At 48.7% G+C, this 70,195-nt stretch overlaps 4 pseudogenes and 9 gene segments (V, D, J or C); all 13 read left to right on the top strand.

Moving 5' to 3' along the window:
- The first annotated feature begins 1,749 nt into the window (after positions 1-1,749).
- Positions 1,750-2,301, top strand: LOC133075171 (immunoglobulin lambda variable 2-18-like). The segment is given in 2 exon segments: positions 1,750-1,795; positions 1,904-2,301. Coding segments are annotated over 2 exon segments (444 nt in total).
- A 4,735-nt stretch (positions 2,302-7,036) lies between these two features.
- On the top strand, positions 7,037-7,783 carry LOC133075170 (immunoglobulin lambda variable 2-8-like). The segment is given in 3 exon segments: positions 7,037-7,082; positions 7,200-7,501; positions 7,730-7,783. Coding segments are annotated over 3 exon segments (402 nt in total).
- A 5,439-nt stretch (positions 7,784-13,222) lies between these two features.
- Positions 13,223-13,763, top strand: LOC133075169 (immunoglobulin lambda variable 2-18-like; annotated as a pseudogene).
- A 7,594-nt stretch (positions 13,764-21,357) lies between these two features.
- On the top strand, positions 21,358-21,876 carry LOC133075167 (immunoglobulin lambda variable 2-18-like). The segment is given in 2 exon segments: positions 21,358-21,403; positions 21,521-21,876. Coding segments are annotated over 2 exon segments (402 nt in total).
- A 4,903-nt stretch (positions 21,877-26,779) lies between these two features.
- Positions 26,780-27,297, top strand: LOC133075166 (immunoglobulin lambda variable 2-14-like). The segment is given in 2 exon segments: positions 26,780-26,825; positions 26,942-27,297. Coding segments are annotated over 2 exon segments (402 nt in total).
- A 4,923-nt stretch (positions 27,298-32,220) lies between these two features.
- LOC133075165 (immunoglobulin lambda variable 2-18-like) lies at positions 32,221-33,147 on the top strand. The segment is given in 3 exon segments: positions 32,221-32,266; positions 32,383-32,670; positions 33,101-33,147. Coding segments are annotated over 3 exon segments (381 nt in total).
- Positions 33,148-34,226: 1,079 nt separating this feature from the next.
- Positions 34,227-36,521, top strand: LOC133075164 (immunoglobulin lambda variable 2-8-like; annotated as a pseudogene).
- Positions 36,522-40,429: 3,908 nt separating this feature from the next.
- LOC133075498 (immunoglobulin lambda variable 2-8-like) lies at positions 40,430-40,845 on the top strand. The segment is given in 2 exon segments: positions 40,430-40,475; positions 40,592-40,845. Coding segments are annotated over 2 exon segments (300 nt in total).
- A 5,371-nt stretch (positions 40,846-46,216) lies between these two features.
- Positions 46,217-47,144, top strand: LOC133075163 (immunoglobulin lambda variable 2-18-like). The segment is given in 3 exon segments: positions 46,217-46,265; positions 46,381-46,668; positions 47,098-47,144. Coding segments are annotated over 3 exon segments (381 nt in total).
- Positions 47,145-48,224: 1,080 nt separating this feature from the next.
- LOC133075162 (immunoglobulin lambda variable 2-18-like) lies at positions 48,225-48,723 on the top strand (annotated as a pseudogene).
- Positions 48,724-60,211: 11,488 nt separating this feature from the next.
- On the top strand, positions 60,212-61,140 carry LOC133075161 (immunoglobulin lambda variable 2-8-like). The segment is given in 3 exon segments: positions 60,212-60,257; positions 60,373-60,658; positions 61,092-61,140. Coding segments are annotated over 3 exon segments (381 nt in total).
- Positions 61,141-62,219: 1,079 nt separating this feature from the next.
- Positions 62,220-64,512, top strand: LOC133075159 (immunoglobulin lambda variable 2-8-like; annotated as a pseudogene).
- A 3,908-nt stretch (positions 64,513-68,420) lies between these two features.
- Positions 68,421-68,835, top strand: LOC133075367 (immunoglobulin lambda variable 2-8-like). The segment is given in 2 exon segments: positions 68,421-68,466; positions 68,582-68,835. Coding segments are annotated over 2 exon segments (300 nt in total).
- The last annotated feature ends 1,360 nt before the right edge of the window (positions 68,836-70,195 follow it).

Genomic DNA, 70,195 nt, shown 5'->3' with positions numbered 1-70,195 from the left:
CATCTCATCTCATTTTCCTCTGTCGTCAGCAACTTCGGTATCAGGTCTTAGGACTTGGTCTGAATCACACCGACAGCTTTCCTGGGTCTGCAACTTGCAGACTGTGGGACTTAGTCTTATCTTTAATAACAGACATTATTATTTTAACCAGTGTGTAAAATAAAAAAGCACAAACATGTTCAAATCACACTTAAGCAATAGTCATGAATCAAAAATGATTGCTTCCCCCAAACATCTTTCTCCTTCTCCTTCAATTCCCAAGGCCAGCCTTTAGCTTTTCCCACCATTGGCCATAGAGTCACCTCTCTTGGGCTCCTGAAATGTCTGTCACTTGGTATGAAGAGCTGCCTCACAGGCATAACCTGGTACCAAGGCTGTGGTGGGGTGGGCTGAATAGTCCTGGGGTGAGGGTCCAGGCCACCTGGTGTGGCAGGTGACACATCCCATCGTGGAGGGAGTTAATGGACAAAGGGAAATGAGGTTAGAGGGGATGGAAGGGATCGGGGGTCTGGTGCTGAGCTTGATGGGGAAGGAGGGAGGAGGGGAGGGCAACGCAAGAGGGATTTCCAGCCCCCACTCAGCTGCCTCCCAGGGGCTTGGTTGGCACCGTCTGCAGCCACCAGGGGGCAGCAAGGGCCAGGATTTGGGGAAGGTACTTGAGGCTTATACTGTCCTGTATGAAGTTTCAAGAGGGGCTCCCCATGGAACACTTCTTACGTCCCAAAGCATTTGTACCCCAACAAATCATCTTCAAAAGTGCTAATAAATGGCCCAGGGCTCAGGCTCGGGCCTCAGACTCAGAGCACTGCAGAGACAGAGGCTGGAAGGGAACGTGAGGACCCTCCAAACTGAGGGGGAAAAGAAGGAGTTGGGGGGTGTGGGAGGGATGGATTGGGAGCTTGGGACTAGCAGATGCAAACTGTTATACATAAGATGGATAAACATCAAGGACCTATGGTATAGCACAGGGAACTGTATTCACTATCCTCTGATAAACCATAATGGAAAAGAATATGAAAAAATGTATATAGAGTATAACTGAATCACTTTATTGAACAGCAGAAATTCACACAGCATTGTAAATCAAGCACACGTCAATAAAAATTTCAGTTTGTTTGTTCTTTTTCTTTCTTTTTTTTCTTTTTTTCTTTTTTCACAGCGCTATGCGGCATGCAGGATTGTAGTACCCCGACCAGGGATCCAACCTGCACCCCCTGTAGTGGAGGCGCAGAGTGTTAACCACTGGACTGCCATGGAAGTCCCTTCAATAAAATGTTTTTAAAAAAGAGGGAGTTGAGGGGATACTGGTCCCCAGCTCTGCTTCTGACTCCCGGAAAGCGGGGCAGTTGGATCTTTCAGCCACCTGGGCTCAGGGCCTCTCCATTGTCCCAAGAGCACAGAGGGGACCTTCTGGGATTCCTCCCCCAGGAACCATGATGACTCTCACACCAGGAGAGACAGGAAATCCCATGCTGGATTCCTTTCCCACATCCTGTCATGGACTCTGTCTGTCCTCACACACCATGTGAAGGAGTTAATTCTCCAGTAATCTCTGCTGTCCAGGGATGCAGAAGAATCTAGAACAAACCATATCAGAGGGGGTGAGCAGAGGGGGGGAGGAGGGGCAGGTGCAGGAAGCAGATTTGCATGGAGGCCCCTCCCTCCTCTTAGGGGGGAGAGGATAAGAGAGGTCTGGGGGAGCAGGCCCAGGGCTGGGGCTCAGAAGGCAGCGTCTGGGACGTCTCCACCATGGCCTGGGCTCTGCTCCTTGTCACCCTCCTCACTCAGGGCACAGGTGAGGCCTCCAGAGAAGGGACCCCACGGACATCTGGCTGATCCTTTGTCCTCAGTGTGACCTGGGCCCCACACGGAACTGACCAGAGTGTGTTTCTCCTCTTTCCAGGGTCCTGGGCCCAGTCTGCCCTGACTCAGCCTCCCTCAGTGTCTGGGAATCTGGGACAGACGGTCACCATCTCCTGTGCTGGAACCAGCAGTGACATAGGGAAATATAGCGCTGTCGGCTGGCACCAACAACGCCCGGGCATGGCCCCCAAAACGCTGATTTATAATGTCAATAAACGGCCCTCAGGGATCCCTGACCGCTTCTCTGGGTCCAAGTCTGGGAACACGGCCTCCCTGACCATCTCTGGGCTCCAGGCTGAGGACGAGGCTGATTATTACTGTAGCTCAGGTACAAGTAGTAGCACTGTGCAAGGTGGTCCAAGTTCATGGGGAAGTGAGACCAAAACGTCCCTGAGCTCACAGGCTCCCTATTGCTCTGAAGATGCTTCTCCTCCCTGAGCTGCCAGCTCCATGCAGCTCGGCCATGAGAGGTCAGTGGTCTCTGAGCTCCTCCCTCTGCCTACAGTGAAGGTGGTGGGAAATATGCTCTTGAGGTTATTGTCTTGGGATGGTAAATACTTCCTCATCCTGTGTGATGTGCCCCTCTTTCCAGCTCTTCCACAGCAGTGTGATGGTTAATTTTATGTGTCTATTTGCCTGAGATAAGAGATGCCCATACTGCGGTTAAAACATTATTTCTTGGTGTCTGTGAGGCTGTCTCAGGAGGAGGATATTGGCATTTGAGTCCACAGACTGAGTAGAGAAGATCACTGGTGTGGTGCAGTGGGCACTGTCCTTGAGTTGAGGGCCTGAATAGAACAAAAAGGGAGAGGAAGGGGACGTTTGCTCTCTCCTCGTCATCAGAGGCATCACCTTCTCCTGACCCTGGACATTGGCACTGCTGCTTCTTCAGCTTTCAATCTCGGACCAGGACTTAACATCCTCGGCCCCGATTCACAGGCCTCTGGACTCAGACTGAATTATATCACTGGCTTTCCTGGTTCCTCAGCTTGCTGATAGATTGTGAGACACCTTCAACTTCCATAATGGTGTGAATCAATTCCTATAATAAATTATATATATTTTTTCCTGTTTCTCTGGAGCCATGTGACTAATCCCGATTTTGGTACCCAGAGTGCTTCAAGAAAAATAGAATTTTAAGGATGATTTTTCTCAATTGATTCTGAGGTTTCTGGAATTGGCTGTCTAATCTGGTTCTACTGAATGGTGCTAATGGCTATTTCCATTAGTACAGAGGGCACAGCTAGTGTATGTCATGAACTGTTCATTGAAATGAGAAAAATCCCTGCCTTGGATTCTTCTAAGCAACCACTTGTAAGAATCGAGGAGGTAAGTGACCCTGTATATGATATTTTGGAACGTTTTGGGAACCCTACAGAATATCATGACATTGGTATCTGCTCGGAATGTTGCTGGACAGAGTAGGGAGAGAAAAAGATGAGCTTAGCGATTCAAGATCCCATCGCAAGGGCCGCACAAGTGACCTGCGAGCTTTCTGGAGTGCCCTGGAGGAGAGCCTCATCTCGTGCAGCACTTGGAGTGAAATAGCTGAAAACCAACCCAGACCCTCCTCCTTCAATTGGCTAAATTCCAGCAAAGTTGAGTCCCAGCCTTGTAGTGAAGAAGGTGGTTGGGAAAGAACCGGATCCTACAGGTTGGGTGGGGATGTGTGGGAGGACCTGAGGGACCTGGGGACACTGAGTCCCTCAATTCTCATGTGTCTTCTTTGCCTGTGGAAGACGCCTCCCCACCCCCAGCGGTACAGGGCTTTCCACCTCTGTTTGGGGCGATTGACCCTGCATTGCCCAAGGAAAAGGTCACAGCCGCCCTGAGGAAGCTGCCACGTGAGGCTGTGCTGATTCTCCTCAGGACCCCCCGCCCCCATTACCCCTCTTTGCTTCTGGACCAACAATTAGACTCGGGTCCCAGCAGTTTCCTAGGAAGAGAATAGAGTGTGAGCCACGAGAGGGGCACTGCACTCCAAGAACTGCTTGGTTCTCCTAATTCACACAGACAGAAATCCCCAGAACACGTTGGGAAGGGATTCGAGGGTGGGGGGCAGTGGCGGGAGGAACATCAAGCTGGATCAGCTGGATCTGTGATCTGGGCTCACTCCACAGAGACTGCGTTTCATGTTCCCTGCAGCTCGGGGAGGTAGACAGAGCCTCAGCAGTTTGGGGGTTGGTTGGCGGAAGCAAAATCCAAGATGGTCCCTAGTGAGTGAACTAGAGAAGCCAGACCTGCCTGGAGACAAAGGGATTCAAAATGTAATGAGATTGGAGCATCCTTGAATGGCTCTGTGCTCACTCTTCTCCAAGCCAGAACTTACAGTGGGAACTGCAGCCCCTCAGCTGCAAATCCTAAACGCAATGGGAGGAGCTGGATCCTGGGTGGCCGGGGCCAAGGGGTGGCCTTCACCTACCAAGGGCAAGGCTACCGTCATGGCCAGTGGAGTCAAAGCAGCAGTGAGAAGAGTCTGACGTGTGCAGATCTCTGTCATTGGCTTGTTAATCATGGTATTTCTGGAACTGAAAAAGGTAGAAGCCTGCTAAATTCCTACTTGGTCAAAAAAAATTCTAGGTCAAGTGAAAAAATTATAAAAATTTTTTCAAATTATAAAAATTCCCCCAAAACGCCCATTTTGGGCCCACTGAGAAGACTCTTGGGACTCAGTAGGGAGTCATCCTCATGGCTGTGATTTCCTTCAGTGAGAGGAGACAAAGGAAAATCAGCAAAGGGCAAAGGTGGATGAGGTCAAGTCCATGGAAACCAGGAGAATCTTCCTGGAAGCCTTTCCGAGGGCCGGGCTTCATCCCCAGCGTCAAATGCTGACAATGTGTGTGAAGAATTGTATCACAGGGAGACTCATCAGACCAACAAGGCTCTTACCAGAGGCTGGTTTCCTAGGCATCTCCGGTCTGGCATCTGCCGACATTCCAGACTCCTGAGGGTTTTAGCAAAGCATTTTTAAAGGCCAGGAGAGAGGTGGTCGAAGGGTACATGATCAGCTTGTGCACAGTTCTCTGATTGGCTGATGGTAAGGCAGCAGGGTGGAGTCACAGGGCTTAACATTATCAGTCCTTAGGCTCCTGGGGGCCTGGGGCTATGTGCTCATGGTCACCAAGTAGTTCTTCCACCTGGTGTGGGGGTGGGGGGTGGATTTCACATCTGCAAAACAACTCAGGAAATTTGCATCAAATACTATTATCCAGGTACTTCAGAGAAGAGCTAAAGCAGAGGATATTGGGGATGGCCTGTCCCTGGAAGGCTCCATAGGGGTCTTGTTCGGTTACACACACACACACACACACACACACACACACACAGCACCATCACTCCTGGGTCCCCCCGCCCCATTGTACCCGGGAAGGATGCGGGGGTTCTGCTCTGTGGGGACCGGATACTCCATCTGCATCACCCCCGGGGCCCTGTACCCAGAGGCAGGAGCATAAACCCTGGGATGCAAAGGACAATTACACCAATTGTCAGCTTTCCTCATAATCAGGAACTAGACATTTCAGATACTGAGACAGTGATAATCTTGGGAAAGACCAGTCCGCCCTGATTCTCCGTCTAGAAAACACACAAAACACACTGGGTCCAGCGTCTCTGTGGACAGAGGAGCCTGACCTCAGGGAGGCACCAGCTCTGGGGTGAGGACCTCCCGCTGAGGACAGAGGAGAATCCTCACTTGCACCATGTGGCAGATAGACCTGCCTGAGGAGAGGTCCCTGTGGCTGGGCCCTGAGGTGAACTCTGACCCAGCCCCTCCTCCCAGCCCTGCACACCCTGGCATCTTCCCTCATTTCCTTTAGGGCTCCCCCCATCCTGACGGGCTCTAACTCCTTCTTACGTTATTCATTTTTTTGAACACTTTTGAGAATTCAGCTTCATCTCATGGGCCCATATTTCTCATCCGTGTACCTATGGGGGTGGGTTCATTTATCGTGTAGGTTCCTCTGCCCTGAAATGAGATCTCCTCAAGATCACTCACCCTGAGACAAGGTCGTCCTGAGACAAGATTAGAGACCCTTCAGGGGCCCTTCTGAGTCACCTGGGGAGGCAGGTGACAATTCCATCCTGATGAGGCTGCAGGACAAAGGACAGGGGCATGGAGGGGATGAGGAGGGACAGGGTGGCTGGTGCTGAGCTGGGAGGAGGAGGAGGAGGAAGAAGTGGGGGGTCCCAGGGTTCATCCTCAGAGCCCTGCAGAGGCAGGGGAGAGGGATGCAGTGGGCCCGTCCTGCTGAGGGGACAGGTTGGGGAGGGGGATGGACACCCCCAGCTCCCCTGTGGTGTCGGGAGGAGACGGGATGGAATCTCTAAGTCACCCCAGCCCCTCGCAGCCCAGCCCTCACCTTCCACCCACAAAACCCAAAGAGTGGTTAACGGGATTATTAGCCAACGACATCTTGACTCAAATAGTGGACGACAGGGACATCCCAGGATAGCCCCATTTCCTGGCCCCTATAATGGTCAGTGTCCTGACTAAGGACAACGTGTCACAGAGTTTTCATCCTCTCAGATGAGCCCTGATGTCCAGGGATGCAGAGACTCTAGGGTCCAGAGCTGGGCAGGGGCCTGGGGTGGGGGGCTGGGGGTCAAGGACCTGCTCGTGGATTCGATGTGCAGATGCTTCAGAACAAAGAGGTGGGGGCGGGGATGGGACAAGGCTGCAGCTCGGGCTCCCACCAGCCACCCAGCAAACAGCAGGTGTTTCCCCTGGTGGGACTGTCCCTTTCCCAAGCATAGAGACCTTGGAGATAGTCATCCAGCAGAGGGCGCTGCGGAATGTCCCCTGCACTGAGGTTCCCAGAGACACAGTCCTGTCCCAGTAGAGACCCTGAAGATCCAGGAGCTCATTACCTGAGGGACTTCAGCTGGTATTTCTCTCCCTGCAAACCAGGTACAAACAATTCATGCTCCTGTATATACATGTCATCCTTGTGTCAAAAGATTTTAATCCCTGAGCTATATTCTCCCCTCAGGGTGCAGAAAATCCAGTGACCAGGGCCAGGTCAGAGGGGTGAGGAGAGAATGAGGAGGGGCAGGTGCAGGAAGCTGATTTGCATGGAGGCCCCTCCCTCCTCTGAGCGGGGAGGGGATAAGAAAGGTCTGGGGGACCAGGCCCAGGGCTGGGGGCTCAGAAGGCAGCGACTGGCGTGTATCCACCATGGCCTGGGCTCTGCTTCTTGTCACCCTTCTCACTCAGGGCACAGGTGAGGCCTCCAGGGAAGGGACCCCGGCAACACCTGGCTGATCCTTTGTGTCTTTGTCCTCAGGGTGACCTGGGCCCCAGCACTGAACTGACCAGAGTGTGTTTCTCCTCTTTCCAGGGTCCTGGGCCCAGTCTGGCCTGACTCAGCCTCCCTCAGTGTCCGGGAATCCGGGACAGACAGTCACCATCTCCTGTGCTGGAACCAGCAGTGACATCAGGGGTTATAACTATGTCGGCTGGTACCAACAGCGCCCAGGCACGGCCCCCAAAACCTTGATTTATGGTGTCAATAAACGACCCTCAGGGATCCCTGATCGCTCCTCTGGCTCCAAGTCTGGGAACACGGCCTCCCTGACCATCTCTGGGCTCCAGGCTGAGGACGAGGCTGATTATTACTGTAGCTCCGGTAGTAGTAGCACTGTGCACAGTGGTCCAAGTTCATGGAGAAGTGAAACCAAAACCTGCCCTGAGCTCACAGGTTTCCCGTTGCTGTGACTCTGCTGGTTGCTCATCTGCATCTGTGGTAGAAGCATCGGCAGCTGAGAGGAGATCTGAGGACCCTGCAGAGGGATGAGGACAAAGGACAATGTGTGGTTTTCATGTTTGTTGTCCCTCCTCTTTGACCTGCATCTGAGTGGGCTGAGCCAGGGATCGTTCGGGACAGACTCTGTTCTCAGGCCTGTCTCTCTCCTGGCATCATGAACCCTGTCCAGGGATAGCCCTGCAGGAGGACGGTCTCCCCAATACGACGGGCTATTTGCAAAGTGGCTCCAGAATGGAGGGTGGGCTGGAGGGCGTGTCCCCCATTCCTCAGGGACGTCAAGGTCACATGTTTCCATGAGGAGCCAGTGCAGTTTCCAGGTGGAATCCCAGCACATCTAACACCTGTGAGAATTCATTGAAAAAACAGGCTCGTGTGTCCACGGTTCAATATTACTTTCTTTTGAAACTGACAGATATCAAATGCAATTATTTTAAATTTTAAATTATGTGAAGTCAGAAGTTTTTGTTTCTTATTTTTCTGTTCTTTTCTTTTTTTCTTTTTTTTTTCTTTTTGTCCATGCCATGTGGCATGTGAGATATTAGTTCCCCGACCAGGGATCACACCCACGTCTCCTGCAATGAAAGCGCTAAGTCTTAACCACTGGAGCACCAGGAATCTCCCAAATTCAATATTTTAGATGAAAAACAAAGTGCATGGGTTAGATTGCTCAGGACACCTCATCGCCCCAGTAAGAAGAAGAGGAACATTTGATAACTGTGCATTCAGCCGTCCAGGACTGGAGAGCAGCTCTTCTTCTGTGGTCCTGGCTCCTGGCTCTCATGAAGTTGGAATCACGTGTCAGTGGGCTGTTTTCATTAAGGTCCTCTGACTTTGGAAGACGCCTCGTATATGGCTCACTGCATGCTACCCCTGTGCCCTCTTTTCTTGTCCAAATCATCTTTCTGCTAAATCTGAATTTTAAAAAAAATTTTTAAAGATTTTAAAAATGTGGACCATCTTTAATGTCTTTATTGAATATGTTACAATATTGCTTTTGTTTTATGTTTTGGTTTTTTGGCCATAAGGCAAGTAGGATCTTAGCTCCCTGACCAGGGATCAAACCCGCAACCCCTGCATTGGAAGTCTTAACCACCGGATCGACAGGGAAGTCCCTAAATCTGATTTTTTTTTTTAACCCAGCGAATTATGCCCCCTATTTTCAAGTCTATGCTAGTCTCCATCTGAATAATCATTTGTCTTTGTCACAGCATTTTACAAGTGACCAGAATCTTTGGTCTTTCTATCTATATGGTCAAAGCTGAAGTAAAGTGTAAAAAATATTTACCAACATCATTTCTAAGTTCTACTTTCATTGGGATTATAGCTGCTTCTAAGTGTGCAGTGCAGGAATCAGAGTGGTTTTGCTCTCCTGAAATAGCCTCTTTTATAATTTCTACCCTCTCTCACTATTATGGAAACAGCCGTTCTTCCTTTCCATCTGTCCTGTTGTCCTGTTTTCTCTCTCTCTTTTTTTTTTCTATTGAATATATAGCTGCATTTGTAATCAGTCTTACTTTTTTCTAAGAAAGGCTTTTTTAGTTTTAATGACAATGACCTGAATGAGGCTCTTCACATGTTCTCCTTCTCAAAGCCTCCTAAGGATCCAGGTTGGGGGCATCTCCCCTCTACTCTATATGTTGTTTGCAAGTGTCCTGGACAAGCTGGTTGGGCAGGGTCTCAGCTGCATCAAACAGCCTGAGATGGTCTTTGTTCTGATATTGGCTCTGTCTTTTTCTTCCCAGTTTCTTTGTTCAGAGATTCCAGGTGAGTGTTTCTACCACATCCAAGGCTTCAAGAGTAGGTTTTCACCTTATACTTGCAGTTTCTCATGAAAATTTCCCCCATGTATGAATCCTGGTCTATGTAGCTAAGGAGAGGAAAAGTAGTCACGTCTATTTCAGTGTATTTTGCGCAATTCCTTTTATTATGAAATGCAGCATTCCTGAAGAAGAATGTGTGGAAATGCACACTCACAATTTAAGGAGGAATAATAAACAGAAGCCACATAACGCAAGGTGAAATCTACCCCCCAAAGCACATCTGTCTACCCCGCTCCCCGATTAGCTGGTTTGCTGACTTCGGGGTTAATCATTCCATGGCCTTTCTGTGCATTCCTGCCCCAGCCTTCCTAGGTATGTGTCTCCCAAACAATATGGTTTGAATCAGTGGAAAGAAGCATCCAACCAGCTGAGTGAGGAAAAGATAGTGTGTCTACAGGTGAAGCCCCAAGAGACATGGACCCTAACAGAGGCTCAGCTTGGTCCTGGGCGGGGCTTCCCTGGATTTCCTGGAGCCCGTCCTGAAGATGGCAGACAGGGTCCCAGAGGAAAGACAAGGAACCCTAGAGTCAGGCATCTGGCCTTGTGGGATGTGGGCGGGTCCTGCATCTCTAAGGGGAATATTGTCAGGGGATCAGCTACCCCACATATCCTGCTACTCAGCGGGACGTGGACTCCAGGAGCTGTCTGAGATCACTTCACCGGGAAGAAGCGAGAGAGATTGTTCCTGGCTGATCAGGACGCTAGAAAATGGCTCATGTCAAGATAATCCTAGCCCAGACATAAAGTACAAATCAGAATCCGGGCCACACGCATCCAACCTTACGTATGGGATGGAGTGAGGTATGGCAGCACCTGGATAATGTCAGCTTCCTCGTAGGTGAATATTTTGGCCTGTTGACAATTGGAGAAAGGCCTCCATGGGAGATGGCCATTCCAGAGAGGTGGGCAGAGGCTACAAAACTCTGGAGGCACGCAGCTTCTCCTCCTGATCCCCACAGAGTCAGCTCTGCCATGCCCCCTTATTCAGGACATGTGGTTTACTCTCTCCCTAGAACAAATCTGTGCACAGGGGTTAGTGGGCAGTGGTCTACCGCGACTAAAAGGAGAGAGAATCTGGAGATCTACCTGCATCTGTAAGGACTCACACTCATTATAATTGTTAAGTTATCTCAGCTTATCACGACAATACTCACCACTGATCACGACCTAAGGAATGACAGGTCTACTTACCACCACTGCAGACCTGGGACGGGCCTTTCTCAGGAAAGAGTCAGTAAACACTTGTCGACATGCATCTTGGCTTCCATATTTGTGCTTTTCTGTACTCCTATGTTCTTTGGACTCTTCCTGAACTCTGATATATGCCTCTGACTATCAGTATTGTTTGACTTGGGTTTAAAAGAAACAATCATAGTTGTGCGTTTGCTCCATGCACCCACAATAGCCAGAGTGAAGAACTCTGGGACAGGCGTTTGTGTTGTGAGGTTGGGGAGAGGGAGAGAGAGGGAGAAACATTGTGGTAGAATCCGCAGGGAACTGGTTTTTTGGTTTTTTTTTTTTGACCGCACCGCGCGGCATGTGGGCGCTTAGATCTCCAACCAGAGATGGAAACCTGTGCCCCCTGCACTGGAAGCACGACGTCTGAACCACTGGCCCACCTGGCAAGTCCCAGAACTATTTCTTTAGCTGACATTTTCCTAACATATCAATAGTCAATCCACCTGAAGAGGGGTCTCAAAAACTCTCCACACATCAAGATTTCATTACAATGAAACTAGATGCGATTGCCTTCACATTTCAGGACACTGGGGTTTGTTGAGTTTCTGGATATGAGGGTTTCTCTGTGTCTCTCTGTCTCCTCTCCTTTGGGAACTCCAATTATTTGTGTATTAGGTCAATTGAAGTCCCACAATTTGTGGATACTACTTCATTCTTTTAAATTCTTTTTCCCCCTCTGTGTTGGACGTGGAACTGTTTCCGTTGCAATGACTTTGAGTCAGAAATCTTTCATTATCCAATGCTCTGTCTGTCATTAATACCGTCTGCTGTTGTGTTCCCTGTAGTAGATTCACTGTCTGTTTTGTTCCACCTTCTGTTGCTTGGTTGAGACTTTCTTTCTTTTCTTTTTAATTTTTATTGGAATATAGTAGATTTACACTGTTGTGTTATTTTCTGCTGTACAGCAAAGTGAATCAGCTATACGTATACATATATCCACTCTCTTTCGATTTTTCTCCCAAATATTGGCTGAGACTTTCTATCTCTCTATTGACTTCAGGTGGGTCTGTCCTTATTTCTTGCATCATTTTAAACAAACTGGTTGAACATCTTTGTGACATAATTCCAGCAGATCTGTGAGACACGCTCTGTTAACTTTCCCTTCCATACAGTTGAGATGTTCTGGTTTTCCATATGCCCAGTGATTTCAGTCTATCCTGGTGTGACCAATATTATGTGGTGAAATTACAGGTTGTGTCTAAATCCTATGTTGGCATTTTGGTTTAATCAGACTCTCTGCCTGGTTGAGTACAGGTGGTTAATTCCATCCAGCTTTTTGTGAACTGTGCTTTCCATGTCAGTTCATTTACACAAACTTGGACCTGCTCTTCGGACACATCCTGCAATGAGCTGCACAGCGGCCAGACTGGGAACTGGGTTGTTTTCTGTCCCTCAGGTTCCAGGGCCTTGGTTGGCACCATCTGCAGCCACCAGGGGGCAGCAAGGGCCAGGATTTGGGGAAGGTACCTGTGGCTTATACTGTCCTGAAGTTCCAAGAGCTGCTTCCTGTGGAACCCCTTTTATGTCCCATAGCATTGTGCCCCAACAGTCATCTCAAAAGTGCAATAAATGGCCCAGGGCTCAGGCTCGGGCCTCAGACTCAGAGCACTGCAGAGACAGAGGCTGGAGGAGAACGTGAGGAGCCTCCCAACTGAGGAGGATGAGAGGCAGTGGGGGTGGGGGAGGGATGGGTTGGGAGTTTGGGACCAGCAGATACAAACTACTATACGTAGGATGGATAGACAACAAGGTCCCACGGTATAGCACAGGGAACTGTATTCAATATCCTGTGATAAACCATAAAGGAAAAGAATATGAAAAAAGAATGTATATATAACTGAGTCACTTTGCTGTACAGAAATTCACACAACATTGTAATTCAACTATACTTCATAAAGTTTTTTTGTTTCTTTTTTCTTTTTTTTTTTAATTTTTAAAAATTCTTTGGTTGCGCCATGTGGCATACAGCACCTTAGCCCCCCGACCATTGATCGAACCCGAGTCCCTGCAGTGGAAGTGTGGAGCCTTAACCACTGGACCACCAGGGAAGTCCCTTCAATAAATATTTTTAAAACAGAAGGAGTTGAGGGGTTACCGGTACCCAGCTCTGGCTTTAACTCCCAGAAAGTGGGGCAATTGGATCTTTTAGCCTCCTGGGCTCAGGGCCTCTCCTTTGTCCCAAGAGCACAGAGGGGACCTTCTGGGATTCCTCCCCCAGGAACCATGATGACTCTCACACCAGGAGAGACAGGAAATCCCGGGCTGGATTCCTTTCCCACACCGTGTCATGGACTCGGCCTGTACTCACACACCATGTGAAGTTGTTAATTCCCCAGTAATCTCTGCTGTCCAGGGATGCAGAAGAATCTGGAACAAACCGTGTCAGAGGGGGTGAGCAGGGCGGGGAGGAGGGACAGGTGCAGGTGGCAGATTTGCATGGAGGCCCCTCCCTCCTCTGTGGGGGAGGGGATAAGAGAGGTCTGTGGGCCCAGGCCCAGGGCTGGGGGCTCAGAAGGCAGCATCTGGGGAGTCTCCACCATGACCTGGGCTCTGCTCCTTGTCACCCTCCTCACTCAGGGCACAGGTGAGGCCTCCAGAGAAGGGACCCTAGGGACATCTGGCTGATCCTTTGTGTCTTTGTCCTCAGGGTGACCTGGGCCCCACATGGAATTGACCAGAGTGTGTTTCTTCTCTTTCCAGGGTCCTGGGCGCAGTCTGCCCTGACTCAACCTCCCTCAGTGTCTGGGAATCCGGGACAGACGGTCACCATCTCCTGTGCTGGAACCAGCAGTGACGTCGGGGGTTATAATGAAGTTGGCTGGTACCAACAGCGCCCAGGCACAGCCCCCAAAACCCTGATTTATTATGTCAGCAGTCGGCCCTCAGGGATCCCTGATTGCTTTTCTGGACCCAAGTCTGGCAGCACGGCCTCCCTGACCATCTCTGGGCTCCTGGCTAGGACGAGGCTGATTATTTCTGTAGCTCAGGTACAAGTAGTAGCACTGTGCACAGTGGCCCACGTTCATGGAGAAGGGAGGTGAAAGCCTGTCCCGAACTCACAGGCTTCCCGTTGCGGTGACTCTGCTTGTTTCTCATCTGCATCTGTAGTTGAAGCATCAGCAGCTGAGAGACCTGAGGACAATGCAGAGGGATGAGGACAAAGGACAATGTGTGGTTTTCATATTTGTTGTCCTTCCTCTTTGACCTGCATCTGAGTGGGCTACACCAGGGATGGTTGGGGACAGACTCTGAGTCTCAGAATTGTCCCTTTCCTGGCATCGGTGAACCCTGTCCGGGGACAGCCCTGCAGGAAGACAGTCTCCAAATACGATGGGATCTTTGCAAAGTGGCTCCAGAATGGAAGGTGGGCTGGAGGGTGTGTCCCACATTTCTCAGTGGCGTCAAGGTCACATGTTTCCATGAGGAGCCAGTGCATTGTCCCGGTGGAATCCCAGCAGATCTAACACCTGTGAGAATTAATTGAAAAACAGGCACGAGTGTAGTAGGTTCAATATTAAAATTTACTTGTAACTGAAAGACAGTTTTCCATTGCAAACATTACTAAAATTTAAATTATGTGAATTCAATAGTTTAGATGAAAAACAAAGTGCATTTGTTATATTGCTCAGGACGTTGCATCCCCATAGTAACAATTGAAGAGGAACATTTGATAGCTGTGTCTTCAGGCATCCAGGACTGGAGAGCAGCTCTTTTTTGTGGTCCTGGCTCCTGGGTCTCATGAATTTGGAGTCACGTGTCAGTCGGGTATTTTCACTAAGGTCCTCTAGCTTTGGAAGATCACTCGTATATGGCTTACTCCATGCCAGCCATGTGCACACTTTTCTTGTCCAAATCATCTTCCTGATAAATCTGATCTTTTTTAACCAAGTCATTTAGTCCGCATGCTTTCCAAGTCTATGCTAGTCTCAATATGAATAATCATTTGTCCTTATCACAGCATTTTATAAATGACCAGAATCATTGGTCTTTCTATCTATATTGTCAAAGCTCTGGGAGAGTGTAGAAAATATTGACCAACTTCATTTCTAAGTTCTAATTTCATTGGGATTATAGCTGCTAATAAGTGTGCAGTGCAGGATTCAGAGTGTTTTTACTCTCCTGAAATAGCCTCTGTTATAATTTCTACTCTCCCCCATTATTATGGAAACAGCCGTTCTTCCTTTCCATCCGTACTTTTATCCTCTTATCGTATTATCTCTCACTTTTCTTTTATTGAACATATCTACAATCAGTCTTACATTCTTCTAAGAAAGACTTTTTTCTTCCTAATGAGAATGACCTGAATATCGCTCTCCACGTGTTCAGAAGTCACATCCTACAAATTAGACTGAGCTCGGATATCAAATATTCCCCTGAATATAGGAACCCTGAGCTTGCAGTTTAAACAATCCAGTCTGCGTATTTGTATGCAGACGTGTGTGTTTGTGCCTCAGAATCTGAGCAAAGGTCACCTTGTGTCCACACACGGACCCCTCCCCCCTCCCATCCTCACTCCAGGTCCCAAATGATCAGTCCTGGAGCAGGACATGGATGAGTTATCAAGAGCAAGATGGTGATACTGAATCAAGAGGATCTTTGCTTCCCTTCTGCTTGATGTGAAAAATTCTGGACACGATTTGACCCAATATTTGAGGAGTATTTGGAAATATAGGTTTGAACATTTAAAAAGCTGTTTTCTACGCTACATGATATTTTGATTCTCTGAATCTCAATGAAACAGAAACAAATCTCAGAACTCAAAAGAAACAGATTCAAGTCAAAAGCATCTCCTTTTGTCTCTCATCCAATGTGATGCCCAAACACTATTCCTGACAACATGCGGGGACCCAGCTCTGGACTGAGGCGGATCTTGGGTTGTCTCCATATCCCGGAAGTGGGGACAAGATCCCTCGATAGGTGGGGGTGGGGGGGCTGGACAGAGAGGAATTTCCCTCAGAGTCCATAGTGAACGAGGGGTCTGCACCACGGAGGTCAATGATTCGTGGTGGGTTACCATTTCTGGAGTACAGATGAAGAATTTCTGAAAATTCCATTACAATTAAAAAATCTCCATACTCTTTGCTGTTGTAATATGTGCAATGCAGAATATTTCTCATGGGTAATCCAATAAGGAATCACAGTCAAAAGTGAAAGTCAGAGAACTTTCCTGCAGGTGGTTTGCTTTGGTTATTTCCCCACTGCAAACATACGGAATATTTAAAGGATAAACCAAGGAGGAAGCAGTGTTATGGAGAAAGAAGGGCTGAACTATTTGTGCATTTTCTCCTTAACGAGGACAAAGCACGTGCTGACTGGCAGAGGATTCCCTCCTGCTGTGTGGGATCCCCCCCTCATAGAGCCCGGGTGGTGGCCTGAGGTCTTGTGGGAGCTCTGGCAGCCTTTGAGATCAATGAGGCAGAAGCTCCAGACCAGCTTCTGTGGTGGGGAGCAAATACGGCTGCATGTGGGGTCCCTGCCTACTGATCAATGTGCCATGGAAAGAAAACCAAGAGTGCTGTAGACAGGAGCCCACACTGAAAGTCAGGAGAGCAGGAATTCCGAGTGTGCACCTGATTTTTCTCTCACTGGAAATAGTTCCGGGAATGGTGGAGCCATGGGGAGTTTCCACTGCTCATGACTTAGTGATTCCCTGAGTGGTCCTGGGGTGTCCAGGGATGAGGTGGCGTTTTCCCCCCATTTTCCCCCAGTTTTATTGAAATATAATTGACATATAACGGATTAGTTTTAGGTGTACAATGTAAATTTAGTTAACATCTATCACCTCACATAATTACAAATTGTTTTCTTTTGATGAGAACTTTTTAAAAAATTGGAATATAATTGCTTTACAATGTTGTGTTAGTTTCTCCTCTACAAGAAAGTGAATCAGCTAAATGTGTACATATATCCCCTCCCTCTTGAGCCTCCCTCCACCCGTCCCACCCCACCCCTCTAGGTCATCTCAGAGCACTGAGCTGAGCTCCCTGTGCTATACAGCAGGTACACTAGCTATCTATTTTACACATGGTAGTGTATATATGTCAATCCTAACCTCCCAATTCATCCCACCCTCCCCTTCCCCCACTGTGTCCACATGTCCATTCTCTACGTCTGCACCTCTTTTCCTGCCCTGCAAATAGATTCATCAGTACCATTTTTCTAGATTCCATATATAGAACCTAATTTTCTCTTTCTGACTTACTTCACTCCTTATGACAGACTCTAGGTTCATCCACATCACTACAAATGACCCAATTTTGTTCCTTTTTATGGCTGGGTAATATTCCATTGTATATACGTACCACATCTTCTTTATCCATTCATCTGTCCATGGACATTTAAGTTGCTTCCATGTCCTGGCTATTGTAAATAGTGCTTCAGTGAACACTGGGGTACATGTATCTTTTCGAATTATGGTTTTCTCAGGGTATATGCCCAGTAGTGGGATTGCTGGGTCATTTGGTAGTTCTATTTTTAGTTTTTTAAGGAACCTCCATACTGTTCTCCATAGTGGTTGTATCAATTTACATTCCTACCAACAGTGCAAGAGGGTTGTCTTTTCTCCACACCCTCTCCAGCATTTATTGTTTGTAGATTTTTAAATGGTGGCCATTCTGACCGGTGTGAGGTGATACCTCATTGTGGTTTTGATTTGCATTTCTCTAATAATTAGTGATGTTGAGCATCTTTTCATGTGTTTGTTGGCCATCTGTATGTCTTCTTTGGAGAAATGTCTATTTAGATCTTCTACCCATTTTTTGATTGTGTTGTTTGGGGGTTTTTTTGTTGTTATTGAGCTGCATGAGCTGCTTGTATATTTTGGAGATTAATCCTTTGTCAGTTGCTTCATTTGCAAATATTTTCTCCCATTCTGAGTGTTATCATTTTGTCTTATTTATGGTTTCCTTTGCAGTGCAGAAGATTTTAAGTTTAATTAGGTCCCATTTATTTATTTTTGTTTTTATTCTCATTACTCTAGGAGGTGGGTCGAAAAGGATCTTGCTACGATTTATGTCAAAGCGTGTTCTGCCTATGTTTTCTTCTAAGAGTTTTATAGTGTCTGGCCTTACATTTCGGTCTTTAATCCATTTTGAGTTTATTTTTGTGTACGGTGTTAGGAAGTGTTCTAATTTCATTCTTTTACATGTAGCTCTCCAGTTTTCCCAGCACCATGTATTGCAGAGACTGTCTTTTCTCCATTGTATATTCTTGCTTCCTTTGTCATAGATTAGGTGACCATAGGCGTGTGGGTTTATCTCTGGGCTTTCTATCCTGTGCCATTGATCTACATTTTTGTTTTTGTGCCAGTACCATACTCCAGAAAGTGGGCATAGAGGGAACCTACCTCAGCATAATAAAGGCCATATATGACAAACCCACAGCAAACATGCTCAATGGTGAAAAACTGAAAGCATTTCCTCTAAGATCAGGAACAAGACAAGGGTGCCCACTCTCGCCGCTATTATTCAACATAGTTTTGGAAGTCCTAGCCACGGAAATCAGAGAAGAAAAAGAAATAAAAGGATTCCAAATTGGAAAAGAAGAAGTAAAACCGTTACTGTTTGCAGAAAACACGCTACTATACATAGAAAATCCTGAAGATGCCACCAGAAAACTACTAGAGTTAATCAATGAGTTTAGTCAAGTCGCAGGATTCCAAATTAATGCACAGAAATCTCTTGCATTCCTATACACTAACAACAAAACATCAGAAAGAGAAATTAAGGAAACAATCCCATTTACCACTGCAACAAAGCGCATAAAATACCTAGGAATCAACCTACCTAAGGAGGCAAAAGACCTGTATGCAGAAAACTATAAGACACTGAGAAAGAAATCAAAGATGACACAAACAGATGGAGAGATAGACCACGTTCTTGGATTGGAAGAATCAGCATTGTGAAAATGACTATACTACCCAAAGCGATCTACAGATTCAATGCAACCCCTATCAAATCACCAATGGCATTTTTCACAGAACTAGAACAAAAAATTTTACAATTTGTATGGAAACACAAAAGACCCCGAATAGCCAAAGCATTCTTGAGGAAGAAAAGCAGAGCTGGAGGAATCAGGCTCCCTGACTTCAGACTATATTACAAAGCTACAGTAGTCAAGACATTATGGTACTGGCACAAAAACAGAAATATACATCAAAGGAACAGGATAGAAAGCCCAGAGATAAACCCATGCACCTATGGTCACCATGTCTTTGACAAAGGAGGCAATAATATACAGTGGGGTGGCTTTTAGTGCAAACCCTGATTCCCATGATGACCTTTAACCCCTGGGTGCAGAGGGCAGGAGATGGTAGGAAACCCTAGACCCTGGCTTTGCTGCTTGTTTTCTCAGATCATCCTGTGTCGAGTGTCCCCAAGACCACAGGCAACTACTTTTGTCACTACAAGACCTCAAAACTAGGTAGAGAGTCGTCCTCATGGCTGTAATTTCCTTCAATGAAAGGAGACAAAGCAAAATCAGCAAAGGGCAAAGGTGGATGAGGTGAAGTGTGAGGAAAACAGGAGACGCTTCCAGGAGGCCATTCCCAAGGGACGGGCTTCATCACCAGAATCAAATGGTGACAACGTGTGTGAATTGTGCCCCAGGGAGCCTCATCAGACCCCCAAGACTCTTACTGGAGGCTGGTCTCCTAGGCATCCTGTGCCTGGCATCTACCGAAATTCCAGGTTGTCAGTGGGAAGGAGGTTAGGGGTTCAGCATAAACCATAAGGTTGCAGAAAAGTGGAGACTCAGGGGGTCATTCTTCTTGGAGAATAGCTGAAACCTTCCTGAAATCTAATCACAGGACACAAAGTAAGGGCGAGTCTTGCAGGCAGGTCTTTCTAAAGACGTTAGTCTCAGGCTGCGGTGTAACTGTTCTCTGCACAAATCCTATTTGTATTCCTGTGCTGGAGCTCAGGCCCTGGATCCAAGGGAAACCCAACATCTCACCATCAGGTCCAGTTACGCTCTATCATAGGATGTGCTCTGTCTCTGTGAATAAACACACATACAGACCCACACAAATGCAGACACACACACACACACACACACACACACACCCAGCACCATCACTCCTGGGTCACCTCCACAGTACCCAGGAAGGAAGCAGGGATCTGTTCTGTGGGGACCGGGAGCTCCTTCTGCATCACCCCCGGGGTCCTGTGCACAGAGGCAGGAGCATAAACCCTGGGATGCAAAGGACAATTAAGCCAATGTCAGCATTCCTTGTAATCAGGAACTAGACATTTCAGATACTGAGAAAGTGACAAATTTGGGAAAGACCCATCAGCCCTGATTCTCTGTCTAGAAAACACACTGGGTCCAGCGTCTCTGTGGACACAGGAGTCTGACCTCAGGGAGGCACCAGCTCTGGGGTGAGGACCTCCTGCTGAGCACAGGGGACAGAGGAGAATACTCACTTGCATCACGTGGCAGACAGAACTGCCTGAGAAGAGGGCCCTGCAACTGGGCCCTGAGGCCGACTTTGACCCAGCCCCTCCTCCCAGCCCCTCACACCCTGGCATCTTCCTTCATTTTCCATTAGGTCTCCCTCCATCCTGATGGAACGAAAATCCTTCTTACATTATTCTTTTTCAAAGCTTTCTGAGAATTAAGCTTCGTCTCATGGGCCCATATTTCTTATCCTTGTACCTATGCGGGAGGAGTCATTTATCCTGTCAGGTTCCCCTGCCCTGAGCTGAGATCCCCTCAAGGTCATTGTCCCTGAGACAAGGTTGTCCTGAGACAAGATTAGAGACCCTGCTGGGGTGTGTCTGAGTCACCTGGGGAGGGAGGTGACAATTCCCTCCCGATGAGGCTGCAGGACAAAGGACAGGGGCATGGAGGAGACGAGGAGGGACAGGGTGGCTGGTGCTGAGCTGGGAGGAGGAGGAAGTGGGGGGGTCAGAGCTGGGGGGTCAAACCTACTCAGCTGCCTCCCTGGGGTTCTGTCGTCACCATCTGAGGCCACCAGGGGGCAGCGAGGGCCTGGGTTTGGGGAGGTTCTGCTGTGGTTTCCTGACCTGTATGAAGCTGCGGCCTCCTTAACCCCCTAAGGGAGAGTGTGGGGTGCAGTGTCCCCAATCTGTTCTGCTTCATAAAACCTTTACTAGGAAGGCCAATAAAGGTCCCAGGGTTCATCCTCAGAGCCCTGCAGAGGCAGGGGACAGGGGGCAGGGGGCCCGTCCTGCTGAGGGAACAGGTTGGGGAGGGGGATGCACACCCCCAGCTCCCCTGTGGTGTCGGGAGGAGATGGGATGGAATCTCTAAGTCACCCCAGCCCCTCGGGCCCCTGTCCTCACCTTCCACCCGCAAACCCAAAGAGTGGTTATTGGGATTATGAGCCAAGGACATCTTGACTCCCATAGTGGATGAGAGGGACATCTCAGGATGGTCCCACTTCCTGGGCCCTGTAATGGTCAGTGTCCTGACTAAGGACAACGTGTCACAGAGTTTTCATCCTCTCAGATAAGCCCTGCTGTCCAGAGATGCAGAGACTCTAGGGTCCAGAGCCAGGTCAGAGGGGTGAGGAGATAATGAGGAGGGGCAGGTGCAGGAAGCTGATTTGCATGGAGGCCCCTCCCTCCTCTGAGCGGGGAGGGGATAAGAGAGGTCTGGGGGCCCAGGCCTAGGGCTGGGGCTCAGAAGGCAGCGTCTGGGGTGTCTTCACCATGGCCTGGGCTCTGCTCCTTGTCACCCTCCTCACTCAGGGCACAGGTGAGGCCGCCAGGGAAGGGACCCCGGGGACATCTGGCTGATCCTTTGTGTCGTTGTCCTCAGGGTGACTTGAGCCCCAGCACGGAACTGACCAGAGTGTGTTTCTCCTCTTTGCAGGGTCCTGGGCCCAGTCTGCCCTGACTCAGCCTCCCTCAGTGTCCGGGAATCCAGGACAGACGATCACCATCTCCTGTGCTGGAACCAGTAGTGACATCGGGAGGTATAACGATGTAGGCTGGTACCAACAGCGCCCAGGCACGGCCCCCAAAACCTTGATTTATGAGGTCAATAAACGACCCTCAGGGATCCCTGATCGCTTCTCTGGCTCCAAGTCTGGCAACACGGGCTCCCTGACCATCTCTGGGCTCCAGGCTGAGGACGAGGCTGATTATTACTGTAGCTCCAGTACCAGTAGTTGCACTGTGCACAGTGGTCCAAGTTCATGGAGAAGTGAAACCAAAACCTCCCTTTAGCTCCCTCCAGCCCCTTCACTCTTAAATACAGGCTTTCACTTGTTGCTTGTTTGTTATTATTTTATTTGCCAATAATTACAAACTTAAATGAATTTGAAGATTTCATAAAGAACTGCTTCATACCTTTTTCCCAGATCCATCATTTTGAACTATTGCCATCTTCGCTTTTCATTATGTCAGCTTATCTCTCATTTTCTCTCTCTGCCTATATATATATGTGTGTGTGTGTGTGTGTGTGTGTGTGTGTATATGTATGTACTTGGATGTGTATACATATATAAACATCCATAAATATACATACTCAACACACCCACACACGTAAACAAAACATTCATTTTCTGAACCACTGGGAATAGGTTTCATCCATCAGCATCTAAGGCTTAATACATTTCTTTTAGACAGAGTTCACATGAAATCACAGTCATCATTTAAGGTGTAGAATCAGGGTTTTTAATGTATTGACAAGTTAGTCCATCCATGATCACTCCAGAGTCCAGATGCTTCCTGCCCCTCAAGACACACCTCATCCACCTGCAGTCACTCCCTGTCTCCCTCGGACCTTTGTGCCAGGATCCCCCCACATATCCTAATGTTTCAAGGCTCATTCCTGTGGAAGCATATTCACTACTTCCCCCTTCTTACAGCCGAATAATACTGCATTATAAGGATGTACTTCATCTGATGGATCAAGTAATCAGTTCGCAGATCCACATTCATTTTTTCTCTCTCCTGTCACAACCCACTACAGAGTGATCCTTTCGGGGTCTAGGGAATGAAAATTCTAGGTTCACCTCACTTCACGAGATGAAATAAAAACACGACATTCCCCTCAGGGACGTCTTCAGGAGGCAGTCAAGGCTTCATCTTCTCTCCTTCTCAGAGCCTCCTAAGTATCCCTGGTGGGGGCATCTCCCCTTCACTCTATGTGTTGTTTGCATGTGTCCTGGATGAGCTGGATGGGCAGGGAGGGGGCCGGGTCTCAGCTGCATCAAACAGCCTGAGAGGGTCTTTGTTCCAATATTGGCTCTGTCTTTTTCTTCCCACTTTCTTTGTTCAAAGATTCCAGGTGAGTGTTTCTACCACATCCAAGGCTTCAAGAGTAGGTTTTCACCTCATACTTGCAGTTTCTCATGAAAATTTCCTCCATGTCTGAGTCCTGGTCTATGTAGCTAAGGAGAGGAAAAGTAGTCATGTCTCTTTCAGTGTATTTTGCACAATTCCTTTTATTATGAAATGCAGCATTCCTGAAGAAGAATGTGTGGAAATGCACACTCACAATTTAAGGAGGAATAATAAACAGAAACCACATAACCCCAGACGAAATCTACCCCCCCCCAAACACATCTGTCTACCCCACTCCCCGATTAGCTGGTTTGCTGACTTCAGGGTTAATCATTCCATGGCCTTTCTTTACATTCCTGCCCCAGCCTTCCTAGGTATGCATCCCCCAAACAACATAGTTTGAAACAGTGGGTACAAGCATCCAACCCGCTGAGTGAGGAAAGGGTAGTGTGTCTACAGGTGAGGCCCCAAGAGACATGGACCCTGACAGAGGCTCAGCTTGGTCCTGGGCGGAGCTTCCCTGGATTTCCTGGAGCCCGTCCTGAAGATGGCAGACAGGGTCCCAGAGGAAAGACAAGGAACCCTAGAGTCAGGCATCTGGCCTTGTGGGATGTGGGCGGGTCCTGCATCTCTAAGGGGAATATTGTCAGGGGATCAGCTGTCCCACATTTCCTGCTATTCAGCGGGACGTGGACTCCAGGAGTTGTCTGAGATCACTTCACTGGGAGGAAACGAGAGAGATCGTTCCTGGCTGATCAAGACCCTAGAAAATTGCTCATGTCAAGACAAGCCTAGTCCAGACATAAAGTACAAATCAGAATCTGGGCGACACGCATCCAACCTTACAGGATGCTGTCAGGTATGTCAGCACCTGGATGATGTCAGCTTCCTTGTAGGTGAATATTTCTGCCAGTTGCCCATTAGAGAAAGGCCTCCATGGGAGATGGCCATTCCAGAGAGGTGGGCAGAGGCTACAAAACTCTGGAGGCACACAGGCTTCTCCTCCTGATCCCCACAGAGTCAGCTCTGCCGTGCCCCCTTATTCAGGACATGTGGTTTACCCTTTCCCTAGAACAAATCTGTGCACAGGGGTTAGTGGGCAGTGGTCTACCAGCTTCATGACTAAGAGGAGAGAGAATCTGGGGATCTACCTGCATCTGTAAGGACTCACACTCATTACAATTGTTAAGTTATCTCAGCTCATCATAGCCATACTCACCACTGATCACGACCTAAGGAATGACAGGTCTACTTAGCACCACTGCAGACCTGGGACTGGCCTTTCTCAGGAAAAAGTCAGTAAACACTTGTCGACATGCATCTTGGCTTCCATATTTGTGTTTCTCTGTACTCCTATGTTCTTTGGTCTCTTCCTGAACTCTGATATATGCCTCTGACTATCAGTATTGTTTGACTTGGGTTTAAAAGAAACAATCATAGTTGTGCCACGCACCCACGATAGCCAGAGTGAAGAACTCTGGGACAGGCGTTTGTGTTGTGAGGTTGGGGAGAGGGAGAGAGAGGGAGAAACATTGTGGTAGAATCCGCAGGGAACTGGTTTTTTTTTTTTTGACCGCACTGCGCGGCATGTGGGTGCTTAGTTTCCCGACCAGGGATTGAACAAACCCGTGCCCCCTGCATTGGAAGCACGACGTCTGAACCACTGGCCCACCTGGCAAGTCCCAGAACTATTTCTTTCGCTGACATTTTCCTAACGTATCAATAGTCAATCCACCTGAAGAGGGGTCTCAAAAACTATCCACACATGAAAATTTCGTTACAATGAAACTAGATGTGATTGCCTTCACATTTCAGGACGCTGGGGTTTGTTGAGTTTCCGGATATGAGGGTTTCTCTGTGCCTCTCTGTCTCCTCTCCTTTGGGAACTCCAATTATTTGTGTATTAGGTCAATTGAAGTCCCACAATTTGTGGATACTTTTTCATTCTTTTAAATTCATTTTCCCCCTCTGTGTTGGATGTGGAACTGTTTCCATTGCAATGACTTTGAGTCAGAAATCTTTCATTATCCAATGCTCTGTCTGTCATTAATACCGTCTGCTGTTGTGTTCCCTGTAGTAGATTCACTGTCTGTTTTATTCCACCTTCTATTGCTTGGCTGAGACTTTCTTTTTTAAAAAAAATTTTATTGGAATATAGTAGATTTACACTCTTGTGTTAGTTACTGCTATACAGCAAAGTGAATCAGTTATACATATATCACTCTTTTTTAGGTTTTTCTCCCATATATTGGCTGAGACTTTCTATCTCTCTATTGACTTCAGGAGGTTCTGTCCTTGTTTCTTGCATCATTTTTAACAAACTGGTTGAACATCTTTGTGACATAAATCCAGCAGATCTGTGAGACACGCTCTGTTAACTTTCCCTTCCATACAGTTGAGATGTTCTGGTTTTCCATATGCCCAGTGATTTCAGTGTATCCTTGTGTGGCCAGTATTATGTGGTGAAACTACAGGTCGTGTCTAAATCCTATGTTGGCATTTTGGTTTAATCAGATTCTCTGCCCAGTTGAGTCCAGGTGGTTAATTCCATCCAGCTTTTTGTGAACTGTGCTTTCCATGTCAGTTCATTTACACAAACTTGGACCTGCTCTTCGGACACGTCCTGCAATGAGCTGCACAGTGGCCCGCCTGGGAACTGGGTTGTTTTCTGTCCCTCAGGTTCCTGGGGCTTGGTTGGCACCATTTGCAGCCACCAGGGGGCAGCAAGGGTCAGGATTTGGGGAAGGTACCTGTGGCTTATACTGTCCTGTATGAAGTTTCAAGAGGGGCTCCCCACGGAACACTTCTTATGTCCCAAAGCATTTGTACCCCAACAAATCATCTTCAAAAGTGCTAATAAATGGCCCAGGGCTCAGTCTCGGGCCTCAGACTCAGAGCACTGAAGAGACAGAGGCTGGAGGGGAACATGAGGACCCTCCCAACTGAGGGGGAAAAGAGGGAGCTCTGTCTCGGGGAGGAATGGATTGGGAGCTTGGGATCAGGAGATACAAACTACTATACATAGGATGGATAGACAACAAGGTCCCACGGTATAGCACAGGGAACTGTATTCAATATCCTGTGATAAACCATAATGGAAAAGAATATAAAAAGGAGTGTATATATAAATGTATACCTGTCACTTTGCTGTAAGCAGAAATTCACACAACATTGTAATTCAACTATACGTCAATAAAATTTTTGTTTGTATTTTCTTTTTTTCCTTTTTCTTTCTTTTTTTATTTTTTGGCCATGCTGCGCTGCATGCAGAATCTCAGTTCCGTGACCAGTGATCAAACCCACACCCTCTGCAGTGGAAGCGTAGAGCCTTAACCACTGGACCGCCAGGGAAGTCCCTTCAATAAAATTTTTTTCAAAAAGGAGTTGAGGGGATTCTGGTCTCCAGCTCTGCCTCTGACTCCCGGAAAGTGGGGCAGTTGGATCCTTCAGCTGCCTGGGCTCAGGGCCTCTCCTTTGTCCCAAGAGCACAGAGGGGACCTTCTGGGATTCCTCCCCCAGGAACCACGATGACTCTCACACCAGGAGAGACAGGAAATCCCGGGCTGGATTCCTTTCCCACATCATGTCATAGACTCGGTCTGTCCTCACACACCATGTGAAGGAGTTGATTCTCCAGTAATCTCTGCTGTCCGGGGATGCAGAAGAATCTGGAACAAACCGTGTCAGAGGGGGCTGAGCAGAGGTGGGGAGGAGGGGCAGGTGCAGGAAGCAGATTTGCATGGAGGCCCCTCCCTCCTCTGGAGGGGAGGGGATAAGAGAGGTCTGGAGTAGCAGGCCGAGGGCTGGGGGCTCAGAAGGCAGCGTCTGGGGAGTCTCCACCATGGCCTGGGCTCTGCTCCTTGTCACCCTCCTCACTCAGGGCACAGGTGAGGCCTCCAGGGAAGGGACCCCATGGACATCTGGCTGATCCTTTGTGTCTTTGTCCTCAGTGTGACCTGGGCCCCACATGGAACTGACCAGAGTGTGTTTCTCCTCTTTGCAGGGTCCTGGGCCCAGTCTGGCCTGACTCAGCCTCCCTCAGTGTCCGGGAATCCGGGACAGACAGTCACCATCTCCTGTGCTGGAACCAGCAGTGACATCGGGGGTTATAACTATGTCAGCTGGTACCAACAGCGCCCAGGCACGGCCCCCAAAACCTTGATTTGTGATGTCAATAAACGACCCTCAGGGATCCCTGATCGGTTCTCTGGCTCCAAGTCTGGCAACACGGCCTCCCTGACCATCTCTGGGCTCCAGGCTGAGGACGAGGCTGATTATTACTGTAGCTCCGGTACCAGTAGTTGCACTGTGCACAGTGGTCCAAGTTCATGGAGAAGTGAAACCAAAACCTCCCTTTAGCTCCCTCCAGCCCCTTCACTCTTAAATACAGGCTTTCACTTGTTGCTTGTTTGTTATTATTTTATTTGCCAATAATTACAAACTTAAATGAATTTGAAGATTTCATAAAGAACTGCTTCATACCTTTTTCCCAGATCCATCATTTTTAACTATTGCCATCTTCGCTTTTCATTATGTCAGCTTATCTCTCATTTTCTCTCTCTGCCTATATATGTGTGTGTGTGTGTGTGTGTGTGTGTGTGTGTGTGTGTGTATATGTATGTACTTGGATGTGTATACATATATAAACATCCATAAATATACATACTCAACACACCCACACACGTAAACAAAACATTCATTTTCTGAACCACTGGGAATAGGTTTCATCCATCAGCATCTAAGGCTTAATACATTTCTTTTAGACAGAGTTCACATGAAATCACAGTCATCATTTAAGGTGTAGAATCAGGGTTTTTAATGTATTGACAAGTTAGTCCATCCATGATCACTCCAGAGTCCAGATGCTTCCTGCCCCTCAAGACACACCTCATCCACCTGCAGTCACTCCCTGTCTCCCTCGGACCTTTGTGCCAGGATCCCCCCACATATCCTAATGTTTCAAGGCTCATTCCTGTGGAAGCATATTCACTACTTCCCCCTTCTTACAGCCGAATAATACTGCATTATAAGGATGTACTTCATCTGATGGATCAAGTAATCAGTTCGCAGATCCACATTCATTTTTTCTCTCTCCTGTCACAACCCACTACAGAGTGATCCTTTCGGGGTCTAGGGAATGAAAATTCTAGGTTCACCTCACTTCACGAGATGAAATAAAAACACGACATTCCCCTCAGGGACGTCTTCAGGAGGCAGTCAAGGCTTCATCTTCTCTCCTTCTCAGAGCCTCCTAAGTATCCCTGGTGGGGGCATCTCCCCTTCACTCTATGTGTTGTTTGCATGTGTCCTGGATGAGCTGGATGGGCAGGGAGGGGGCCGGGTCTCAGCTGCATCAAACAGCCTGAGAGAGTCTTTGTTCCAATATTGGCTCTTTTTCTTCCCACTTTCTTTGTTCAAAGATTCCAGGTGAGTGTTTCTACCACATCCAAGGCTTCAAGAGTAGGTTTTCACCTCATACTTGCAGTTTCTCATGAAAATTTCCTCCATGTCTGAGTCCTGGTCTATGTAGCTAAGGAGAGGAAAAGTAGTCATGTCTCTTTCAGTGTATTTTGCACAATTCCTTTTATTATGAAATGCAGCATTCAGGAAGAAGAATGTGTGGAAATGCACACTCACAATTTAAGGAGGAATAATAAACAGAAACCACATAACCCCAGACGAAATCTACCCCCCCCCAAACGCATCTGTCTACCCCACTCCCCGATTAGCTGGTTTGCTGACTTCAGGGTTAATCATTCCATGGCCTTTCTTTACATTCCTGCCCCAGCCTTCCTAGGTATGCATCCCCCAAACAACATAGTTTGAAACAGTGGGTACAAGCATCCAACCCGCTGAGTGAGGAAAGGGTAGTGTGTCTACAGGTGAGGCCCCAAGAGACATGGACCCTGACAGAGGCTCAGCTTGGTCCTGGGCGGAGCTTCCCTGGATTTCCTGGAGCCCGTCCTGAAGATGGCAGACAGGGTCCCAGAGGAAAGACAAGGAACCCTAGAGTCAGGCATCTGGCCTTGTGGGATGTGGGCGGGTCCTGCATCTCTAAGGGGAATATTGTCAGGGGATCAGCTGTCCCACATTTCCTGCTATTCAGCGGGACGTGGACTCCAGGAGTTGTCTGAGATCACTTCACTGGGAGGAAACGAGAGAGATCGTTCCTGGCTGATCAAGACCCTAGAAAATTGCTCATGTCAAGACAAGCCTAGTCCAGACATAAAGTACAAATCAGAATCTGGGCGACACACATCCAACCTTACAGGATGCTGTCAGGTATGTCAGCACCTGGATGATGTCAGCTTCCTTGTAGGTGAATATTTCTGCCAGTTGCCCATTAGAGAAAGGCCTCCATGGGAGATGGCCATTCCAGAGAGGTGGGCAGAGGCTACAAAACTCTGGAGGCACACAGGCTTCTCCTCCTGATCCCCACAGAGTCAGCTCTGCCGTGCTCCCTTATTCAGGACATGTGGTTTACCCTCTCCCTAGAACAAACCTGTGCACAGGGGTTAGTGGGCAGTGGTCTACCAGCTTCATGACTAAGAGGAGAGAGAATCTGGGGATCTACCTGCATCTGTAAGGACTCACACTCATTACAATTGCTAAGTTATCTCAGCTCATCATAGCCATACTCACCACTGATCACGACCTAAGGAATGACAGGTCTACTTAGCACCACTGCAGACCTGGGACTGGCCTTTCTCAGGAAAAAGTCAGTAAACACTTGTCGACATGCATCTTGGCTTCCATATTTGTGCTTTTCTGTACTCCTATGTTCTTTGGACTCTTCCTGAACTCTGATATATGCCTCTGACTATCAGTATTGTTTGACTTGGGTTTAAAAGAAACAATCATAGTTGTGCATTTGCTCCACGCACCCACAATAGCCAGAGTGAAGAACTCTGGGACAGGCGTTTGTGTTGTGAGGTTGGGGAAAGGGAGAGAGAGGGAGAAACATTGTGGTAGAATCCGCAGGGAACTGGTTTTTCTTTTTTTTGACCGCACTGCGCGGCATGTGGGTGCTTAGTTTCCCGACCAGGGATTGAACAAACCCGTGCCCCCTGCATTGGAAGCACGACGTCTGAACCACTGGCCCACCTGGCAAGTCCCAGAACTATTTCTTTCGCTGACATTTTCCTAACGTATCAATAGTCAATCCACCTGAAGAGGGGTCTCAAAAACTATCCACACATGAAAATTTCGTTACAATGAAACTAGATGTGATTGCCTTCACATTTCAGGACGCTGGGGTTTGTTGAGTTTCCGGATATGAGGGTTTCTCTGTGCCTCTCTGTCTCCTCTCCTTTGGGAACTCCAATTATTTGTGTATTAGGTCAATTGAAGTCCCACAATTTGTGGATACTTTTTCATTCTTTTAAATTCATTTTCCCCCTCTGTGTTGGATGTGGAACTGTTTCCATTGCAATGACTTTGAGTCAGAAATCTTTCATTATCCAATGCTCTGTCTGTCATTAATACCGTCTGCTGTTGTGTTCCCTGTAGTAGATTCACTGTCTGTTTTATTCCACCTTCTATTGCTTGGCTGAGACTTTCTTTTTTAAAAAAAATTTTATTGGAATATAGTAGATTTACACTCTTGTGTTAGTTACTGCTATACAGCAAAGTGAATCAGTTATACATATATCACTCTTTTTTAGGTTTTTCTCCCATATATTGGCTGAGACTTTCTATCTCTCTATTGACTTCAGGAGGTTCTGTCCTTGTTTCTTGCATCATTTTTAACAAACTGGTTGAACATCTTTGTGACATAAATCCAGCAGATCTGTGAGACACGCTCTGTTAACTTTCCCTTCCATACAGTTGAGATGTTCTGGTTTTCCATATGCCCAGTGATTTCAGTGTATCCTTGTGTGGCCAGTATTATGTGGTGAAACTACAGGTCGTGTCTAAATCCTATGTTGGCATTTTGGTTTAATCAGATTCTCTGCCCGGTTGAGTCCAGGTGGTTAATTCCATCCAGCTTTTTGTGAACTGTGCTTTCCATGTCAGTTCATTTACACAAACTTGGACCTGCTCTTCGGACACGTCCTGCGATGAGCTGCACAGTGGCCCGCCTGGGAACTGGGTTGTTTTCTGTCCCTCAGGTTCCTGGGGCTTGGTTGGCACCATCTGCAGCCACCAGGGGGCAGCAAGGGCCAGGATTTGGGGAAGGTACCTGTGGCTTATACTGTCCTGTATGAAGTTTCAAGAGGGAAACTTCAAACTCCCCACGGAACACTTCTTATGTCCCAAAGCATTTGTACCCCAACAAGTCATCTTCAAAAGTGCTAATAAATGGCCCAGGGCTCAGTCTCGAGCCTCAGACTCAGAGCACTGAAGAGACAGAGGCTGGAGGGGAACATGAGGACCCTCCCAACTGAGGGGGAAAAGAGGGAGCTCTGTCTGGGGGAGGAATGGATTGGGAGTTTGGGATCAGGAGATACAAACTACTATACATAGGATGGGTAGACAACAAGGTCCCACGGTATAGCACAGGGAACTGTATTCAATATCTTGTGATAAACCATAATGGAAAAGAATATAAAAAAGAGTATATATATAAATGTATACCTGTCACTTTGCTGTAAGCAGAAATTCACACAACATTGTAATTCAACTATACTTCAATAAAATTTTTGTTTGTATTTTCTTTTTTTCCTTTTTCTTTCTTTTTTTATTTTTTGGCCATGCTGCGCTGCATGCAGAATCTCAGTTCCGTGACCAGTGATCAAACCCACACCCTCTGCAGTGGAAGCGCAGAGCCTTAACCACTGGACCGCCAGGGAAGTCCCTTCAATAAAATTTTTTTCAAAAAGGAGTTGAGGGGATTCTGGTCCCCAGCTCTGCCTCTGACTCCCGGAAAGCGGGGCAGTTGGATCCTTCAGCTGCCTGGGCTCAGGGCCTCTCCTTTGTCCCAAGAGCACAGAGGGGACCTTCTGGGATTCCTCCCCCAGGAACCATGATGACTCTCACACCAGGAGAGACAGGAAATCCCAGGCTGGATTCCTTTCCCACATCATGTCATAGACTCGGTCTGTCCTCACACACCATGTGAAGGAGTTAATTCTCCAGTAATCTGTGCTGTCCAGGGATGCAGAAGAATCTGGAACAAACCGTGTCAGAGGGGGCTGAGCAGAGGTGGGGAGGAGGGGCAGGTGCAGGAAGCAGATTTGCATGGAGGCCCCTCCCTCCTCTGGAGGGGAGGGGATAAGAGAGGTCTGGGGTAGCAGGCCGAGGGCTGGGGGCTCAGAAGGCAGCGTCTGGGGTGTCTTCACCATGGCTTGGGCTCTGCTCCTTGTCACCCTCCTCACTCAGGGCACAGGTGAGGCCTCCAGGGAAGGGACCCCACGGACATCTGGCTGATCCTTTGTGTCTTTGTCCTCAGTGTGACCTGGGCCCCACATGGAACTGACCAGAGTGTGTTTCTCCTCTTTTCAGGGTCCTGGGCCCAGTCTGGCCTGACTCAGCCTCCCTCAGTGTCCGGGAATCCGGGACAGACAGTCACCATCTCCTGTGCTGGAACCAGTAGTGACATCGGGAAATATAATTATGTCGGCTGGTACCAACAACGCCCAGGCACGGCCCCCAAAACCTTGATTTATGATGTCAATAAACGACCCTCAGGGATCCCTGATCGCTTCTCTGGGTCCAAGTCTGGGAACACGGCCTCCCTGACCATCTCTGGGCTCCAGGCTGAGGACGAGGCTGATTATTACTGTAGCTTCGGTAGTAGTAGCACTGTGCACAGTGGTCCACGTTCATGGAGAACTGAGACCAAATCCTGCCCTGAGCTCACAGGCTCTCCGTTGCTGTGACTCTGCTGGTTGCTCATCTGCATCTGTGGTTGAAGCATCGGCAGCTGAGAGGACATCTGAGGACCCTGAAGAGGGATGAAGACAAATGACAACGTGTGGTTTTCATGTTTGTTGTCCCTCCTCTTTGACCTGTATCTGAGTGGGCTGAGCCAGGGAGGGTTGGGGACAGACTCTGGGTCTCAGAGTTGTCCCTTTCCTGGCATCGGTGAACCCTGTCTGGGGACAGCCCTGCAGGAAGACAGTCTCCCTAAACAATTCAGTCCAGAGTCTTTATGTTGCTGTTCTTTTTTGAATATGTACTTTGAATTAGTATTATTATTGTTGTTATTATTATTATCATTATGATTATGATGATTATTACTTTGGCCACACCACGAGGCTTGTGTGATGCTACTTCCCTGACCAGGGATTGATCCCGGGCCGCAGCAGTGAAAGCAGGGAGTCCTAATGACTGGACCAACAGGGAATTCCCCAGAAGGTCACTTTTCTCGTGGCCTGAGGACGTGGGGAGGTGCAGGAAACTATCAGGAAAACCCCGTCTATTGACCAGAGCAGTAACACACAGATGAAACGGGGTGAAATCTTTGATGATCAAGTTCATAACAAATGGCACAGCCATGAGCCTAGAAAGGCCCCTTTATCACATCTGCACTCTCCACTTGTCAACCTCTTCTTAGTCAGGACACCGGCCAGTGGGCTCACGGCCTTCAGTTGTCATGTGAGAATCAGAAGCTGAGAAAGGACAGTTGTCTGCTCAGAGGGCAAAGGGGAGAGTGGGGAGGGCAGACTCGGGTTCAGGACTTGGTTCCTGCCTGGTGCCCCGCCCCCCCATGGGTGGCCTCACACGAGTGCCCTTGGCGCTCAGTGGGGCTAGAATGGGCGGGGGGGCTAGTGGTGAAGGACCTGCTCGTGGATTTGATGTGCAGATGCTTCAGAACAAAGAGGTGGGGGTGGGGATGGGACAAGGCTGCAGCTCGGGGTCCCACCAGCCACCCAGCAAACAGCAGGTGTTTCCCCTGGTGGGCGTGACCCTTTCCCAAAGTTAGAGAACTTGGAGATGGGCATCCAACAGAGGGCGCTGTGGAGTGTCCCCTGCCCTGAGGTTCCCAGAGACACAGTCCTGTCCCAGCAGAGACACTGAAGGTCCAGGAGCTCATTGCCTGAGGGACTTCAGCTGCTCTTTCTCTCCCTGCAAACCAGCTACAAACAATTCATGCTCCTGCATATACATGTCATGCTTGTGTCAAAAGATTTTAATCCCTGAGCTATATTCTCCCCCGAAGATGCAGAAAATCTAGTGTCCAGGGCCAGGTCAAAGGGGGTGAGGAGAGAATGAGGAGGGGCAGGTGCAGGAAGCTGATTTGCATGGAGGCCCCTCCCTCCTCTGAGGGGGAGGGGATAAGAGAGGTCTGGGGGCCCAGGCCCAGGGCTGGGGGCTCAGAAGGCAGCGTCTGGGACGTCTCCACCATGGCCTGGGCTCTGCTCCTTGTCACCCTCCTCACTCAGGGCACAGGTGAGGCCTCCAGGGAAGGGACCCGGCCACACCTGGCTGATCCTTTGTGTCTTTGTCCTCAGTGTGACCTGGGCCCCCACATGGAACTGACCAGAGTGTGTTTCTCCTCTTCCCAGGGTCCTGGCCCAGTCTGGCCTGACTCAGGCTCCCTCAGTGTCCGGGAATCCGGGACAGACAGTCACCATCACCTGTGCTGGAACCAGCAGTGACATCGGAGGTTATAATCAGGTTGGATGGTACCAACAGCACCCGGGCATGGCCCCCAAAACCTTGATTTATGAGGTCAATAAACGACCCTCAGGGATCCCTGATCGCTTCTCTGGCTCCAAGTCTGGGAACACGGCCTCCCTGACCATCTCTGGGCTCCAGGCTGAGGACGAGGCTGATTATTACTGTAGCTTCGGTAGTAGTAGCACTGTGCACAGTGGTCCAAGTTCATGGAGAACTGAGACCAAAACCTGCCCTGAGCTCACAGGCTCCCCGTTGCTGTGACTCTGCTGGTTGCTCATCTGCATCTGTGGTTGAAGCATCGGCAGCTGAGAGGAGATCTGAGGACCCTGCAGAGGGATGAGGGCAAAGGAAACGTGTGATTTTCCTGTTTGGTGTCCCTGCTCTTTGACCTGCATCTGTGTGGGCTGAACCAGGGAAGGTTGGGGACACACTCTGGGCCTCAGAGTTGTCCCTGTCCTGGCATCGGTGAACCCTGTCCGTGGACAGCCCTACAGGAAGACAGTCTCCCAATACGATGGGCTCTTTGCAACGTGGCTCCAGTATGGAGGGTGGGTTGGAGGGTACGCCCTCCCTTCCTCAGTGATGTCAAGGTCACATGTTTCCAGGAAGAGCCAATGCAGCTTCCAGGTGGAATCCCAGCACATCTAACACCTGTGAGAATTCATTGAAAAAACAGGCTCGTGTGTCCACGGTTCAATATTACTTTCTTTTGAAACTGAAAGACAGATTTCAAATGCAATTATTTTAAATTTTAAATTATGTGAAGTCAGAAGTTTTTGTTTCTTGTTTTTCTGTTCTTTTCTTTTTTTCTTTTTTTTTTTTGTCCATGCCATGTGGCATGTGATATATTAGTTCCCCGACCAGGGATCACACCCACATCTCCTGCAATGAAAGCGCTAAGTCTTAACCACTAGAGCACCAGGAATCTCCCAAATTCAATATTTTAGATGAAAAACAAAGTGCATGGGTTAGATTGCTCAGGACACCTCATCGCCCCAGTAAGAAGAAGAGGAACATTTGATAGCTGTGTTTTCAGGCGTCCAGGACTGGAAAGCAGCTCTTTTTCTGTGGTTCTGGCTCCTGGCTCTCATGAAGTTGGAGTCACGTGTCAGTGGGCTGTTTTCATTAAGGTCCTCTGACTTTGGAAGACGCCTCGTATATGGCTCACTGCATGCTAGCCCTGTGCCCTCTTTTCTTGTCCAAATCATCTTTCTGCTAAATCTGAATTTAAAAAAAATTTTTTAAAGATTTTTAAAATGTGCACCATCTTTAATGTCTTTATTGAATATGTTACAATATTGCTTTTGTTTTATGTTTTGGTTTTTGGCCGTAAGGCAAATGGGATCTTAGCTCCCCGACCAGGGATCGAACCCGCATCCCCTGCATTGGAAGGCGAAGTCTCAACCACCGGCTCGACAGGGAAGTCCCTAAATCTAATTTTTTTTAACCCAGCGAATTATGCCCCCTATTTTCCAAGTCTATGCTAATCTCCATCTGAATAATCATTTGTCTTTATCACAGCAGTTTACACATGACCAGAATCTTTGGTCTTTCTATGTATATGGTCAAAGCTCAAATAGAGTGTAAAAAATATTTACCAACTTTATTTCTAAGTTCTAATTTCACTGGGATTATAGCTGCTCCCAAGTGTGCAGGGCAGGAATCAGAGTCTTTTCACTCTCCTGAAATAGCCTCTGTTATAATTTACCCTCTCTCATTATTATGGAAACAGCCGTTCTTCATTTCCATCCATCCTGTTATCCTGTTATCCCTCTCTTTTTATTCTATTGAATATATAGCTGCATTGATAATCGGTCTCACTTTTCTCTAAGAAAAGCTTTTTTAGTTTTAATGACAATGACCTGAATAAGGCTCTTCACATGTTCTCCTTCTCAGAGTCTCCGAAGGATCCAGTTTGGGGGGCATCTCCTCTTCTCTCTAAGTGTTGTTTGCATGTGTCCTGGACGAGCTGGATGGGCAGGGAGGGGGCAGGGTCTCAGCTGCATCAAACAGCCTGAGAGGGTCTTTGTTCCGATACTGGCTCTGTCTTTTTCTTCCCACTTTCTTTGTTCAAAGATTCCAGGTGAGTGTTTCTACCACATCCAAGGCTTCAAGAGTAGGTTTTCACCTTATACTTGCAGTTTCTCATGAAAATTTCCTCCATGTCTGAGTCCTGGTCTATGTAGCTAAGGAGGGGGAAAGTAGTCATGTCTCTTTCAGTGTATTTTGCACAATTCCTTTTATTATGAAATGCAGCATTCCTGAAGAAGAATGTGTGGAAATGCACACTCACAATTTAAGGAAGAATAATAAACAGAAACCACATAACCCCAGATGAAATCTACCCCCCAAACACATCTGTCTACCCCACTCCCCGATTAGCTGGTTTGCTGACTTCAGGGTTAATCATTCCATGGCCTTTCTTTACATTCCTGCCCCAGCCTTCCTAGGTATGCATCCCCCAAACAACATAGTTTGAAACAGTGGGTACAAGCATCCAACCCGCTGAGTGAGGAAAGGGTAGTGTGTCTACAGGTGAGGCCCCAAGAGACATGGACCCTGACAGAGGCTCAGCTTGGTCCTGGGCGGAGCTTCCCTGGATTTCCTGGAGCCCGTCCTGAAGATGGCAGACAGGGTCCCAGAGGAAAGACAAGGAACCCTAGAGTCAGGCATCTGGCCTTGTGGGATGTGGGCAGGTCCTGGATCTCTAGGGGGAATATTGTCAGGGGATCAGCTGCCCCACATATCCTGCTATTCAGCGGGACGTGGACTCCAGGAGCTGTCTGAGATCACTTCACTGGGAGGAAGCGAGAGAGATTGTTCCTGGCTGATCAAGACCCTAGAAAATGGATCATGTCAAGACAAGCCTAGTCCAGACATAAAGTACAAATCAGAATCTGGGCGACACGCATCCAACCTTACAGGATGGTGTCAGGTATGTCAGCACCTGGATGATGTCAGCTTCCTTGTAGGTGAATATTTCTGCCGGTTGCCCATTGGAGAAAGGCCTCCATGGGAGATGGCCATTCCAGAGAGGTGGGCAGAGGCTACAAAACTCTGGAGGCACACAGGCTTCTCTTCCTGATCCCCACAGAGTCAGCTCTGCCGTGCCCCCTTATTCAGGACATGTGGTTTACCCTTTCCCTAGAACAAATCTGTGCACAGGGGTTAGTGGGCAGTGGTCTACCAGCCTCACGACTAAAAGGAGAGAGAATCTGGAGATCTACCTGCTTCTGTAAGGACTCACACTCATTATAATTGTTAAGTTACCTCAGCTTATCACGACGATACTCACCACTGATCACGACCTAAGGAATGACAGGTCTACTTAGCACCACTGCAGACCTGGGACTGGCCTTTCTCAGGAGGAAGTCGGCTAACACTTGTCGACATGCATCTTGGCTTCCATATTTGTGCTTCTCTGTACTCCTATGTTCTTTGGTCTCTTCCTGAACTCTGATATATGGCTCTGACTATCAGTATTGTTTGACTTGGGTTTAAAAGAAACAATCATAGTTGTGCATTCGTTCCACGTCACCCATAATGACCAGAGTGAAGAACTCTGGGACAGGCGTTTGTGTTGTGAGGCTGGGGAGAGGGAGAGAGAGGAGGAAACATTGTGGTAGAATCCGCAGGGAACTGGTTTTTCTTTTTTTTTTGACCCCACCGAGTGGCATGTGGGATCTTAGTTCCCCGACCAGGGATGGAAACTGTGCCCCCTGCATTGGAAGCATGACGTCTTAACCACTGGACCACCAGGGAAGTCCCAGAACTATTTCTTTAGCTGACATTTTCCTAACATACCAATAGTCAATCAACCTGAAGAGGGGTCTGAAAAATTGTCCACACCTCAAGATTTCGTTACCATGAAACTTGATGCGGTTGCCTTCACATTTCTACACCCTGGGGCTTGTCAAGATTCTGGATGTGAGGGTTTCCCTGTGTCTCTCTGTCTCCTCTCCTTTGGGAACTCCAATTATTTGTGTATTAGGTCAATTGAAGTCCCACAATTTGTGGATACTACTTCATTCTTTTAAATTCATATTCCCGCCTTATGTTGAACAAGGGACTGTTTCCATTGCATGACTTCAAGTCAGAAATCTTTCGTTATCCAATGCTCTGTCTGTCATTAATCCCATCTGCTGTAATTTTCTCTGTAGTAGCTTCACTGTGTTTTTTTCCACCTTCCATTGCTTAGCTGAGACTTTCTTTTTTAAAAAATTTTTATTGGAATATAGTAGATTTACACTGTTGTGTTAGTTTCTGCTGTACAGCAAATTGAATCAGTTATACATATACATATATCACTCTTTTTTAGATTTTTCTCCCATATATTGGCTGACACTCTCTACCTCTCTGTTGACTTCAGTAGGTTCTGTCCTTATTTCTTGCATCATTTTTAACAAACTGGTTGAATATCTTTGTGACATAATTCCAGCAGATCTGTGAGACACGCTCTGCTAACTTTCCCTTCCATACAGTTGAGATGTTCTGGTTTTCCATATGCCCAGTGATTTCAGTCTATCCTGGTGTGGTCAATATTTTGTGGTGAAACTATGGGTCTTTAAATCCTATGTTGGCATTTTGGTTTAATCAGACTCTCTGCCCGGTTGAGTCCAGGTGGTTGATTCCATCCAGCTTTTTGTGAACTGTGCTTTCCATGTCAGTTCATTTACACAAACTTGGACCTGCTCTTCGGACACATCCTGCAATGAGCTGCACAGCGGCCAGACTGGGAACTGGGTTGTTTTCTGTCCCTCAGGTTCCAGGGCCTCGGTTGGCACCATCTGCAGCCACCAGGGGGCAGCAAGGGCCAGGATTTGGGGAAGGTACCTGTGGCTTATATTGTCCTGTATGAAGTTTCAAGAGCTTCTTCCTGCGTAACCCCTCTTATGTCCCAAAGCATGTGTGCCCCAAGAAATCATCTTCCAAAGTGCTAATAAATGGCCCAGGGCTCAGGCTTGGGCCTCAGACTCAGAGCACTTCGGAGACAGAGGCTGGAGGGGAATCCGAGGACCCTCCCAACTGAGGGGCATGAGAGGGAGTTGGGGGTGGGGGAGGGATGTATTGGGAGTTTGGGACCAGCAGATACAAACTACTATATATAGGATGGATAGACAACAAGGTCCTACGGTATAGTACAGGAAACTGTATTCAATATCCTCTGATAAACCATAATGGAAAAGAATAAGAAACAGAATGTATACATAAATGAATAAGTGAGTCACTTTGCTGTACAGCAGAGATTCACACAACATTGTAATTCAACTATACTTCAATAGAATTTGTTTTGTTTCTTTTTTCTCTTTTTATTAATTTTCAAAAATTCTTTAGTTGCGCCACGCGACATGCAGCAACTTAGTCCCCCGACCGTTGATCAAACCCACCCCGCCTGCAGTGGAAGCGCGGAGCCTTAACCACTGGACCGCCAGGGAAGTCCCTTCAATAAATATTTTTAAAACAGAAGTAGTTGAAGGGATACTGGTACCCAGCTTTGCCTTTAACTCTCAGAAAGCGGGGCAGTTGGATCTTTCAGCCACCTGGGCTCAGGGCCTCTCCTTTGTCCCAAGAGCACAGAGGGGACCTTCTGGGATTCCTCCCCCAGGAACCACGATGACTCTCACACCAGGAGAGACGGGAAACCCCATGCTGGATTCCTTTCCCACATCCTGTCATGGACTCGTTCTGTCCTCACGCACCATGTGAAGGAGTTAATTCTCCAATAATCTCTGCTGTCCAGGGATGCAGAAGAATCTAGAACAAACCGTGTCAGAGGGGGTGAGCAGAGGTGGGGAGGAGGGGCAGGTGCAGGCAGCAGATTTGCATGGAGGCCCCTCCCTCCTCTGAGGGGGAGGGGATAAGAGAGGTCTGGGGGAGCAGGCCCAGGGCTGGGGGCTCAGAAGGCAGCGACTGGCGTGTCTCCACCATGGCCTGGGCTCTGCTCCTTGTCACCCTCCTCACTCAGGGCACAGGTGAGGCCTCCAGGGAAGGGACCCCGGCGACACCTGGCTGATCCTTTGTGTCTTTGTCCTCAGTGTGACCTGGGCCCCACATGGAACTGACCAGAGTGTGTTTCTCCTCTTTCCAGGGTCCTGGGCCCAGTCTGGCCTGACTCAGCCTCCCTCAGTGTCCGGGAATCCGGGACAGACAGTCACCATCTCCTGTGCTGGAACCAGCAGTGACATCGGGGGTTATAACTATGTCGGCTGGTACCAACTGCGCCCAGGCACGGCCCCCAAAACCTTGATTTATGGTGTCAATAAACGACCCTCAGGGATCCCTGATCGCTTCTCTGGGTCCAAGTCTGGGAACACGGCCTCCCTGACCATCTCTGGGCTCTAGGCTGAGGACGAGGCCGATTATTACTGTAGCTCACGTAGAAGTGGTAACACTGTGCACAGTGGCCCAAGTTCATTGGGAAGTGAGACCAAATCCTGCCCTGAGCTCACAGGCTCCCCGTTGCTGTGACTCTGCTGGTTGCTCATCTGCATCTGTGGTTGAAGCATCGGCAGCTGAGAGGAGATCTGAGGACCCTGCAGAGGGATGAGGACAAAGGAAACGTGTGATTTTCCTGTTTGTTGTCCCTGCTCTTTGACCTGCATCTGAGTGGGCTGAACCAGGGAGGGTTGGGGACACACTCTGGGTCTCAGAGTTGTCCCTGTCCTGGCATCGGTGAACCCTGTCCGTGGACAGCCCTACAGGAAGACAGTCTCCCAATACGATGGGCTCTTTGCAACGTGGCTCCAGTATGGAGGGTGGGTTGGAGGGTACGCCCTCCCTTCCTCAGTGATGTCAAGGTCACATGTTTCCATGAAGAGCCAATGCAGCTTCCAGGTGGAATCCCAGCATATCTAACACCTGTGAGAATTCATTGAAAAACAGGCGTGAGTGTCCTGGCTTCAATATTAAATTTTCTTGAACCTGAAAGACAGTTTTCAAATGGAAACATTACTAAAATTTTAATTATGTGAATTCAATAGTTAAAAAAAATTTTTTTTTTTATGTTTTGTTTTGGTTTTTGTTGTGTTTTCTGTGGCCATGCCACGCACCTTGTGGGATCTATGTTCCCTGACCAGGGATCGGAACTTCACCCCCTGCAATGTAAGTGCTAAGTCTCAACCCCTGGACCGCCAGGGATATCCCCAATTCAATAGTTTAGACGAAAAAGTACGTTGGTTGGATTCCTCAGGACACATCATCCCCACAGTAACAAGTGAAGTGGAACATTTGATAACTGTGTGTTCAGGCGTCCAGGACTGGAGAGCAGCTCTTTCTTGTGGTCCTGGCTCCTGGCTCTCATGAAGTTGGAGTCACGTGTCAATCGGGCTGTTTTCACATGTCAATCGGTCCTCTAACTTTGGAAGACCCGTCGTATGTGGCTCACTCTATGCCGGTTCTGGGCACGCTTTTCTTGTCTAATTCATCTTCCTGATAAACCTGATTTTTTTTTAACCCCACCAATTAGGCCCCTTATTTTCCAAGTCTATGTTAGTCTCAATCTGTGTATTCATTTGTCTTTATCACAGCATTTTACAAATGACCAGAGTCTTTGGTCTTTCTATCTATATCATCAGAGCTCAAGTAGAGCGTAGAAAATATTGACCAACTTTATTTCTAAGTTCTACTTTCATTGGGATTATAGCTGCTAATAAGTGTGCAATGCGGGAATCAGAGTGTTTTCACTCTCCTGAAATAGCCTCTGTTATGATTTCTACCCTCCACCATTATTATGGAAACAGCCATTCCTCCTTTGCATCTGTCCTGTTATCCTGTTATTTCTTTCTTCTTTTTTTTCTATTAAACATGTAGCTGCATTTATAATCAGTCTTACATTTTTCAAAGTAAGACTTTTTCTTTTAATGAGAATGACCCGAATATGGCTCTCCACATGTTCAGAAGTCACATTCTACAAAGTAGACTGAGCTGTGATATCAAATATTCCCCTGAATATAGTAACCCTGAGCTTGCAGTTTAAACAATCCAGTGTGGGTACTTGTAGGCAGATGTGTGTGTTTGTGCCTGACAATCAGAGCAAAGGTCACCTTGTGTCCACACACGGACCCCTCCCCACTCCCGTCCTCACTGCAGGTACTAACAGCTCTGTCACTGAGCAGGATATGGATGAGTTTTCAAAAGAGCACGATGGGATACACACTGAATCTAGAGGATCATTGATTCCCTTCTGTTTGATGAGAAAACTTCTGGAGAAGTTTTGACCCAATATTTTAGGTGGATTTGGAAACATATGTTTGACTAAGAAAAAAGGTACTTTCTATCATAGATGATATTTTGATTCTCGGAATCTCAATGAAATGAAAATCTCGGGACACAGAGCAACAGACTCAAGTCAAGAGCATCTCTTGCCATTTTGTGCCCCGTCCAATGTGATGCCCAAACATTGTTCCAGACAGCATGTGGGACCCTGCTCTGGACTGAAGGTGTGTCTTGTTTTGTATCCATATCCCGGAAGTGGGAACAGGAGCCCTTGCTCAGGTTTGGGGGCGGGGTGGACAGAGAGGAAATTTCCTAAGAGTTCACAGTGAATGAAGGGTCAAGGGATAGCCGATGGGTTACGTTTTCTGGAGCAGAGATGAAGAATCTCTGAAAATTCAATTAAATTTTTAAAAAATCTCCTTACTCTTTGCTGTTGTAATATGTGCAAGGCAGAATACGACTCATGGGAAATCTACTAAGGATTCACCATCAAAAGTGGGTAAACAATAACTTTCCTGCAGGTGGTTTGCTTTGGTTATTTTCCCACTGCAAACGTATGGCATATTTAAAGGATAAACCAAGAAGGAAGCAGTGGACATTAGCCTGTGTTATGGAGAAAGAAGGTCTGGACTATTTGTGCATTTTCTCCTTAAGGAGGACAAAACATGTGCTGACTGGCAGAGGACTCCCTCCTGCTATGTGGGATCCCTCCTCATGGAGGCTGGGTGGCAGCCTGAGGCTCTTGTGGGAGCTCTGGCAGCTCTTAAGATCCACGAGGCAGAGGCTCCAGACCAGCTTCTGGGTGCGGGGGAGCGAGTATGGCTGCAACTGGGGTCCCTGTCTTCGGATCAAGGAGCCACAGAGAGAAACCAGCAGGGGTGTAGATAGGAGCTTACACTGAAAGTCTGGAGAGCAGGAGTTCCAAGTGTGGACCTGATAATTCTCTCACTGGAGCTTGTTCCAAGGGTGGAGGGGAGGTGTGGGGAGTTTCCAGTGCTCGTGACTTACTGCTTCCCTGGGTGGTCCTGGGCTGTCCAGGGAGGGGTGAAGTTTAGTGCAGACCCTGATTCCCATGATGACTTTTACCCCCCGCGTGCAGACGGCAGGAGATGGAGGGAAACCCTAGACCCTGGGTTTGCTGCTTGTTTTCTCAGATCATCCTGTGTCGAGTGTCCCCAAGACCACAGGCAACTACTTTTGTCATTAAGAAGACCCACAAGACTCAGTAGAGAGGTGTCCTGGTGGCTGTGATTTCCTTCAGTGAAGGGAGACCGAGCAAAATCAGCAAAGGGCTTGGTGGATGAGGTGAAATCTGAGGAAACGAGGATAAACTTCCAGGAGACCTTTCCCAGGGTCAGGCTTCATCACCAGAGTTAAATGGTGACAACCTGTGTGAAGAATTGTGCCCCAGGGAGCCTCATCAGACCCCCAAGACTCTTACTGGAGTCTGGTCTCCTAGGCATCCTGTGCCTGGCATCTACGGAAATTCCAGATTCCCGCTGGGGAGCAGGTCAGGGGTTCAGAGTAAACCATAAGGTTGCAGGAAAGTGGAGACTCAGGGGGTCATTCTTCTTGGGGAATAGCCTAAACCTTCCTGAAATCTAATCACAAGACACAAACCCAGGGCGAGTGTTGTGGGCAGGTCTATGTAAGGACATTAGTCTCAGGCTGTGGGGTAACTCTGACGTGCACAAATCCTATGTGTATTCCTGTGCCTGAGTTCAGGCCCTGGATCCAAGGGAAACCCAACATCTCCCATCAGGCCCAGGTTATGCTCTATCGCAGGATGTGCTCTGTTTCTGTGAAGAAACACACACAGCCCCACACAAATACAGACAGACACACACACACACACACACACCCCCAGCACCATCACTCCTGGGTCCCCTCCACAGTACCCAGGAAAGAAGCAGGAATCTGTTCTGTGGGGACCTGGAGCTCCTTCTGCATCACCCCCGGGGCCCTGTGCCCAGAGGCAGGAGCATAAACCCTGGGATGCAAAGGACAATTACACCAATTGTCAACTTTCCTCGTAATCAGGAACTAGACATTTCAGATACTGAGAAAGTGACAATCTTGGGAAAGACCAGTCAGCCCTGATTCTCTGTCTAGAAAACACACTGGGTCCAGCGTCTCTGTGTCTAGAAAACACAATGGGTCTAGCGTCTGGACACAGGTGCCTGACCTCAGGGAGGCGCCAGCTCTGGGGTGAGGACCTCCCGCTGAGCACAGGGGACAGAGGAGAATCCTCACTTGCACCACGTGGCAGACAGACCTGCCTGAGGAGAGGTCCCTGCGGCTGGGCCCTGAGGCCGACTCTGACCCAGCCCCTCCTCCCAGCCCTGCACACCCTGGCATCTTCCTTCATTTTCCATTAGGTCTCCCTCCATCCTGACGGAACTAAAATCCTTCTTACATTATTCTTTTTCAAAGCGTTTTGAGAATTCAGATTCATCTCATGGGCCCATATTTCTCATCCGTGTACCTATGGGGGTGGAGTCATTTATCGTGTGAGGTTCCCCTGCCCTGAGCTGAGATCTCCTCTAGGTCACTGTCCCTGAGACAAGGTCATGCTGAGACAAGATTAGAGACCCTTCAGGGGCCCTTCTGAGTCACCTGGGGAGGAAGGTGACAATTCTGTCCTGATGGGGCTGCAGGACAAAGGATGAGCCCATGGAGGGGATGAGGAGGGACTGGGTCGCTGGTCCTGAACTGAGAGGAGGAGGAGGAAGTGGGGGGGTCAGAGCTGGGGGGTCAGCCCCACTCAGCTGCCTCCCTGGGGTTCCGTCGTCACCATCTGAGGCCACCAGGGGGCAGCGAGGGCCTGGGTTTGGGGAGGTTCTGCTGTGGTGTCCTGACCTGTATGAAGCCCCCAGCTGCGGCCTCCTTAACCCCCTAAGGGAGAGTGTGGGGCGCAGTGTCCCCAGTCTGTTCTGCTTCATAAGCCCTTTACTAGGAAGGCCAACAAGAGTCCCAGGGCTCCTCCTCCGCGGCCTGCTGAGGCAGGGGACAGGGGCAGGGGGCCCGTCCTGCTGAGGGGACAGGTTGGGGAGGGGGATGCACACCCCCAGCTCCCCTGTGGTGTCGGGAGGAGACGGGGTGGAATCGCTAAGTCACCCCAGCCCCTCGGGCGTCCGTCCTCACCTTCCACCCGCAAAACCCAAAGAGTGATTATCGGGATTATTAGCCAACGACATCTTGATTCCCATAGTGGATGACAGGGACATCCCAGGATGGCCCCACTTCTTGGGCCCTGTAATGGTCAGTGTCCTGACTAAGGACAACGTGTCACAGAGTTTTCATCCTCTCAGATGAGCCCTGCTGTCCATGGACACCTCCAGAGCCAGGTCAGAGGGGTGAGGAGAGAATGAGGAGGGGCAGGTGCAGGAAGCTGATTTGCATGGAGGCCCCTCCCTCCTCTGAGGGGGGAGAGGATAAGAGAGGTCTGGGGGAGCAGGCCCAGGGCTGGGGCTCAGAAGGCAGCGTCTGGGACGTCTCCACCATGGCCTGGGCTCTGCTCCTTGTCACCCTCCTCACTCAGGGCACAGGTGAGGCCTCCAGGGAAGGGACCCCGGTGACACCTGGCTGATCTTTGGGTCTTTGTCCTCATTGTGACCTGGGCCCCACATGGAACTGACCAGAGTGTGTTTCTCCTCTTTGCAGGGTCCTGGGCCCAGTCTGGCCTGACTCAGCCTCCCTCAGTGTCCGGGAATCCGGGACAGACAGTCACCATCTCCTGTGCTGGAACCAGCAGTGACATCGGGAAATATAATGCTGTCAGCTGGCACCAACAGCTCCCAGGCATGGCCCCCAAAACCCTGATTTATAATGTCAATAAACGGCCCTCAGGGATCCCTGACCGCTTCTCTGGGTCCAAGTCTGGCAACACGGCCTCCCTGACCATCTCTGGGCTCCAGGCTGAGGACGAGGCTGATTATTACTGTAGCTTCGGTAGTAGTAGCACTGTGCACAGTGGTCCAAGTTCATGGAGAACTGAGACCAAAACCTGCCCTGAGCTCACAGGCTCCCCGTTGCTGTGACTCTGCTGGTTGCTCATCTGCATCTGTGGTTGAAGCAACGGCAGCTGAGAGGAGATCTGAGGACCCTGCAGAGGGATGAGGACAAAGGAAACGTGTGATTTTCCTGTTTGTTGTCCCTGCTCTTTGACCTGCATCTGAGTGGGCTGAACCAGGGAGGGTTGGGGACACACTCTGGGTCTCAGAGTTGTCCCTGTCCTGGCATCGGTGAACCCTGTCCGTGGACAGCCCTGCAGGAAGACAGTCTCCCTAAACAATTCAGTCCAGAGTCTTTATGTTGCTGTTCTTTTTTGAATATGTACTTTGAATTAGTATTATTATTGTTGTTATTATTATTATCATTATGATTATGATGATTATTACTTTGGCCACACCACGAGGCTTGTGTGATGCTACTTCCCTGACCAGGGATTGATCCCGGGCCGCAACAGTGAAAGCAGGGAGTCCTAATGACTGGACCAACAGGGAATTCCCCAGAAGGTCACTTTTCTCGTGGCCTGAGGACGTGGGGAGGTGCAGGAAACTAGCAGGAAAACCCCGTCTATTGACCAGAGCAGTAACACACAGATGAACCGGGGTGAAATCTTTGATGATCAAGTTCATAACAAATGGCGCAGCCATGAGCCTAGAAAGGCCCCTTTATCACATCTGCACTCTCCACTTGTCAACCTCTTCTTAGTCAGGACACCGGCCAGTGGGCTCACGGCCTTCAGTTGTCATGTGAGAATCAGAAGCTGAGAAAGGACAGTTGTCTGCTCAGCGGGCAAAGGGGAGAGTGGGGAGGGCAGACTCGGGTTCAGGACTTGGCTCCTGCCTGGTGCCCCCGCCCCGCCATGGGTGGCCTCACACGAGTGCCCTTGGCGCTCAGTGGGGCTAGAATGGGCGGGGGGGCTAGTGGTCAAGGACCTGCTCGTGGATTCGCTGTGCAGATGCTTCAGAACAAAGAGGTGGGGGCGGGGATGGGACAAGGCTGCAGCTAGGGGTCCCACCAGCCACCCAGCAAACAGCAGGTGTTTCCTCTGATGGGCGTGACCCTTTCCCAAAGTTAGAGAACTTGGAGATGGGCATCCAACAGAGGGCGCTGTGGAGTGTCCCCTGCCCTGAGGTTCCCAGAGACACAGTCCTGTCCCAGCAGAGACACTGAAGGTCCAGGAGCTCATTGCCTGAGGGACTTCAGCTGCTCTTTCTCTCCCTGCAAACCAGCTACAAACAATTCATGCTCCTGCATATACATGTCATGCTTGTGTCAAAAGATTTTAATCCCTGAGCTATATTCTCCCCCGAAGATGCAGAAAATCTAGTGTCCAGGGCCAGGTCAAAGGGGGTGAGGAGAGAATGAGGAGGGGCAGGTGCAGGAAGCTGATTTGCATGGAGGCCCCTCCCTCCTCTGAGGGGGAGGGGATAAGAGAGGTCTGGGGGCCCAGGCCCAGGGCTGGGGGCTCAGAAGGCAGCGTCTGGGACGTCTCCACCATGGCCTGGGCTCTGCTCCTTGTCACCCTCCTCACTCAGGGCACAGGTGAGGCCTCCAGGGAAGGGACCCGGCCACACCTGGCTGATCCTTTGTGTCTTTGTCCTCAGTGTGACCTGGGCCCCCACATGGAACTGACCAGAGTGTGTTTCTCCTCTTCCCAGGGTCCTGGCCCAGTCTGGCCTGACTCAGGCTCCCTCAGTGTCCGGGAATCCGGGACAGACAGTCACCATCACCTGTGCTGGAACCAGCAGTGACATCGGAGGTTATAATCAGGTTGGATGGTACCAACAGCACCCGGGCATGGCCCCCAAAACCTTGATTTATGAGGTCAATAAACGACCCTCAGGGATCCCTGATCGCTTCTCTGGCTCCAAGTCTGGGAACACAGCCTCCCTGACCATCTCTGGGCTCCACGCTGAGGACGAGGCAGATTATTACTGTAGCTCAGGTACAAGTAGTAGCACTGTGCAAGGTGGTCCAAGTTCATGGAGAAGTTGAGACCAAAACCTGCCCTGAGCTCATAGACTCCCTGTTGCTGTGACTCTGCTGGTTGCTCATCTGCATCTGTGGTTGAAGCATCGGCAGCTGAGAGGAGATCTGAGGACCCTGCAGAGGGATGCAGACAAATGACAACGTGTGGTTTTCATGTTTGTTGTCCCTCCTCGTTGACCTGCATCTGAGTGGGCTGAGCCAGAGAGGGCTGTTCTCAGGGCTGTCTCTCTCCTGGCATCGTGAACCCTGTCCAGGGACAGCCCTGCAGGAGGATGGTCTCCTCAATACGATGGGCTCTTTGCAAAGTTTCTCCAGAATGGAAGGTGGGCTGGAGGTCGTGTCCCCCATTCCTCAGGGACGTCAAGGTCACATGTTTCCAGGAGGAGCCAGTGCAGCTTCCAGGTGGAATCCCAGCACATCTAACACCTGTGAGAATTCATTGAAAAAACAGGCTCGTGTGTCCACGGTTCAATATTACTTTCTTTTGAAACTGAAAGACAGATTTCAAATGCAATTATTTTAAATTTTAAATTATGTGAAGTCAGAAGTTTTTGTTTCTTGTTTTTCTGTTCTTTTCTTTTTTTCTTTTTTTTTTTTTTGTCCATGCCATGTGGCATGTGATATATTAGTTCCCCGACCAGGGATCACACCCACATCTCCTGCAATGAAAGCGCTAAGTCTTAACCACTAGAGCACCAGGAATCTCCCAAATTCAATATTTTAGATGAAAAACAAAGTGCATGGGTTAGATTGCTCAGGACACCTCATCGCCCCAGTAAGAAGAAGAGGAACATTTGATAGCTGTGTTTTCAGGCGTCCAGGACTGGAAAGCAGCTCTTTTTCTGTGGTTCTGGCTCCTGGCTCTCATGAAGTTGGAGTCACGTGTCAGTGGGCTGTTTTCATTAAGGTCCTCTGACTTTGGAAGACGCCTCGTATATGGCTCACTGCATGCTAGCCCTGTGCCCTCTTTTCTTGTCCAAATCATCTTTCTGCTAAATCTGAATTTAAAAAAAATTTTTTAAAGATTTTTAAAATGTGCACCATCTTTAATGTCTTTATTGAATATGTTACAATATTGCTTTTGTTTTATGTTTTGGTTTTTGGCCGTAAGGCAAATGGGATCTTAGCTCCCCGACCAGGGATCGAACCCGCATCCCCTGCATTGGAAGGCGAAGTCTCAACCACCGGCTCGACAGGGAAGTCCCTAAATCTAATTTTTTTTAACCCAGCGAATTATGCCCCCTATTTTCCAAGTCTATGCTAATCTCCATCTGAATAATCATTTGTCTTTATCACAGCAGTTTACACATGACCAGAATCTTTGGTCTTTCTATGTATATGGTCAAAGCTCAAATAGAGTGTAAAAAATATTTACCAACTTTATTTCTAAGTTCTAATTTCACTGGGATTATAGCTGCTCCCAAGTGTGCAGGGCAGGAATCAGAGTCTTTTCACTCTCCTGAAATAGCCTCTGTTATAATTTACCCTCTCTCATTATTATGGAAACAGCCGTTCTTCATTTCCATCCATCCTGTTATCCTGTTATCCCTCTCTTTTTATTCTATTGAATATATAGCTGCATTGATAATCGGTCTCACTTTTCTCTAAGAAAAGCTTTTTTAGTTTTAATGACAATGACCTGAATAAGGCTCTTCACATGTTCTCCTTCTCAGAGTCTCCGAAGGATCCAGTTTGGGGGGCATCTCCTCTTCTCTCTAAGTGTTGTTTGCATGTGTCCTGGACGAGCTGGATGGGCAGGGAGGGGGCAGGGTCTCAGCTGCATCAAACAGCCTGAGAGGGTCTTTGTTCCGATACTGGCTCTGTCTTTTTCTTCCCACTTTCTTTGTTCAAAGATTCCAGGTGAGTGTTTCTACCACATCCAAGGCTTCAAGAGTAGGTTTTCACCTTATACTTGCAGTTTCTCATGAAAATTTCCTCCATGTCTGAGTCCTGGTCTATGTAGCTAAGGAGGGGGAAAGTAGTCATGTCTCTTTCAGTGTATTTTGCACAATTCCTTTTATTATGAAATGCAGCATTCCTGAAGAAGAATGTGTGGAAATGCACACTCACAATTTAAGGAAGAATAATAAACAGAAACCACATAACCCCAGATGAAATCTACCCCCCAAACACATCTGTCTACCCCACTCCCCGATTAGCTGGTTTGCTGACTTCAGGGTTAATCATTCCATGGCCTTTCTTTACATTCCTGCCCCAGCCTTCCTAGGTATGCATCCCCCAAACAACATAGTTTGAAACAGTGGGTACAAGCATCCAACCCGCTGAGTGAGGAAAGGGTAGTGTGTCTACAGGTGAGGCCCCAAGAGACATGGACCCTGACAGAGGCTCAGCTTGGTCCTGGGCGGAGCTTCCCTGGATTTCCTGGAGCCCGTCCTGAAGATGGCAGACAGGGTCCCAGAGGAAAGACAAGGAACCCTAGAGTCAGGCATCTGGCCTTGTGGGATGTGGGCAGGTCCTGGATCTCTAGGGGGAATATTGTCAGGGGATCAGCTGCCCCACATATCCTGCTATTCAGCGGGACGTGGACTCCAGGAGCTGTCTGAGATCACTTCACTGGGAGGAAGCGAGAGAGATTGTTCCTGGCTGATCAAGACCCTAGAAAATGGATCATGTCAAGACAAGCCTAGTCCAGACATAAAGTACAAATCAGAATCTGGGCGACACGCATCCAACCTTACAGGATGGTGTCAGGTATGTCAGCACCTGGATGATGTCAGCTTCCTTGTAGGTGAATATTTCTGCCGGTTGCCCATTGGAGAAAGGCCTCCATGGGAGATGGCCATTCCAGAGAGGTGGGCAGAGGCTACAAAACTCTGGAGGCACACAGGCTTCTCTTCCTGATCCCCACAGAGTCAGCTCTGCCGTGCCCCCTTATTCAGGACATGTGGTTTACCCTTTCCCTAGAACAAATCTGTGCACAGGGGTTAGTGGGCAGTGGTCTACCAGCCTCACGACTAAAAGGAGAGAGAATCTGGAGATCTACCTGCTTCTGTAAGGACTCACACTCATTATAATTGTTAAGTTACCTCAGCTTATCACGACGATACTCACCACTGATCACGACCTAAGGAATGACAGGTCTACTTAGCACCACTGCAGACCTGGGACTGGCCTTTCTCAGGAGGAAGTCGGCTAACACTTGTCGACATGCATCTTGGCTTCCATATTTGTGCTTCTCTGTACTCCTATGTTCTTTGGTCTCTTCCTGAACTCTGATATATGGCTCTGACTATCAGTATTGTTTGACTTGGGTTTAAAAGAAACAATCATAGTTGTGCATTCGTTCCACGTCACCCATAATGACCAGAGTGAAGAACTCTGGGACAGGCGTTTGTGTTGTGAGGCTGGGGAGAGGGAGAGAGAGGAGGAAACATTGTGGTAGAATCCGCAGGGAACTGGTTTTTCTTTTTTTTTTGACCCCACCGAGTGGCATGTGGGATCTTAGTTCCCCGACCAGGGATGGAAACTGTGCCCCCTGCATTGGAAGCATGACGTCTTAACCACTGGACCACCAGGGAAGTCCCAGAACTATTTCTTTAGCTGACATTTTCCTAACATACCAATAGTCAATCAACCTGAAGAGGGGTCTGAAAAATTGTCCACACCTCAAGATTTCGTTACCATGAAACTTGATGCGGTTGCCTTCACATTTCTACACCCTGGGGCTTGTCAAGATTCTGGATGTGAGGGTTTCCCTGTGTCTCTCTGTCTCCTCTCCTTTGGGAACTCCAATTATTTGTGTATTAGGTCAATTGAAGTCCCACAATTTGTGGATACTACTTCATTCTTTTAAATTCATATTCCCGCCTTATGTTGAACAAGGGACTGTTTCCATTGCATGACTTCAAGTCAGAAATCTTTCGTTATCCAATGCTCTGTCTGTCATTAATCCCATCTGCTGTAATTTTCTCTGTAGTAGCTTCACTGTGTTTTTTTCCACCTTCCATTGCTTAGCTGAGACTTTCTTTTTTAAAAAATTTTTATTGGAATATAGTAGATTTACACTGTTGTGTTAGTTTCTGCTGTACAGCAAATTGAATCAGTTATACATATACATATATCACTCTTTTTTAGATTTTTCTCCCATATATTGGCTGACACTCTCTACCTCTCTGTTGACTTCAGTAGGTTCTGTCCTTATTTCTTGCATCATTTTTAACAAACTGGTTGAATATCTTTGTGACATAATTCCAGCAGATCTGTGAGACACGCTCTGCTAACTTTCCCTTCCATACAGTTGAGATGTTCTGGTTTTCCATATGCCCAGTGATTTCAGTCTATCCTGGTGTGGTCAATATTTTGTGGTGAAACTATGGGTCTTTAAATCCTATGTTGGTATTTTGGTTTAATCAGACTCTCTGCCCGGTTGAGTCCAGGTGGTTGATTCCATCCAGCTTTTTGTGAACTGTGCTTTCCATGTCAGTTCATTTACACAAACTTGGACCTGCTCTTCGGACACATCCTGCAATGAGCTGCACAGCGGCCAGACTGGGAACTGGGTTGTTTTCTGTCCCTCAGGTTCCAGGGCCTCGGTTGGCACCATCTGCAGCCACCAGGGGGCAGCAAGGGCCAGGATTTGGGGAAGGTACCTGTGGCTTATATTGTCCTGTATGAAGTTTCAAGAGCTTCTTCCTGCGTAACCCCTCTTATGTCCCAAAGCATGTGTGCCCCAAGAAATCATCTTCCAAAGTGCTAATAAATGGCCCAGGGCTCAGGCTTGGGCCTCAGACTCAGAGCACTTCGGAGACAGAGGCTGGAGGGGAATCCGAGGACCCTCCCAACTGAGGGGCATGAGAGGGAGTTGGGGGTGGGGGAGGGATGTATTGGGAGTTTGGGACCAGCAGATACAAACTACTATATATAGGATGGATAGACAACAAGGTCCTACGGTATAGTACAGGAAACTGTATTCAATATCCTCTGATAAACCATAATGGAAAAGAATAAGAAACAGAATGTATACATAAATGAATAAGTGAGTCACTTTGCTGTACAGCAGAGATTCACACAACATTGTAATTCAACTATACTTCAATAGAATTTGTTTTGTTTCTTTTTTCTCTTTTTATTAATTTTCAAAAATTCTTTAGTTGCGCCACGCGACATGCAGCAACTTAGTCCCCCGACCGTTGATCAAACCCACTCCGCCTGCAGTGGAAGCGCGGAGCCTTAACCACTGGACCGCCAGGGAAGTCCCTTCAATAAATATTTTTAAAACAGAAGTAGCTGAAGGGATACTGGTACCCAGCTTTGCCTTTAACTCTCAGAAAGCGGGGCAGTTGGATCTTTCAGCCACCTGGGCTCAGGGCCTCTCCTTTGTCCCAAGAGCACAGAGGGGACCTTCTGGGATTCCTCCCCCAGGAACCACGATGACTCTCACACCAGGAGAGACGGGAAACCCCATGCTGGATTCCTTTCCACATCCTGTCATGGACTCGTTCTGTCCTCACGCACCATGTGAAGGAGTTAATTCTCCAATAATCTCTGCTGTCCAGGGATGCAGAAGAATCTAGAACAAACCGTGTCAGAGGGGGTGAGCAGAGGTGGGGAGGAGGGGCAGGTGCAGGCAGCAGATTTGCATGGAGGCCCCTCCCTCCTCTGAGGGGGAGGGGATAAGAGAGGTCTGGGGGAGCAGGCCCAGGGCTGGGGGCTCAGAAGGCAGAGACTAGCGTGTCTCCACCATGGCCTGGGCTCTGCTCCTTGTCACCCTCCTCACTCAGGGCACAGGTGAGGCCTCCAGGGAAGGGACCCCGGCGACACCTGGCTGATCTTTGTGTCTTTGTCCTCAGTGTGACCTGGGCCCCACATGGAACTGACCAGAGTGTGTTTCTCCTCTTCCCAGGGTCCTGGCCCAGTCTGGCCTGACTCAGCCTCCCTCAGTGTCCGGGAATCCGGGACAGACAGTCACCATCTCCTGTGCTGGAACCAGCAGTGACATCGGGGGTTATAACTATGTCGGCTGGTACCAACAGCGCCCAGGCACGGCCCCCAAAACCTTGATTTATGGTGTCAATAAACGACCGTCAGGGATCCCTGATCGCTTCTCTGGCTCCAAGTCTGGGAACACGGCCTCCCTGACCATCTCTGGGCTCTAGGCTGAGGACGAGGCCGATTATTACTGTAGCTCACGTAGAAGTGGTAACACTGTGCACAGTGGTCCAAGTTCATTGGGAAGTGAGACCAAATCCTGCCCTGAGCTCACAGGCTCTCCGTTGCTGTGACTCTGCTGGTTGCTCATCTGCATCTGTGGTTGAAGCATCGGCAGCTGAGAGGAGATCTGAGGACCCTGCAGAGGGATGAGGACAAAGGAAACGTGTGATTTTCCTGTTTGTTGTCCCTGCTCTTTGACCTGCATCTGAGTGGGCTGAACCAGGGAGGGTTGGGGACACACTCTGGGTCTCAGAGTTGTCCCTGTCCTGGCATCGGTGAACCCTGTCCGTGGACAGCCCTACAGGAAGACAGCCTCCCAATACGATGGGCTCTTTGCAACGTGGCTCCAGTATGGAGGGTGGGTTGGAGGGTATGCCCTCCCTTCCTCAGTGATGTCAAGGTCACATGTTTCCATGAAGAGCCAATGCAGCTTCCAGGTGGAATCCCAGCATATCTAACACCTGTGAGAATTCATTGAAAAACAGGCGTGAGTGTCCTGGCTTCAATATTAAATTTTCTTGAACCTGAAAGACAGTTTTCAAATGGAAACATTACTAAAATTTTAATTATGTGAATTCAATAGTTAAAAAAAAATTTTTTTTTTATGTTTTGTTTTGGTTTTTGTTGTGTTTTCTGTGGCCATGCCACGCACCTTGTGGGATCTATGTTACCTGACCAGGGATCGGAACTTCACCCCCTGCAATGTAAGTGCTAAGTCTCAACCCCTGGACCGCCAGGGATATCCCCAATTCAATAGTTTAGACGAAAAAGTACGTTGGTTGGATTCCTCAGGACACATCATCCCCACAGTAACAAGTGAAGTGGAACATTTGATAACTGTGTGTTCAGGCGTCCAGGACTGGAGAGCAGCTCTTTCTTGTGGTCCTGGCTCCTGGCTCTCATGAAGTTGGAGTCACGTGTCAATCGGGCTGTTTTCACATGTCAATCGGTCCTCTAACTTTGGAAGACCCGTCGTATGTGGCTCACTCTATGCCGGTTCTGGGCACGCTTTTCTTGTCTAATTCATCTTCCTGATAAACCTGATTTTTTTTTAACCCCACCAATTAGGCCCCTTATTTTCCAAGTCTATGTTAGTCTCAATCTGTGTATTCATTTGTCTTTATCACAGCATTTTACAAATGACCAGAGTCTTTGGTCTTTCTATCTATATCATCAGAGCTCAAGTAGAGCGTAGAAAATATTGACCAACTTTATTTCTAAGTTCTACTTTCATTGGGATTATAGCTGCTAATAAGTGTGCAATGCGGGAATCAGAGTGTTTTCACTCTCCTGAAATAGCCTCTGTTATGATTTCTACCCTCCACCATTATTATGGAAACAGCCATTCCTCCTTTGCATCTGTCCTGTTATCCTGTTATTTCTTTCTTCTTTTTTTTCTATTAAACATGTAGCTGCATTTATAATCAGTCTTACATTTTTCAAAGTAAGACTTTTTCTTTTAATGAGAATGACCCGAATATGGCTCTCCACATGTTCAGAAGTCACATTCTACAAAGTAGACTGAGCTGTGATATCAAATATTCCCCTGAATATAATAACCCTGAGCTTGCAGTTTAAACAATCCAGTGTGGGTACTTGTAGGCAGATGTGTGTGTTTGTGCCTGACAATCAGAGCAAAGGTCACCTTGTGTCCACACACGGACCCCTCCCCACTCCCGTCCTCACTGCAGGTACTAACAGCTCTGTCACTGAGCAGGATATGGATGAGTTTTCAAAAGAGCACGATGGGATACACACTGAATCTAGAGGATCATTGATTCCCTTCTGTTTGATGAGAAAACTTCTGGAGAAGTTTTGACCCAATATTTTAGGTGGATTTGGAAACATATGTTTGACTAAGAAAAAAGGTACTTTCTATCATAGATGATATTTTGATTCTCGGAATCTCAATGAAATGAAAATCTCGGGACACAGAGCAACAGACTCAAGTCAAGAGCATCTCTTGCCATTTTGTGCCCCGTCCAATGTGATGCCCAAACATTGTTCCAGACAGCATGTGGGACCCTGCTCTGGACTGAAGGTGTGTCTTGTTTTGTATCCATATCCCGGAAGTGGGAACAGGAGCCCTTGCTCAGGTTTGGGGGCGGGGTGGACAGAGAGGAAATTTCCTAAGAGTTCACAGTGAATGAAGGGTCAAGGGATAGCCGATGGGTTACGTTTTCTGGAGCAGAGATGAAGAATCTCTGAAAATTCAATTAAATTTTTAAAAAATCTCCTTACTCTTTGCTGTTGTAATATGTGCAAGGCAGAATACGACTCATGGGAAATCTACTAAGGATTCACCATCAAAAGTGGGTAAACAATAACTTTCCTGCAGGTGGTTTGCTTTGGTTATTTTCCCACTGCAAACGTATGGCATATTTAAAGGATAAACCAAGAAGGAAGCAGTGGACATTAGCCTGTGTTATGGAGAAAGAAGGTCTGGACTATTTGTGCATTTTCTCCTTAAGGAGGACAAAACATGTGCTGACTGGCAGAGGACTCCCTCCTGCTATGTGGGATCCCTCCTCATGGAGGCTGGGTGGCAGCCTGAGGCTCTTGTGGGAGCTCTGGCAGCTCTTAAGATCCACGAGGCAGAGGCTCCAGACCAGCTTCTGGGTGGGGGGGAGCGAGTATGGCTGCAACTGGGGTCCCTGCCTTCGGATCAAGGAGCCACAGAGAGAAACCAGCAGGGGTGTAGACAGGAGCTTACACTGAAAGTCTGGAGAGCAGGAGTTCCAAGTGTGGACCTGATAATTCTCTCACTGGAGCTTGTTCCAAGGGTGGTGGGGAGGTGTGGGGAGTTTCCAGTGCTCGTGACTTACTGCTTCCCTGGGTGGTCCTGGGCTGTCCAGGGAGGGGTGAAGTTTAGTGCAGACCCTGATTCCCATGATGACTTTTACCCCCCGCGTGCAGACGGCAGGAGATGGAGGGAAACCCTAGACCCTGGGTTTGCTGCTTGTTTTCTCAGATCATCCTGTGTCGAGTGTCCCCAAGACCACAGGCAACTACTTTTGTCATTAAGAAGACCCACAAGACTCAGTAGAGAGGTGTCCTGGTGGCTGTGATTTCCTTCAGTGAAGGGAGACCGAGCAAAATCAGCAAAGGGCTTGGTGGATGAGGTGAAATGTGAGGAAACGAGGATAAACTTCCAGGAGACCTTTCCCAGGGTCAGGCTTCATCACCAGAGTTAAATGGTGACAACCTGTGTGAAGAATTGTGCCCCAGGGAGCCTCATCAGACCCCCAAGACTCTTACTGGAGTCTGGTCTCCTAGGCATCCTGTGCCTGGCATCTACGGAAATTCCAGATTCCCGCTGGGGAGCAGGTCAGGGGTTCAGAGTAAACCATAAGGTTGCAGGAAAGTGGAGACTCAGGGGGTCATTCTTCTTGGGGAATAGCCTAAACCTTCCTGAAATCTAATCACAAGACACAAACCCAGGGCGAGTGTTGTGGGCAGGTCTATGTAAGGACATTAGTCTCAGGCTGTGGGGTAACTCTGACGTGCACAAATCCTATGTGTATTCCTGTGCCTGAGTTCAGGCCCTGGATCCAAGGGAAACCCAACATCTCCCATCAGGCCCAGGTTATGCTCTATCGCAGGATGTGCTCTGTTTCTGTGAAGAAACACACACACAGCCCCACACAAATACAGACAGACACACACACACACACACACACCCCCCCAGCACCATCACTCCTGGGTCCCCTCCACAGTACCCAGGAAAGAAGCAGGAATCTGTTCTGTGGGGACCTGGAGCTCCTTCTGCATCACCCCCGGGGCCCTGTGCCCAGAGGCAGGAGCATAAACCCTGGGATGCAAAGGACAATTACACCAATTGTCAACTTTCCTCGTAATCAGGAACTAGACATTTCAGATACTGAGAAAGTGACAATCTTGGGAAAGACCAGTCAGCCCTGATTCTCTGTCTAGAAAACACACTGGGTCCAGCGTCTCTGTGTCTAGAAAACACAATGGGTCTAGCGTCTGGACACAGGTGCCTGACCTCAGGGAGGCGCCAGCTCTGGGGTGAGGACCTCCCGCTGAGCACAGGGGACAGAGGAGAATCCTCACTTGCACCACGTGGCAGACAGACCTGCCTGAGGAGAGGTCCCTGCGGCTGGGCCCTGAGGCCGACTCTGACCCAGCCCCTCCTCCCAGCCCTGCACACCCTGGCATCTTCCTTCATTTTCCATTAGGTCTCCCTCCATCCTGACGGAACTAAAATCCTTCTTACATTATTCTTTTTCAAAGCGTTTTGAGAATTCAGATTCATCTCATGGGCCCATATTTCTCATCCGTGTACCTATGGGGGTGGAGTCATTTATCGTGTGAGGTTCCCCTGCCCTGAGCTGAGATCTCCTCTAGGTCACTGTCCCTGAGACAAGGTCATGCTGAGACAAGATTAGAGACCCTTCAGGGGCCCTTCTGAGTCACCTGGGGAGGAAGGTGACAATTCTGTCCTGATGGGGCTGCAGGACAAAGGATGAGCCCATGGAGGGGATGAGGAGGGACTGGGTCGCTGGTCCTGAACTGAGAGGAGGAGGAGGAAGTGGGGGGGTCAGAGCTGGGGGGTCAGCCCCACTCAGCTGCCTCCCTGGGGTTCCGTCGTCACCATCTGAGGCCACCAGGGGGCAGCGAGGGCCTGGGTTTGGGGAGGTTCTGCTGTGGTGTCCTGACCTGTATGAAGCCCCCAGCTGCGGCCTCCTTAACCCCCTAAGGGAGAGTGTGGGGCGCAGTGTCCCCAGTCTGTTCTGCTTCATAAGCCCTTTACTAGGAAGGCCAACAAGAGTCCCAGGGCTCCTCCTCCGCGGCCTGCTGAGGCAGGGGACAGGGGCAGGGGGCCCGTCCTGCTGAGGGGACAGGTTGGGGAGGGGGATGCACACCCCCAGCTCCCCTGTGGTGTCGGGAGGAGACGGGGTGGAATCGCTAAGTCACCCCAGCCCCTCGGGCGTCCGTCCTCACCTTCCACCCGCAAAACCCAAAGAGTGATTATCGGGATTATTAGCCAACGACATCTTGACTCCCATAGTGGATGACAGGGACATCCCAGGATGGCCCCACTTCTTGGGCCCTGTAATGGTCAGTGTCCTGACTAAGGACAACGTGTCACAGAGTTTTCATCCTCTCAGATGAGCCCTGCTGTCCATGGACACCTCCAGAGCCAGGTCAGAGGGGTGAGGAGAGAATGAGGAGGGGCAGGTGCAGGAAGCTGATTTGCATGGAGGCCCCTCCCTCCTCTGAGGGGGGAGAGGATAAGAGAGGTCTGGGGGAGCAGGCCCAGGGCTGGGGCTCAGAAGGCAGCGTCTGGGACGTCTCCACCATGGCCTGGGCTCTGCTCCTTGTCACCCTCCTCACTCAGGGCACAGGTGAGGCCTCCAGGGAAGGGACCCCGGTGACACCTGGCTGATCTTTGGGTCTTTGTCCTCATTGTGACCTGGGCCCCACATGGAACTGACCAGAGTGTGTTTCTCCTCTTTGCAGGGTCCTGGGCCCAGTCTGGCCTGACTCAGCCTCCCTCAGTGTCCGGGAATCCGGGACAGACAGTCACCATCTCCTGTGCTGGAACCAGCAGTGACATCGGGAAATATAATTATGTCAGCTGGTACCAACAGCGCCCAGGCACGGCCCCCAGAACCTTGATTTATGAGGTCAATAAACGACCCTCAGGGATCCCTGATCGCTTCTCTGGCTCCAAGTCTGGGAACACGGCCTCCCTGACCATCTCTGGGCTCCAGGCTGAGGACGAGGCTGATAATTACTGTAGCTCAGGTACAAGTTGTAGCACTGTGCACAGTGGTCCACGTTCATGGAGAACTGAGACCAAATCCTGCCCTGAGCTCACAGGCTCCCCGTTGCTGTGACTCTGCTGGTTGCTCATCTGCATCTGTGGTTGAAGCATCGGCAGCTGAGAGGACATCTGAGGACCCTGAAGAGGGATGAAGACAAATGATAATGTGTGGTTTTCATGTTTGTTGTCCCTCCTCTTTGACCTGTATCTGAGTGGGCTGAGCCAGGGAGGGTTGGGGACAGACTCTGGGTCTCAGAGTTGTCCCTTTCCTGGCATCGGTGAACCCTGTCTGGGGACAGCCCTGCAGGAAGACAGTCTCCCTAAACAATTCAGTCCAGAGTCTTTATGTTGCTGTTCTTTTTTGAATATGTACTTTGAATTAGTATTATTATTGTTGTTATTATTATTATCATTATGATTATGATGATTATTACTTTGGCCACACCACGAGGCTTGTGTGATGCTACTTCCCTGACCAGGGATTGATCTCGGGCCGCAGCAGTGAAAGCAGGGAGTCCTAATGACTGGACCAACAGGGAATTCCCCAGAAGGTCACCTTTCTCGTGGCCTGAGGACGTGGGGAGGTGCAGGAAACTATCAGGAAAACCCCGTCTATTGACCAGAGCAGTAACACACAGATGAACCGGGGTGAAATCTTTGATGATCAAGTTCATAACAAATGGCACAGCCATGAGCCTAGAAAGGCCCCTTTATCACATCTGCACTCTCCACTTGTCAACCTCTTCTTAGTCAGGACACCGGCCAGTGGGCTCACGGCCTTCAGTTGTCATGTGAGAATCAGAAGCTGAGAAAGGACAGTTGTCTGCTCAGAGGGCAAAGGGGAGAGTGGGGAGGGCAGACTCGGGTTCAGGACTTGGTTCCTGCCTGGTGCCCCGCCCCCCCATGGGTGGCCTCACACGAGTGCCCTTGGCGCTCAGTGGGGCTAGAATGGGCGGGGGGGCTAGTGGTCAAGGACCTGCTCGTGGATTCGCTGTGCAGATGCTTCAGAACAAAGAGGTGGGGGCGGGGATGGGACAAGGCTGCAGCTCGGGGTCCCACCAGCCACCCAGCAAACAGCAGGTGTTTCCCCTGGTGGGCGTGACCCTTTCCCAAAGTTAGAGAACTTGGAGATGGGCATCCAACAGAGGGCGCTGTGGAGTGTCCCCTGCCCTGAGGTTCCCAGAGACACAGTCCTGTCCCAGCAGAGACACTGAAGGTCCAGGAGCTCATTGCCTGAGGGACTTCAGCTGCTCTTTCTCTCCCTGCAAACCAGCTACAAACAATTCATGCTCCTGCATATACATGTCATGCTTGTGTCAAAAGATTTTAATCCCTGAGCTATATTCTCCCCCCAAGATGCAGAAAATCTAGTGTCCAGGGCCAGGTCAAAGGGGGTGAGGAGAGAATGAGGAGGGGCAGGTGCAGGAAGCTGATTTGCATGGAGGCCCCTCCCTCCTCTGAGGGGGAGGGGATAAGAGAGGTCTGGGGGCCCAGGCCCAGGGCTGGGGGCTCAGAAGGCAGCGACTGGGACCTCTCCACCATGGCCTGGGGTCTGCTCCTTATCACCCTCCTCACTCAGGGCACAGGTGAGGCCTCCAGGGAAGGGACCCGGCGACACCTGGCTGATCCTTTGTGTCTTTGTCCTCAGTGTGACCTGGGCCCCCACATGGAACGGACCAGAGTGTGTTTCTCCTCTTCCCAGGGTCCTGGCCCAGTCTGGCCTGACTCAGGCTCCCTCAGTGTCCGGGAATCCGGGACAGACAGTCACCATCACCTGTGCTGGAACCAGCAGTGACATCGGAGGTTATAATCAGGTTGGATGGTACCAACAGCACCCGGGCATGGCCCCCAAAACCTTGATTTATGAGGTCAATAAACGACCCTCAGGGATCCCTGATCGCTTCTCTGGCTCCAAGTCTGGGAACACGGCCTCCCTGACCATCTCTGGGCTCCAGGCTGAGGACGAGGCTGATTATTACTGTAGCTTCGGTAGTAGTAGCACTGTGCACAGTGGTCCAAGTTCATGGAGAACTGAGACCAAAACCTGCCCTGAGCTCACAGGCTCTCCGTTGCTGTGACTCTGCTGGTTGCTCATCTGCATCTGTGGTTGAAGCATCGGCAGCTGAGAGGAGATCTGAGGACCCTGCAGAGGGATGAGGGCAAAGGAAACGTGTGATTTTCCTGTTTGGTGTCCCTGCTCTTTGACCTGCATCTGTGTGGGCTGAACCAGGGAGGGTTGGGGACACACTCTGGGTCTCAGAGTTGTCCCTGTCCTGGCATCGGTGAACCCTGTCCGTGGACAGCCCTACAGGAAGACAGTCTCCCAATACGATGGGCTCTTTGTAACGTGGCTCCAGTATGGAAGGTGGGTTGGAGGGTACGCCCTCCCTTCCTCAGTGATGTCAAGGTCACATGTTTCCATGAAGAGCCAATGCAGCTTCCAGGTGGAATCCCAGCACATCTAACACCTGTGAGAATTCATTGAAAAAACAGGCTCGTGTGTCCACGGTTCAATATTACTTTCTTTTGAAACTGAAAGACAGATTTCAAATGCAATTATTTTAAATTTTAAATTATGTGAAGTCAGAAGTTTTTGTTTCTTGTTTTTCTGTTCTTTTCTTTTTTTCTTTTTTTTTTTTGTCCATGCCATGTGGCATGTGATATATTAGTTCCCCGACCAGGGATCACACCCACATCTCCTGCAATGAAAGCGCTAAGTCTTAACCACTAGAGCACCAGGAATCTCCCAAATTCAATATTTTAGATGAAAAACAAAGTGCATGGGTTAGATTGCTCAGGACACCTCATCGCCCCAGTAAGAAGAAGAGGAACATTTGATAGCTGTGTTTTCAGGCGTTCAGGACTGGAAAGCAGCTCTTTTTCTGTGGTTCTGGCTCCTGGCTCTCATGAAGTTGGAGTCACGTGTCAGTGGGCTGTTTTCATTAAGGCCCTCTGACTTTGGAAGACGCCTCGTATATGGCTCACTGCATGCTAGCCCTGTGCCCTCTTTTCTTGTCCAAATCATCTTTCTGCTAAATCTGAATTTTAAAAAAATTTTAAAGATTTTAAAAATGTGGACCATCTTTAATGTCTTTATTGAATATGTTACAATATTGCTTTTGTTTTATGTTTTGGTTTTTGGCCGTAAGGCAAATGGGATCTTAGCTCCCCGACCAGGGATCGAACCCGCATCCCCTGCATTGGAAGGCGAAGTCTCAACCACCGGCTCGACAGGGAAGTCCCTAAATCTAATTTTTTTTAACCCAGCGAATTATGCCCCCTATTTTCCAAGTCTATGCTAGTCTCCATCTGAATAATCATTTGTCTTTATCACAGCAATTTACACATGACCAGAATCTTTGGTCTTTCTATGTATATGGTCAAAGCTCAAATAGAGTGTAAAAAATATTTACCAACTTTATTTCTAAGTTCTAATTTCACTGGGATTATAGCTGCTCCCAAGTGTGCAGGGCAGGAATCAGAGTCTTTTCACTCTCCTGAAATAGCCTCTGTTATAATTTACCCTCTCTCATTATTATGGAAACAGCCGTTCTTCATTTCCATCCATCCTGTTATCCTGTTATCCCTCTCTTTTTATTCTATTGAATATATAGCTGCATTGATAATCGGTCTTACTTTTCCCTAAGAAAAGCTTTTTTAGTTTTAATGACAATGACCTGAATAAGGCTCTTCACATGTTCTCCTTCTCAGAGTCTCCGAAGGATCCAGTTTGGGGGGCATCTCCTCTTCTCTCTAAGTGTTGTTTGCATGTGTCCTGGACGAGCTGGATGGGCAGGGAGGGGGCAGGGTCTCAGCTGCATCAAACAGCCTGAGAGGGTCTTTGTTCCGATACTGGCTCTGTCTTTTTCTTCCCACTTTCTTTGTTCAAAGATTCCAGGTGAGTGTTTCTACCACATCCAAGGCTTCAAGAGTAGGTTTTCACCTTATACTTGCAGTTTCTCATGAAAATTTCCTCCATGTCTGAGTCCTGGTCTATGTAGCTAAGGAGGGGAAAAGTAGTCATGTCTCTTTCAGTGTATTTTGCACAATTCCTTTTATTATGAAATGCAGCATTCCTGAAGAAGAATGTGTGGAAATGCACACTCACAATTTAAGGAAGAATAATAAACAGAAACCACATAACCCCAGATGAAATCTACCCCCCAAACACATCTGTCTACCCCACTCCCCGATTAGCTGGTTTGCTGACTTCAGGGTTAATCATTCCATGGCCTTTCTTTACATTCCTGCCCCAGCCTTCCTAGGTATGCATCCCCCAAACAACATAGTTTGAAACAGTGGGTACAAGCATCCAACCCGCTGAGTGAGGAAAGGGTAGTGTGTCTACAGGTGAGGCCCCAAGAGACATGGACCCTGACAGAGGCTCAGCTTGGTCCTGGGCGGAGCTTCCCTGGATTTCCTGGAGCCCGTCCTGAAGATGGCAGACAGGGTCCCAGAGGAAAGACAAGGAACCCTAGAGTCAGGCATCTGGCCTTGTGGGATGTGGGCAGGTCCTGGATCTCTAGGGGGAATATTGTCAGGGGATCAGCTGCCCCTCATATCCTGCTATTCAGCGGGACGTGGACTCCAGGAGCTGTCTGAGATCACTTCACTGGGAGGAAGCGAGAGAGATTGTTCCTGGCTGATCAAGACCCTAGAAAATGGATCATGTCAAGACAAGCCTAGTCCAGACATAAAGTACAAATCAGAATCTGGGCGACACGCATCCAACCTTACAGGATGGTGTCAGGTATGTCAGTACCTGGATGATGTCAGCTTCCTTGTAGGTGAATATTTCTGCCGGTTGCCCATTGGAGAAAGGCCTCCATGGGAGATGGCCATTCCAGAGAGGTGGGCAGAGGCTACAAAACTCTGGAGGCACACAGGCTTCTCTTCCTGATCCCCACAGAGTCAGCTCTGCCGTGCCCCCTTATTCAGGACATGTGGTTTACCCTTTCCCTAGAACAAATCTGTGCACAGGGGTTAGTGGGCAGTGGTCTACCAGCCTCACGACTAAAAGGAGAGAGAATCTGGAGATCTACCTGCTTCTGTAAGGACTCACACTCATTATAATTGTTAAGTTACCTCAGCTTATCACGACGATACTCACCACTGATCACGACCTAAGGAATGACAGGTCTACTTAGCACCACTGCAGACCTGGGACTGGCCTTTCTCAGGAGGAAGTCGGCTAACACTTGTCGACATGCATCTTGGCTTCCATATTTGTGTTTTTCTGTACTCCTATGTTCTTTGGTCTCTTCCTGAACTCTGATATATGGCTCTGACTATCAGTATTGTTTGACTTGGGTTTAAAAGAAACAATCATAGTTGTGCATTCGTTCCACGTCACCCGTAATGACCAGAGTGAAGAACTCTGGGACAGGCGTTTGTGTTGTGAGGCTGGGGAGAGGGAGAGAGAGGAGGAAACATTGTGGTAGAATCCGCAGGGAACTGGTTTTTCTTTTTTTTTTGACCCCACCAAGTGGCATGTGGGATCTTAGTTCCCCGACCGGGGATGGAAACTGTGCCCCCTGCATTGGAAGCATGACGTCTTAACCACTGGACCACCAGGGAAGTCCCAGAACTATTTCTTTAGCTGACATTTTCCTAACATACCAATAGTCAATCAACCTGAAGAGGGGTCTGAAAAATTGTCCACACCTCAAGATTTCGTTACCATGAAACTTGATGCGGTTGCCTTCACATTTCTACACCCTGGGGCTTGTCAAGATTCTGGATGTGAGGGTTTCCCTGTGTCTCTCTGTCTCCTCTCCTTTGGGAACTCCAATTATTTGTGTATTAGGTCAATTGAAGTCCCACAATTTGTGGATACTACTTCATTCTTTTAAATTCATATTCCCGCCTTATGTTGAACAAGGGACTGTTTCCATTGCATGACTTCAAGTCAGAAATCTTTCGTTATCCAATGCTCTGTCTGTCATTAATCCCATCTGCTGTAATTTTCTCTGTAGTAGATTCACTGTGTTTTTTTCCACCTTCCATTGCTTAGCTGAGACTTTCTTTTTTAAAAAATTTTTATTGGAATATAGTAGATTTACACTGTTGTGTTAGTTTCTGCTGTACAGCAAATTGAATCAGTTATACATATACATATATCACTCTTTTTTAGATTTTTCTCCCATATATTGGCTGACACTCTCTATCTCTCTGTTGACTTCAGTAGGTTCTGTCCTTATTTCTTGCATCATTTTTAACAAACTGGTTGAATATCTTTGTGACATAATTCCAGCAGATCTGTGAGACACGCTCTGCTAACTTTCCCTTCCATACAGTTGAGATGTTCTGGTTTTCCATATGCCCAGTGATTTCAGTCTATCCTGGTGTGGTCAATATTTTGTGGTGAAACTATGGGTCTTTAAATCCTATGTTGGCATTTTGGTTTAATCAGACTCTCTGCCCGGTTGAGTCCAGGTGGTTGATTCCATCCAGCTTTTTGTGAACTGTGCTTTCCATGTCAGTTCATTTACACAAACTTGGACCTGCTCTTCGGACACATCCTGCAATGAGCTGCACAGCAGCCAGACTGGGAACTGGGTTGTTTTCTGTCCCTCAGGTTCCAGGGCCTCGGTTGGCACCATCTGCAGCCACCAGGGGGCAGCAAGGGCCAGGATTTGGGGAAGGTACCTGTGGCTTATATTGTCCTGTATGAAGTTTCAAGAGCTTCTTCCTGCGTAACCCCTCTTATGTCCCAAAGCATGTGTGCCCCAAGAAATCATCTTCCAAAGTGCTAATAAATGGCCCAGGGCTCAGGCTTGGGCCTCAGACTCAGAGCACTTCGGAGACAGAGGCTGGAGGGGAATCCGAGGACCCTCCCAACTGAGGGGCATGAGAGGGAGTTGGGGGTGGGGGAGGGATGTATTGGGAGTTTGGGACCAGCAGATACAAACTACTATATATAGGATGGATAGACAACAAGGTCCTACGGTATAGTACAGGAAACTGTATTCAATATCCTCTGATAAACCATAATGGAAAAGAATAAGAAACAGAATGTATACATAAATGAATAAGTGAGTCACTTTGCTGTACAGCAGAGATTCACACAACATTGTAATTCAACTATACTTCAATAGAATTTGTTTTGTTTCTTTTTTCTCTTTTTATTAATTTTCAAAAATTCTTTAGTTGCGTCACGCGACATGCAGCAACTTAGTCCCCCGACCGTTGATCAAACCCACTCCGCCTGCAGTGGAAGCGCGGAGCCTTAACCACTGGACCGCCAGGGAAGTCCCTTCAATAAATATTTTTAAAACAGAAGTAGTTGAAGGGATACTGGTACCCAGCTTTGCCTTTAACTCTCAGAAAGCGGGGCAGTTGGATCTTTCAGCCACCTGGGCTCAGGGCCTCTCCTTTGTCCCAAGAGCACAGAGGGGACCTTCTGGGATTCCTCCCCCAGGAACCACGATGACTCTCACACCAGGAGAGACGGGAAACCCCATGCTGGATTCCTTTCCCACATCCTGTCATGGACTCGTTCTGTCCTCACGCACCATGTGAAGGAGTTAATTCTCCAATAATCTCTGCTGTCCAGGGATGCAGAAGAATCTAGAACAAACCGTGTCAGAGGGGGTGAGCAGAGGTGGGGAGGAGGGGCAGGTGCAGGCAGCAGATTTGCATGGAGGCCCCTCCCTCCTCTGAGGGGGAGGGGATAAGAGAGGTCTGGGGGAGCAGGCCCAGGGCTGGGGGCTCAGAAGGCAGAGACTGGCGTGTCTCCACCATGGCCTGGGCTCTGCTCCTTGTCACCCTCCTCACTCAGGGCACAGGTGAGGCCTCCAGGGAAGGGACCCCGGCGACACCTGGCTGATCTTTGTGTTTTTGTCCTCAGTGTGACCTGGGCCCCACATGGAACTGACCAGAGTGTGTTTCTCCTCTTTCCAGGGTCCTGGGCCCAGTCTGGCCTGACTCAGCCTCCCTCAGTGTCCGGGAATCCGGGACAGACAGTCACCATCTCCTGTGCTGGAACCAGCAGTGACATCGGGGGTTATAACTATGTCAGCTGGTACCAACAGCGCCCAGGCACGGCCCCCAAAACCTTGATTTATGGTGTCAATAAACGACCGTCAGGGATCCCTGATCGCTTCTCTGGGTCCAAGTCTGGGAACACGGCCTCCCTGACCATCTCTGGGCTCTAGGCTGAGGACGAGGCCGATTATTACTGTAGCTCACGTAGAAGTGGTAACACTGTGCACAGTGGTCCAAGTTCATTGGGAAGTGAGACCAAATCCTGCCCTGAGCTCACAGGCTCTCCGTTGCTGTGACTCTGCTGGTTGCTCATCTGCATCTGTGGTTGAAGCATCGGCAGCTGAGAGGAGATCTGAGGACCCTGCAGAGGGATGAGGACAAAGGAAACGTGTGATTTTCCTGTTTGTTGTCCCTGCTCTTTGACCTGCATCTGAGTGGGCTGAACCAGGGAGGGTTGGGGACACACTCTGGGTCTCAGAGTTGTCCCTGTCCTGGCATCGGTGAACCCTGTCCGTGGACAGCCCTACAGGAAGACAGCCTCCCAATACGATGGGCTCTTTGCAACGTGGCTCCAGTATGGAGGGTGGGTTGGAGGGTATGCCCTCCCTTCCTCAGTGATGTCAAGGTCACATGTTTCCATGAAGAGCCAATGCAGCTTCCAGGTGGAATCCCAGCATATCTAACACCTGTGAGAATTCATTGAAAAACAGGCGTGAGTGTCCTGGCTTCAATATTAAATTTTCTTGAACCTGAAAGACAGTTTTCAAATGGAAACATTACTAAAATTTTAATTATGTGAATTCAATAGTTAAAAAAAATTTTTTTTTTTATGTTTTGTTTTGGTTTTTGTTGTGTTTTCTGTGGCCATGCCACGCACCTTGTGGGATCTATGTTCCCTGACCAGGGATCGGAACTTCACCCCCTGCAATGTAAGTGCTAAGTCTCAACCCCTGGACCGCCAGGGATATCCCCAATTCAATAGTTTAGACGAAAAAGTACGTTGGTTGGATTCCTCAGGACACATCATCCCCACAGTAACAAGTGAAGTGGAACATTTGATAACTGTGTGTTCAGGCGTCCAGGACTGGAGAGCAGCTCTTTCTTGTGGTCCTGGCTCCTGGCTCTCATGAAGTTGGAGTCACGTGTCAATCGGGCTGTTTTCACATGTCAATCGGTCCTCTAACTTTGGAAGACCCGTCGTATGTGGCTCACTCTATGCCGGTTCTGGGCACGCTTTTCTTGTCTAATTCATCTTCCTGATAAACCTGATTTTTTTTTAACCCCACCAATTAGGCCCCTTATTTTCCAAGTCTATGTTAGTCTCAATCTGTGTATTCATTTGTCTTTATCACAGCATTTTACAAATGACCAGAGTCTTTGGTCTTTCTATCTATATCATCAGAGCTCAAGTAGAGCGTAGAAAATATTGACCAACTTTATTTCTAAGTTCTACTTTCATCGGGATTATAGCTGCTAATAAGTGTGCAATGCGGGAATCAGAGTGTTTTCACTCTCCTGAAATAGCCTCTG

Source organism: Eubalaena glacialis, chromosome 15 (assembly GCF_028564815.1).
Source record: "Eubalaena glacialis isolate mEubGla1 chromosome 15, mEubGla1.1.hap2.+ XY, whole genome shotgun sequence".
NCBI lineage: Eukaryota > Metazoa > Chordata > Mammalia > Artiodactyla > Balaenidae > Eubalaena > Eubalaena glacialis.
This window is presented reverse-complemented; position numbering and strand designations above follow the sequence as displayed.